The 72,089-nt window shown below is 41.1% G+C and overlaps 1 long non-coding RNA gene across 1 annotated transcript; it reads right to left on the reverse strand.

Moving 5' to 3' along the window:
• Positions 1 to 27,878: 27,878 nt before the first annotated feature.
• LOC132349400 (uncharacterized) lies at positions 27,879 to 47,011 on the reverse strand. The gene is made up of 2 exons (XR_009497664.1): positions 46,945 to 47,011; positions 27,879 to 28,865 (listed from the first exon to the last, which is right to left on the reverse strand). It is a non-coding gene; the product is annotated as an uncharacterized LOC132349400 (long non-coding RNA).
• Between the last annotated feature and the right edge of the window lie 25,078 nt (positions 47,012 to 72,089).

Consider the following 72,089-nt stretch of genomic DNA (forward strand, 5'->3'; position numbering starts at 1 on the left):
TTTTATTTTATTTGAGTTTTTAAAACTATTTTAAATTTATTTTTATTTATTATTTTATTTATTTTTACATGTATTTAATAATACATTTTGTTATATTTAACCTCATATGTAATGTTAAATTTTCTAGTAGCCAGATTAAAAAGGGTAAAAAAGAAACAAGTGAGATTAATTTTAATAATATATTTTATTTTTACTAAACTCAGTGTGTCCGAAACATGATCTTTTCAAAAATGTTTTGAAAAAAATAACAAATGAGATTTTTTAACTTTTTTTTTTTTCCCCCACAATAAGTCTTTGCAGTCTGGTACAGGTTTTTTACCGACAGCACATCTCAATTTGGACAGTAAATTTTCATGAGAAAGATTTGATCTGAATTTCAATTTCATCAAGTTTACAATTGAAAAGGTAGATTCACATACACAAATTGTACTGAAGATACTTAAAAGTGTTCTAATAATTAAATGAAGTATCAGTTTTGAAGTTTTAAATTAAAATGAAGTAAAGTTAGAAATCCGGTTCCTCAGACACAGCAGCCCCATTTCATGTGTGGCCCCGTGACACGTGGCGATCAGGTGGGCCAGCTCAGGTCTGGGGAGGAACATCAGAGCTTCAGAAGGGCAGCTCGGGGGAGGACCAGTTAGCGCAAGTTCTGGGGGCTGGAAAGGGCTTGCTGTCTTCCAGGAGCAGAGAGAGTGACCACGGTGGGGAGCAGAGGCAAGGATGGGCTCCAGCCAGATCCCGCTGGGTCTCACAGGCTATGCAGAATGCTTGGAGGTATCTTAAGTGTGACTTGTTAGTCCCCAAATCGAAGGCAGGGGCATAGAGGAGAGCTAAGTTTATTGTGATCCTTCGGAGAGTAAGGTATCAACTTCTGGGAACACTGCCTATGTCCACACCAGACAACCTAGGAACACACACCAACAAATGTCACAAGGTCGTAGGGAGGTTCACAGCACTGCTGGAAAAGCAAAATACTGCAAACAGCCTGAATATCCACCCATCTGAGAAAGGATAAATAGAACGTGATATGTTCCTGAGAGGAAATATGACCCTGCAGTTGAAAAGAATCATATGTATCAACATGATACGTCTCAAGAACAAGAAACTCTTTATATAAATTAACTTATAACATTTAAAGATACAGATATATAGATAGAGGTGTACATATAGAATATTAAAATTATTGTAACATAGGCTAGAAGGAAACATCAATATCATGATAGCAGTCACTTTGGGGGGAGGCCTTCAGAAAAGGTACAGTGGGCTTGACTTAATCAGTAATGTTTTATTTTTTATTTTAAAAATATCAGAGATTGCAACAGAATGATTCTATTTGCTGATTTGGGGGCAGTGGGAATATAAGTGTTTGTTCTACTATGCTCTGTACTTTTCAGTTGATTTGAATATTCTCCAAATTAAAAAAAAATCTATCAGAAGAGAAGAGAAAGGAAACCTTTGTCACCCTCAGTCCTCATTTGTTATCTGTCTCTGCATTTTCTGTAACCTTCCAGCGCTGACCATGGCTTAGAATTAGGCAGTACGGATCTATTACATACTGTGTTTACTTATAACCTTTTCTGGAAAAAAAAAAAAAGTTGCTGGCCTGGTTCTGCAATGTCTGAGGCTGACAGTCAAGAGGATTTTTAACTCTTTCTTCACTGGCATCAAGCCACCTATTTTTTTTTCTCTCCCTGTGGCTTCAGGATTTATTTATTTATTTATTTATTTACTTAATTTATTTATGGCTGTGTTGGGTCTTCGTTTCTGTGTGAGGGCTTTCTCCAGTTGCGGCAAGCGGGGGCCACTCTTCATCGCGGTGCGCGGGCCTCTCACTGTCGCGGCCTCTCTTGTTGCGGAGCACAAGCTCCAGACACGCAGGCTCAGTAGTTGTGGCTCACGGGCCCAGTCGCTCCGCGGCATGTGGGATCTTCCCGGACCAGGGCTCGAACCTGTGTCCCCTGCATTAGCAGGCGGATTCTCAACCACTGCGCCACCAGGGAAGCCCGGCTTCAGGATTTTGAGGCCTCACATGTCCCTGTACCTCTCATGGTTTGGAGCATTGAAGGCAAACGTGTTCCACATTAAGCAAAATAATAAGTAAGTGGAAATTCCAGAGTTGGCATCACCATTCTCCATTGCTGCAGAGAAGGTAAAGAAATTCCTCTTCTCTGATTTCTGAAGCTATAACTTCTGTTATGGACTCCATGTCTGTATCCTTCCCAAAGTTGCATGCTGAAACCCTAAGCCCCAGTATGATGGTATTTGGAGGTAGGGCCTTTGGGACATCATTAGGTCATGAGGGTGAAACACCCAGGACAGAATTAGTGCCCTAATAAGAGGAAACACTAGGGAGTTTGCTTCCTCTCTCTCTGCTCTCCACCATCTGCAAACCAGACACCAGATCTGGTGGCACCTTGATTTTGGACAGCCCAGCCTCCAGAATTGTGAGAAATCGATGTTTGTCACTTGTGCCACCCAGCCTGTGGTATCTTGTGACAACAGCTCGAGCTAAGAAAACTGCTGATACAGCCTTTCTATAAAGCTGTGTGGCCCTCAGCACTCAACTTCCCCGAGCCTTAGTTTCCTCATCTGTCTCGTGGGGATAATAATCATCGTTATCTCCCTCATAAAACTAATATGAGGTACAAATGCAATAATGTGTGTAAGGTCCTTGGCACAATTGGCGTTATATACATATATGTTAATTATTCCTGTATCTCTCTCTTTGTTGCTAACATTTATGTGACCGGATGACTCTATTGGATAGTGGCTAAGAGCACAGGTTTGTCAAATAGGCGTGTTGGAAACCTACTCACCCACTTGTAAGTGAACTTGGGTCACTTGGTAGCTGTAGGGTAGTTGAGAGAACTGAAGGAGATAATCCTTGTAAAGCCCCTCCCTGGCAGGGGCCCTGGCCCGAGGTTAGTGCTCCGGGAATGCAGGCTGCCAGTGGAGGCGCTGATATGCGGAAGGCCCTGGTTCCTATTCGTGCAGGACAGGAGCGGTGTTTGCAGCAGAGAAAGTACTAGCATTTCAGAGAGGCCCGCCTGCTCACGTGCAGCACACAAGCTGACTTAATCTTGCAAATTCATTCAACAATTTCTTACAGACAAATGTTATTCTGAGCTGCATCTCTATCAAACACCACACATCCTTTTAAAAAGCAGCCTTGTATATTTAAAAGAATGATTTGGCCTCCCGTTTGTCGCTTTCTTAAGTTGCTCTAGTTGTCATTGTTAACCCATCAGGCTTGCTTACCCAACCATGTTTATCAATGGCAAATGTTGAGGGCTTCATTGAGTTATGACTATAAACATAAGGGATACGAGAACAAGGTGAAAGGTGGCTTCTTTATAACAGCTGTAATTTATCCAAGATTTTGTCCTGGCCTTTGATTTGGGGGCTGAGGATCTAGTGTCCCCCTGATTGCATTAGGAGCAGCCTTAGGGGTCAGACGGAATTCCAAGGTCCTGGAATCAGTTAGAAGGCTGGAACATGCACATGCGTGAAGGCACAGGGAAGAGGCCTTTACAGCAATCATCCTCCAAGACCCAAACACCAGCTCTCTGCCCAGGCGACCTTGGGAGAGGACGGGCCAACTTCAGGGACATCCAACCTGCTCTCGTGCGCAGAAGGTCCCCTTAAATGCTTGGTTTAAGGCTCTGCTGTTGCCATCTTGAAATTCTTAATAAGGTTTTTTTTTGGTTTTGTTTTATTTATTTATTGGCTGCGTTGGGTCTTCGTTGCTGCTCGCGGGCTTTCTCTAGTTGCGGCGAGCGGGGGCTACTCTTCGTTGCGGTGCGCAGGCTTCTCATTGCGGTGGCTTCTCTTGTTGCGGAGCACGGGCTCTAGGTGCACGGGCTTCAGTAGTTGTGGCTCACGGGCTCTAGAGCACAGGCTCAGTAGTTGTGGTGCACAGGCTTAGTTGCTCCGCGGCATGTGGGATCTTCCCAGACCAGGGCTCGAACCCATGTCCCCTGCATTGGCAGGTGGATTCTTAACCACTGCACCACCAGGGAAGCCCTCTTAATAAGGTTTTAACAAGAGGTCCTGCACTTTCATTTTGCATTGGGTCCTGCCAGTTCTGTAGCTGGTCCTGGGAGAGGAAGCCAGGGCTCTGGCTCACCCCAGACACAATCAGGACAGTTATAATTGATGACAAGTATATTGTATACCCAGGGAATAATACTTATCACAAGTGACATGCATGAACCAAGGACTTGCACAAACTATCTCATTTCATCCTCCCATGGACCCATTTTAGAGACGGTAAAACTGAGGCATGAAGATAGTAATGATAATTTAGATTTATCAAGGACTTGCTATCAATATATACCAGTCATCTTGATAAGCACTTCATAAGCATAATCTCCTTTAATTTTGATAACAATCCTGTGAGGTGAGAGTCATTGGTTCAGCCACATCTTAATTATTCTTACAGATATAAACTATTAAGTAAGAAAAAAGATAGAATAATCCAAAGAAAGCAGAAGGAAGATGGTAATAAAGATAATTTTTGAAATAACAAAATAGAAAACAAAGATTTTGAGAGGAAAAAAACTAGCCAAGCCAAAAGCGGGTTCTTTGAAAAGACGAATAATCTAAGGAAAACATCTAACTAGACCGATTAAAGCAGTTAAAAAAAGAACGTGTAAATAAAAATATTAGGGATAGAAAGAGGGCTTAACTACAGATACAGAAGAGAATGAAAATTACAGTTGAATACTGTGAAAGATTTCATGCCAAAAAAAGATGAACTCTTGGCAAAATTAACTTCCTAGAGAAACATCACTTATCAAAACTGAACCAAGGGACTTCCTTGGTTCAGTACACATGCATATCATATGTATACATGCATATACACACGTGTACACACACATGTATGCACACACACCAGGCAAGAGCAGGTTTACAGGCTAGTTGTACCAAATATTCAAGAAACAGGAAAGTAGAGGCCGTTTGCTACTGCCTGATACTGATAGATAACATTTACTGTGTACCAAGCACTGTGCTAAAGACTTTAGATGTTTAATTTCATAAAAGGTGGGGACTAGTATCCTCATTTTACAGATGAGGAAACTGAGGCCCGGAGATTTTAAGGAATTTGCCCAGAGTCATGCAGATGGCAGGTGGTAGAGAGAGCTGGAATTGAATCAGTTCTTGTGTCAACTCTACAATGTAGCGATCATTGCCTCTACCTTCAACTCCCACCCAGAACTGGACAAGGGAAGCCATGTGGTCTGCGTCTAAGAGACAAAAGAGCAGGACCTTTGTGGGCTCAGGCTTGACTCAGTGTCTATTTCAGTCCCTAGGATATTCACCCAATTAGAGCACCTAATGGGGTTCCCTGCCCCCACCTACCTCACATTCCACTGTTTTCTTAAGCGGTTTTGTTTGATCATCCTCTTAAGAGATAGCAGCTTTGTCATAGCAGGGCATTGTCTTTTGGAATCTAATCACGCTTGGAGGTAGGACCTGATGAGTATCTCAGCCCCATGATTAAGAACAAGAAGACAGCTGCGGGCTTCCCTGGTGGCTCAGTGGTTAAGAATCCACCTGCCAATGCAGGGGACATGGGTTCAAGCCCTGGTCCAGGAAGATCCCACATGCCGCGGAGCAACTAAGCCCGTGTGCCACAACTACTGAGCCTGTGCTCTAGAGCCTGCGAGCCACAACTGCTGAGCCCACATGCCACAACTACTGAAGCCTGCACGCCTAGAGCCCGTGCTCCACAACAAGAGAAGCCACCGCAATGTGAAGCCCCCACTCACCACAACTAGAGAAAGCCCCGCGTGCAGCAACGGAGACCCAACGCAGCCAGAAACAAGAAATAAATAAAATAAAATAATAAAATAAATAAATTTTTTAAAAATAAAAATAAATAAATAAAACAAAGACTATAAAAACATCTTATGTTTGCAAATTTTACAGAAACATGTGACCATGTGAATAGATGCTAGGGCCCTTACTAGGGCCACTGAAGGAAACTTGAAACTTAGGTTTCACATGCCTAACACATCCATCTCAACTTCTCGTAAATCATGCTTTCTGGACTTCCCTGGTGGTCCACTGGTTAGGGCTCCGCGCTTCCACTGCAGGAGGCACGGGTTCAATCCCTTGTCAGGGAACTAAGGTCCTGAATGCCACGTGGCCAAAAAAAAAAAAAAAAAAAAAGTACATTCTAAATTAAGAGATCAGCACCTAAAACAATCACATATATATATATATATAGAGAGAGAGAGAGAGAGAGAGAGGGAGAGAGAGAGGGAGAGAGAGGGAGAGAGAGAGAGAGGGAGAGGGAGAGAGAGGGAGAGAGAGAGAGAGAGAGAGGGAGAGAGGGAGGGAGGGAGGGAGAGGGAGAGAGACTACTATATAAAAACCTCATGGTAACTGCAAAGAAACTGACACTGGTACGTGACTCTTAGCTGAACTCCAGACTTTTATTTGAACTTCATAAAAGGAGCATTTTAAAGGGGCTTTTCATAGCTAACATTTGTTGAACACTTACTATGTGCCAGGCATTGCACCAAATACTTTATGTCTTGTTTCATCCACGCAGCTCCCTGGTGGGGCAGCTGGTTTGATTAGCCCCATTTTACAGATGGGGACACTGAAGCCCAGAGACCGCAATGCTTATTAAGATGGAGTTTGAATCCAGGCAGCCCAACTCCAGAGCCCCCACTGCAGATCACTGCATTAAGGAGTTTCTTTTTTTTTTTCTTTTTTTCTTTGGTTGTGCAGCATGGCATGTGGGATCCTAGTTCCCTGCCCAGGGATCTAACCCGCGCCCCCTGCAGTGAAAGTGCAGAGTCTTAACCACTGGACCGCCAGGGAAGTCCCTTAAGGTGTTTCTTGTACCTTCTCCTGAGGAAAACATTCTCATTCTATCCCTTTCATCACCCAGAAAACTCAGCTCAAGACCAGAAACCCCATTCATTCATTCAGTACATATTTTGTTTCTTCCTCAACTTCCCCAACCCCTCCCCATCACCACTATCAATAATCCAGCCCCTTCAATGAACTCAGATAACTTGAAACACCAGCATCACCAACTCAGTGACCTCAGGGCCCAGGCACAGATCAGAAATGCGGACAGCAGGCCAGGTGGGAACTCCGGTGGCCCGGAAAGCCAGTCCATATCCAGGGGTGTGTCTGTGTGTATGTGTGTCTCTCGGCCCGTCTGTCTGTGTCTCTGTCTCACTCTTGCCAGTGCTCTCCATGCAGAAATGCAGGCCCCAAGTCACCAAATCTTTCCAATTTTCAAGTAAAGCCAGAAGCTCGAATTTTATATGAATTTTACCAACCTTTCAAACTCTTTGTAGGTCAGACAAAATCTATCCGTGAGTCGGAGGTGGCCTAGAGACCACCAGTTTACAATTCCCTCATCATTAGAATGGGAACAGGAAAAGTTACTATGAGAACCAAGTCAGTTAGTATTTATAAAGCAATTTAGAACCATACTGGACACAACATAGAAACTGTTTGCCTTGTTGTTGATGTTTAAATAATAATAATGAATGAATTAGCGGGAGAAACCTATTCAAGCAGAGTCATTGATTGCATCCCCCTCCCTCCGCAAACCCCTCCGTGTTGACTAACTGAATCTTTCAACTTTCGACTATTTTTAGTCCTGTTGACACAGCCTTGGTGCCTGCATTTGAGCTCAGTGGGGCCTCACCCCACAGCCATGTGGCTGGAGCCATCAAAGGCCTCCGTTCACATTAAAAGACGCAAAAAGGAAAAACTTTCCACCCCCAGCGATGGTCCTCAGCGTGTGCCGAGGCTCACAATATTCCAAAAAATGATGAGCTCTGCCAGAGAGAGTTTGCTCACTGATAATGCCACCTGAGGTGCCACATGATGCATATAAATATCTCCTTTTTCTCTTTTTTTTTTTTTTTTTTATTAATTTATTTATTTATGGCTGTGTTGGGTCTTCGTTTCTGTGCGAGGGCTTTCTCTAGTTGCGGCAAGCGGGGGCCACTCTTCATCGCGGTGCGCGGGCCTCTCACTGTCGCAGCCTCTCTTGTTGCGGAGCACAGGCTCCAGACGCGCAGGCTCAGCAATTGTGGCTCACGGGCCTAGTCGCTCCGCGGCATGTGGGATCTTCCCAGACCAGGGCTCGAACCCGTGTCCCCTGCATTGGCAGGCAGATTCTCAACCGCTGCGCCACCAGGGAAGCCCTCCTTTTTCTCTTATTACAGTCTTCCATCTAGAGATGTGAAGCCAGAGAGCTGATCTTATGTCAGGTCAGATGATCTGCCCTCCGTTTTCTATTTCTGACACGAGAAATCAAAAATAAAGTGCAGCTCAGGAAGGCCTGGAAGCCTCTATCTCTGACTGCTGAAAGATTGTCTCATTTTTAGTTCGCTGTAAAATGAGAGAAGTTATCCCCAGATGTTGTTATCAGTGGAGGACGAAGAGCCCCCTGCACTTCTCATTGATACGGTGCCTGGCATTGGAAAGTGAGGTGCAGATGTTTTGAAAACTCGCATGGGGCCGGGGGTGCCACTGGGGCAGAAATAAACCTGACACTGTCAAGGGAATCATGGCTCCGTTGTGCGCTAGGTCGCCCAATCTCCAAGCACAGGGGTGGCCTGGGGGGCTTCGTTCATTGTCTAAGAAACCCCCCAGTGCTGGGATTTAGGGAGCTTCTTGCTCAGGTCCTGGGGAACCATCACGTTGAAATGGAATCCAGTGTGATGGTCCTATGAGAGGAGAGAAATCAAGCAAATGGCCAAGGCCATCCCCCTTCTGCTTTGTGCCTTAGAACCATGTAATGTGACATTCCCAAGTTTGTGTTTTCTTTAAATTTCTGAAATTAGCCACACAAGTGGTTTAGTTGTTTCACTCACTTTCTTCGGAGCCCACTTATCTAATTCAATAAGATTTGGAATTTTTAAAATATACAAATAGCAATTGTACTACTTATTCAAACCAAACGTCCAAAGCATGCTGGGGTTTTTTTTCCCCCCTGAGCCACTTGTAGCCCTTTAGAAACATTTCCAACAGATTGTATGAGTGAGTGTGTGTGTGTGTGTGTGTGTAGTGTGGGCATGTGGGGTTTTTGTTAAAAAATTTTAAAGGCACAGAGGGTAAGTTAGCAATCTAAATTTAAATTAACTTCTTGAACTATGCATACGTCCAGGCCTTATTATTTAATTTTCTTTCTTTGTGTGTGTTTTCAACTAACTGATAAAAAAGATCAGTCACAGGCCTGTCAGTAGGATGGGGTAAGGTGGTACCTTAATATTTGTCATCTTTGCCTAACTTACCCTGAGAAAACAAACAGCAAAGAAAGCAGCTTTTCATGCGTTATCAGCCATCCCAAACATCTGGTTTCCCCCCCAAAATAAATCACTCCAAGTCAGTGAAGCCTTAGTGATGATTTCATATAATTCTCTCTAAATAACAACAAAAACACCCGTTAAGGAACCTAATAGATTAAACATGGCATATAATCAACTAAAGGTTTAATTTTTGTGTTATTTGCCATTCATCCTGCTTTTGGTTAAGAAAGCTTTTGTTTTACAAAAGAATTTAGCAAAGGATCTGTACTTAGTAGGCATTCAATGGTGTTATATTAATGAAAAGCATTCTTAAAACTTAAAAAAATTAACCGGCTTAAGATACATTGGAGACAATGTACCAAATAAAAGTTCAGCCTATTTGACTGATAAAAATAATCAGAAATTTTATTTATATAACTTGTGGGGTTTTTTTAACGGGGTAGTATAGTCTCATATTACAAGATTGAAAAGACACAACAGAGTCTACAGCAAAAAGTCCTCCCTCCCAATGAGCCAGTTTCCAGGTGAGCCCATATTATGCAGGGGGTTTTATCAAAGAGCAGACCATCCTATGTACAATACCATATTTAAATGCTCCCCGAAGGCTCTTATTCATGTAATTGAGGTTTTCCTCTTCTGGGTTTCTTCTAATATATGAGATGGTAATTTTAGCAGGACCTATTCAACCTAAAGTAGTATCCTTTGGCCAAGAGAAGCTGAAAGCTGAGTTCTGAATAAGGTAATAAATGCATTAACAAGCGCTTCTGCCCTCGCTCCAGAGTTTAGATTTGCGCGAAGTGCTCACACCCACTAGGATCTGCTGTGATGCTGTGTCTAGGCGTCCTGCGTGGGAGCCCTGCAGAAGGAGGTTTGCAGGAGAGAAAGCAAAGTGATTCTTTTCAAGACCCTGGGAGTCAAACAGCTCTTATGCCAAGTTCCTCACTCTCTGGGGTCTTCCACCAGATTCCACTACACAATAATGTGTTGTAGCATGATTTTGGTTCCTTGGATTATATGCTGCCCACGGCTTCCCAGAGGACTTAGAGTAAGTTCTGTAGGATATAGAGTGGCCGTGATCATGGGCTCTGCTCCCACCTCCCTCCTTGCTACCCATGAACACGCCAAGCAGGTTCCCACAGCAGGGGCTGTGTATGTGCTAATCCCCCCTCCCCGAATGCCCTTCCCCCACATTTGCATAATCTCATCATTCAGGTTTCGGCTCAGAAATCCCATCCTGGGAGAGCCCTCCAGGGCTACCATTGCTGAAGATCCTCCTTAGTCATCCACCCACTCCATCATTTTCTACCCAAGTACCAGTTATACTTCATCATAGACATTGCCGTTGGTACCATCCTGTCGTTTATTTCTTTTTTTTTTTTTCCATCTTTATTGGAGTATAATTGCTTTACAGTGTTCTGTCATTTATTTCTTGATTTATTTGTTCTCAGGTTTATGATCCACATTCCCCACCAGACTGTGAACTCTATGTGTGTCTGTCCCATTCACGGTAAAATCCCAGCAACTAACAACATAGAAGTTACTCAACAAATACTGTTGAGTGATTGAAACATATCGACCCTTTCTCTTTGTCAAACATACAAAAGTGATCTATACTTGATGGGTTGGAATAGCTTTATTTGGTTTTCTATTGTTGGGGGTGGAGAGAGAAAGCCTCCAATAATTATTATGCAATATTCCACATAAAATTGCATGGAGAAGTCACAAACTCCTAGATACCATTCTGGTCTGCCTCTTGTCACCTGTGTGAACTCAGGCATCCCCACAGAGCCTCAATTCTTCATCTGTAGAAAGCAGGGATCAGAACAAATTTACAGGATCGGAGGAAGAATTAAAGAGTAAAATTGAATTTTTTTTTTTAAAAAAGGCACCATTCTGATATTAGGCATTATGACCATGTGACATGTTTCTCTGAAGATGAAAAGGGGTCCCACTGTCTTTGTAGCACTGATCACTCGTTAAAAGGATTTGGTTTATTCATTTTTCTTATTAGTTAATCTATATTCGTAAGCTTCTACAAGGGGAGGGTTTTTGGTCTGTCCAGTTAGCTCAATGCTTAGATTACCATTTATTTAGTAGTTAGTTACCATTACTATTTCTGTAGTAGTAGTACCTTCCTGATAGGGTTGTTTTGAAAGGAAATGAAATAACACACATAAAGTGCTTTGAATGATGTTTGGCACATGGGAAGCGTTTAATAAATATTAGTGATAATTATTATACTATTATTTTGTGAACTCAGATTTTTGATGCTTTGACTTAAATTAGGAGGGAATTAAAAGTACCCGTGTTTGTCTTTTAAGTCCCTGATCCTGTTTAAATGGCAGGGATAGATGGCATCAGGAGTTTAAGAAGTAGCAACTGTTGCTTAAAACCATCTCGGGACTTCCCTGGTGGTCCAGTGGTTAGGACTCCACGCTCTCACTGCCGAGGGCCCGGGTTGGTTGGGGAACTAAGATCCCACAAGCCGCACGGCACGGCCAAAAAACAAAACAAAACAAAACACCAAAAAATCATCAGAATCTCTATATAGTCAGAAAAAAGAAATAGCTTAGGGAAACTTCAGAGAATGTACCAGACAGAAGTCATATGTTAAATGAGACACTTTACTTTCCACTAGGAAAATCATAACATATTGGTTGAGAACTATCTTATTCCAGTACCATCTTCTCTTCATTATGTTTAAGAAATAGGAGGGGGAATAGCAGGAAAATAATGCAAAATGTCATTAATGAGAGAAGGGAGAAGTAAGAGGTGAATGGGGATCTCTGCTTTAGGAAAATTCATTTTCATCCAACTTTGATAGGTACTTTTAGAAATATAAGATTTGAGGTTGGAGATGAGAATTATCATTTTCAACATTGTCCTATAACATGTTGCTATTCAGTGTCATTTTGGGATTGTGTCTAGCAAAGGAAAAAGAAGTGATTCTCTACCGAGAAGATTTGTGCAGTTGCCTAGATTCTATATAATAAGCATCCATAAATCAGTATATTAATACTTTGTGGTAGTAGCTCCTAGAAATGCATTACCACCATCTCCATCAGGCAACAACAATTATTAAGCACCCATGTGCTGACTCCAGGAAAGATCTAAAAATTAAGTCTAGGACAAATATGTGGATGTCCATGCATAGAAATAAAGCCCTGTGATCACATGTAACAAACTGACAGCAACAGCCACCTTCTATGGAGATGGGGACTAGATTTAGGAACAGTAGTCAAGAACTTTTAGCTTTATCTCTGAAATATGAATGTTCTTCAGTATGAATTGGATTCATGCATTGCTTGTGTAATTAAAATTTGACTTTTTAAATGGTAAGACAATCATGCTAGAAGTATAAAAATTAATAAAAGCAGTAGTAAAAAAAAAAATAAAGCAGTAGTAGCCACTAAAAGAAAAAAAAATGCAACCAAGCACATTGGTTTAATATTAACATTACTACACTTATGTTTATTGTACAACAACATATGTAACTTGCGTGTCTTTCCTTCAATGAATAGTTATGATATTTTAGAAATGAAATTTGAACATATAATATTTAACGCTGACATACATTTGAAACCCTACTCATGCATCCCTCCTCCTGAACCACCCTGAACCCCACCCACAAAAAAAAAAAAAAGAAAGTTCCTAGTTTTGATGAGACCAACGGGCATCTTTGCAGTCAAAATGAACAGGCAAAGCTGTTTAGCCTCTTGTAACTGCTACTGAATCCCTGACTCACGGCACTCCCAGTTTGTCCCTTGATTCCCCTGAAAAACGTCTTATCAGATCAACAATGATTTCTGTCAAAAAAAAAAAAGAAAAAGAAAAATCCCCCGTCTCCCCTCCACATGAGGGGTGTCAGTCCCTGGGCGTAGATTCTAAAGCTCCGGGGCCGTGACGGGCCGAGGAGTCATGGTGCGTCTGAAAGGATAAGGGAAGATAAAGTGTATCAAAGGAGCCTTGACACATGGGATGCTACGCAGGCCTGTCTCCCCGAGAGCATCTCTGGCGTGACTGACAGGGGATTAACCCACGGGAGGGCGGTAAACAATAGCGGAAGTGGGTTTGAGGCCCAGCACCTGGATGTGAGGTCGGATGCGGCGCGGGAGGCTTCGAGGGAGCGTAGCCCTCTCCACACCCTGCCTGACCGCCCTTCCGCGTCTCCGGGCTCTGGCTTGGCACCCTTTCTCTTGGATAAACGTGTTTGAAAAATAGGTCGGGATTTTTTTTGTTTTGGTTCTGTGCTTGGGGACCAGGGAAGCAGAAGATGTCAGAGATTCAACAGTCTCCTGCCGGGAGTTCTTAACAGAAAGGGTTTCCTATGACAGCCACATGCAGGGGATTGGTTTGGATCCAGACTCCGACAAATCAAGAGTAAAGTAGACATTTTTGAGATGATGCGGGCCACTGGAAGATGGGCTGGGTGACAGCAAGGAATCGTCCCTTTTGTTAGAAGTGATAATAGCATCGTGTGGTTTTTTTTCCCCTGAATAAACTGGGGTTTTATATCTGAATACTCACATGTGTAGGGTGAAATGACATGAATTCTATGACATGCTTTAAGATACTAAGGGTGGGGAGGGAGGAAGGAAAGGAGCCTAGCTGAAGCAAGTGCAGCAAAATCTTAATAATTATTAAATCTGGGTCATTACCTAGAGCCTAGAGCATTCACTGTACTGGTCATTCTATTATTGGATAGAGTTTGAACATTTTTACCCAAATAATAATGATGATAATGATAATAATAATCTTTTGAAAGTGTTCTGAAGAATGGTAGTGGTGGTGTGAAAATTTACCAAGCCCTGCATCAGTTGGGTTTGTTAAACCCTCTGAATCATGGACACATTCTTATTGATGAAGTCAAGAAAACCTTCTGAAAGTGATGACCATTATTGTTGGTGACAAGCAAAACTGGAGTAAACTGAGATTGTTTTATTTCTTGAGTTGCACTGCCTCATTAGGAATACCTGCTCCCTCTTGCTGAGAGCCTGCTCTACGTGCATGATCTCATTTCATCCTCACATGGCTCAGAGAGGTTAAGTAATTTTCCCAAGGTCACCCAGCTAATAAGTGGTAGGTCCAGAGGTCAAACTCAAGGCAATCAAGTTTTAGATTCTGTGCCCTGCCAGGTACCTACTTTCTGACTAGAGAGAGGAGAAAGGAAAGAGGAAATTCACAAGCTTTGCTGCCCTGTCCTTCTTTGTCATCATAATTATTATTAAAAAGTAGTTATTTAGCTTCAAATGACATTTGGATTTTTTCAAAACTTAGTGCAATCTTCTTATGGTTTCAGTCTTTATCCATAATTTTGAAATTTTGTTCATCGTGGATTTTTTTAAGGCACTGAGCTTCATATGTGTTATCTCATTTAATCCTCCACAACCCTGCGAGGTAAATATTACTCCCATTTCACAAATGAAGAAACAGAGACACAAAAGATGAGTATCTGCCCAAAGCCTCATAGCTAGAAAGGGGCAGATCAAAACACTGCATTTTTAAACAATCATTGCATTAAAATATCATTTATCTTGATGACTGAGTTTGTTTTTTGTTTTTTGTTTTTTAATTTATTTATTTTTGGCTGCGTTGGGTCTTCGTTGCTGCACGCGGGCTTTCTCTAGTTACGGCGAGCGGGGGCTACTCTTTGTTGCGGTGTGCTGGCTTCTCATTGCGGTGGCTTCTCTTGTTGCGGAGCACGGGCTCTAGGCGCACGGGCTTCAGTAGTTGTGGCACGTGGGCTCAGTAGTTGTGGCTCGTGGGCTCCAGAGCGCAGGCTCGGTAGATGCGGCGCACGGGCTTAGTTGCTCCGTGGCATGTGGGATCTTCCTGGCCTAGGGCTCGAACCCGTGTCCCCTGCATTGGCAGGTGGGTTCTTAACCACTGCACCACCAGGGAAGTCCCGACGACTGAGTTTTTTGGTGTCCCCATAAATTTTCTGCCTCACCTTCGTCCCAGGCCTGCTTGCTTGGTAGCTAATGACATATTTTAAAGGTCTTTATAAGTAAAGAAATTAAATAGCTGGGTTGGGGCTTTGGCCCTCACTACTGTGCATTTCTCCCAAGCAGAGACCATATCTCATTCATTTCATGCCCCTAGCTGTTAGCACATGGAAAGGTCTAATGTAAGTGTCCAGTTAAAGCAAAATCTCTGATTACCACGATGTTTCCTCCTATTCAGAAATTCTGGCAAATAATAATAGTCTAAAGATGACAACGATGGATGAAAACAAAAATCAAAGAAACCACAGTCATTGATTATGTCGCTGTGTCAACTCATTAGGAAAGAAAAACTAGCATTTAAGCACTCAGAGCTCTAGAAAATAATATTCCTAATCAAGTCTTAGAAGTAGGAGAGGAAGCCCATGTAGACATTTTGCCTAGGAATTGTCAGTTATTGTAGCTGAATGTAGGAAAATGCTGGCTGAAACTTTTGAAGGAAGAACCAGCAGAAACCATGAAAGAAAAGTCCATCATTAATAATAATTTTTACAATAGTGATAGTTTGTCCTTTTAGAAATCAGAAATTCCAGGCTAAAGCAAGAGAACACTACATCTTTTGGGGAACTGGCATGAAATTTTTTTCGACTTTGGGTCAAAAGGCCTGTAGCAACAAGAAGCATAATCATGATCATAATTTATTGTACAATTAATAATATGTACAAGACACTTAGCTAAACACTTTATATGCATTAACTCATTTAATCCTGTGATGAGTATTACTCCCATTTCATAAATGCAAACATTTGCCTAAAAGACTCCTAGTTAGAATCAGGCAGAGCAGAGATTTGAACCAAAACACCATAGTGCCCTGCCCAACCATTTAAACCAGGAAAAGAAAAATCAGTTATTTAATTTTTTTAGAGGTGTCCCAAATTCCTTTAAATTGTTTGATTGGAGCTCATGCCCTTCTGTTGGCTTCTTCTGAGCCTTAAACTATTAGCAGTAGAATCTTCCAGCCTGATCCAAAACTTAAGATAACTTTCAGTATTCAAAAGGACCTAAACTTTTCTCAGCTCATTGTGGGCTCATTCTTCCCAGAAGATAATTAAACATTATCCTACTGACCCTAAACCAAACTGTCAAGTAAAATAATAAAAAGGAATCGGTTGCCCGGAAAGGTGGTTCTGATTTGTGGCCCACGGAACCCATCCCAGCAAGTGGCACTAGGGAACATTTGCGGGGGATAGTTTCAGAGAAGACCTTCCTTAGATCAGGATCAAAACTGTAGAGTAACGGACACACATTGGACATTCCTTAACAGAACACAGTCACCAAGGGAGAAAAAAACAGCTGAAAAGGATGATTCATTTCCCAGTAAATTGCAGGAACAAATTCCATAATCTCTCCCAATGCTACCAAATTTCATCATTCCCAGATGCACATTTTTACACATTTTTACATCTCTGATGTTAGGCCTGCCTCTTAGAATGGAAGGCATGCCATAAGTTAATTAGCCTCAGTTTTTCTTTCCTAGCGGTACGTAAAATAATTACGCGGTCTACAGTCTATGGTGTCTTGGATTCGATGAAATCATGTGTTAGAGAATCAGTCTTCTATGTGGTTCTCCCTAAAAATCCCAGTTTATATCCTCAGAATCCAAAACTTTAGTACAGACGTTGGCTCATAATCGTGAAAAACAGAGGCTATGGAGGCAAAATATATTTAAACTAGTGGAAGTAAAAACAGATTTGTGGATTGCAGCCTGAAATTGCTTATTAAAGAAGTCAAGCTGAATCGTTTCGTTAATTCACTGCCCCCTGCTCCAGCCATCCGTAATTTTAAATCTGTTGAATGTGATTCGGTTAGAATATGGGGGTGGCTCAATTTTTCATATTGGCTTACAGAAGTTTTGTCTCCACTCAGCACCAGGAGTTGCGGACACAATGGCATGCATGAATCTTGTGTATCAGTAAAGAGAGCCCCTTGAACTCCGCCTGAGGGGAACAAAGGGTTTCCAAGATGCATCCGAGTAGCAGATGTTGAGTTATCTGAAGGGTCAGAATGCCAATTAGATATTGAACATGGCAGGAGGAGGGTGGAGTTTCCAAAACAAATGAAAGATGAATAGGAGCCGTCCAGAGTTAAGGCTCAGGTCCTGCTGTTCTTTTGTACCATGATTTGTGGCAAATTTGTTTTGTCACTGAGGCATAGTTCCCCCGGGTCTTAAAGTGATTTTGTAATCACCAAAAGAATTTTTTTTCCTTTAAATGTCCTTTTCCTAATCAGAACTGGATATCAATTTATTACCTTAAAAAATACATTTGAACAGCTGCATATTATCGACGTGGGAGATGTACAAAAAAGAGTGATCCTATATGGAAAAGTAGAAGGCAGACGTGGTCAGGAGGGAGGAAATAATTCAATTTAAAAAATTCTTGGAAAGAAATCAGGAAATTTTTTTTTTTACTCTTTTCTAAAGATTAAAAACTTAGCATTTGGTCCAGCAATTTGCAGATTTTACTGATTTTCTGTTTTATAGGATAAGGATATCATTTTAAATCTAAGATGCCTGCAAATGAGAGAAATGTGGGAAACCTAAGACACAAAATGCTTCCATAGTTAATTATGTATTTATATTGGTGTTACCATCATAAATCATTCTTAGAGAAACAAAACCAAGTAGCAGGAGAACAACAATGGCGTTCTGTTTAAATAATTTCATTTGGTTCCTGAAATACTTCTGGCTATTTTTTTCCTTGAAACCACCCACATTTAGTAAAATTATATCGCTGAGCAGACCCTACCCTGCTCTCTCTCTCTCTCCTGACTTCTGGCGAGTACTAGACCGTGGAATACCAAAGGCAAACCAGCAAAAAAGGAAATTGGGATTGCATTGATTTAAATCAGCCAGGGCTGTGACCAAATTATTTGGTTCTCTCTTGACCTTTGGAGGTCAGATTTGACTATTTATGCTATCTGCTAATGCTTTACTATTTTTCATTGCTTTGCCTGTTAACAATTCTGACCTACAGCCTTTCCAGCCTGCGGGGTCGTTATATTAAACAATCACTAATTACTTCTTGAAACATATGCTCCCGTTTTAAAATGTCATTGAAATAAAAGCCCAGCCAGAAGCCCTATGTTCATTTCATGAACGAAAACAAAATGTAAGCATTTGAATACTTCTGAGAAGTCAAACATTGCCAAATTTGAGGAATAAGGGGAAAATAACCTACCTTACTCTCATTATTAACTTGGAAATTGTTTAAAGATTACTCCTTAGAATGAGTATCAAAAGCAGCAGGTATTCTCCTTCAATCACATTGTCAAATATGCTATTTTAACATTCCTGCAAAGAATATGATTTTATACTTGCTAAAGATCTTAAATGCAAAAAAATATTACGTAACTTTTTCCTCTCTTCCTTCATCTACTGTACAAATGTGGATATTAATTATGTGCCAGACACCATGTTAGGTCTTGGGATATATGAGTGAGAAAAATAGCCAGAATTCTCTGAAAATTGGCGTTTTTGTTGTCTTCCTTGAAAATGTTTCATTCATTAGAGAACAAATAAAAGACAAACAGGTGTTCATATTTCCAACGTTTACCATGGAGAGAGGTGAATATGAACTTATGGGTCAGGGAACATGGTTTACTTTCCAAAATTTCTCTCAGATTGTATTTGAGACATAAAAAAAGTTTTTACTGTCCACAAAATAAAAGATAAGTAATTTATTCTAAATCAAAATAGCCAGAGACAAAGAGCACATTAAAGTAATTCAACTAAAATCATCATCATCATTATGCAGTTAACCCATAAAGTTAAAATTCCACGCAGGAATTTCAAGGGATCTGGTGGAAGTGTTCGTGTGTATCCATCCATGTGCACTTGCCTTTAGAGCTCAGAGATGTGTCACATGTCAAGGTCATCTACCAAAATCTCTCCTCTTGATGACACTGCTCCAGGAAAACTAATGAAATATGACAGGAAAGGGGTACCCCATCGAATTCCTGATTTCCTGCACTTTACATTCTTACACATAAACCTCTAATTCATTTCAGAACACAAAGGTCACCACAAAAAAAATCTGAGGCTAAATATACCCTTTTGTCCAGCAGAAGGGTAACAGAGATCTTTTTTTTTTCTTTTTACCAAAATGTAACCATAGCCAGGTGTTTCCCATGTCTGACAACCCACATCAGGAGAGTGTTTACAGACCAAAAAATTAAATAAAAAAAAAAATAGCATTAAACAGTCTTTTAAAAACTTATTTGGAATAATGTTAGATTTACAGGAAAGTTACAAAATTGATACAAGGAGTGCCTGTCACCCCACTTCCCCTATTAGTAACATCTAATGTACCCACATACATTTGTCACAACGGAGAAATTGGGCTTCCCTGGTGGCGCAGCGGTTGAGAATCTGCCTGCCAATGCAGGGGACACGGGTTCGAGCCCTGGTCTGGGAAGATCCCACATGCCGCGGAGCAACTGGGCCCGTGAGCCACAACTACTGAGCCTGCGCGTCTGGAGCCTGTGCTCCGCAACAAGAGAGTCCACGACAGTGAGAGGCCCGCGCACCGCGATGAAGAATGGCCCCCGCTTGCCGCAACTAGAGAAAGCCCTCGCAAAGAAACGAAGACCCAACACAGCCAAAAATAAACAAACAAACAAACAAATAAATAAACAAATAAATAAAATTTTTAAAAAATTGAGAAATTAACAATACTATTAACTAGACACACTGTGTGGATTTCACCAGTCTTCCCACTGATCCTTGTGCACGATCCAGTCCAAAGGCCACGTTGCATTTAGGTATTTATCAACTTGTAAATTCAAATATTCTTATGGTTCACCTCTCAAAAATAATTGATTTGGAAATTAGTTAATTTTAAGAGGCATTTTAGGAGTAAAAAGAGTCTGGATTTGTTTTAATCAGTCAGATCAAACAAAAGAACTCACGTTTTACAGACATTTATGTGTTTTCTCAATTGAGAAATTCTCTTACCCAAGTAATAAAACATATTGTTGTCAAATTTTAAAAACAGAAGAAAAAGAGATACCTTTAAAGGTTAAAACCACAAGGTACCATTTCTCACCCATCACATTTGCAACAATTAAAAAGATTAACAATACTTTTGGTCAAGTTTTTTAGCTTCTCTACACCTCTGTTTCCCTCTCTGTAAAATGGGGGTAGTCATTGTTCTTACCCCATGGAGAAGCAGGATAGCAGAGTGGTGAAGAGTGTGGACCCCGGAATTGCGCTTTCTGGCTCAATCTGGGCTGTCCCACTTTTTGGCTGTCTGATACTGGAGAAATTACTGGACTTAACGTCTGGTGCCTCAGTTTCTCATCTGTAAAGTGATAATAACGATAGTATCTACCCCGGAGAGTTGTTACAGGGTCGAAATGAGATGATATTTGTAAAACACTTAAAACTGGGTCTAGCATATAAATCCTATAGAAATACTTAGTATTTTGGGGGGGATTTTTCTAAGGATTAACTCAGTTAACACATGTAAAAGCCTTAGAACATAGTGTCAAATTAATGTGAGTTCTAATTATCCAGTGTTGATGAAGAGGGCATTCTGCCTTTGAAGTTCAAATTTATAGCAACTCTGATCAAAAGTTTACATCTGATCCACAATTCCACTTATGGGAATCTAGCCTGCAGAAATACCTATACAAGTGCACACAGATGTTTATATGTATAAGATGCTCATTACAGCATGATTCATAAAAGCACCCCACCTACCCCCCCTGCAAAAAAATGAAAATATGGAGACAACTTAAGTTTCCATCACCTTGGGAATAGTGAAATGCCCTATTCTGCAACTATGGAAGAGAATGAGATGCAGCTTTATTTGCATGTATGAACTTTGAAGGATAAACATGATAAATTCATTGTTTTTCATCTATTTATCCATTTATTGATTATAGTAAATATTTACTGAGTGCCTGTTGTGTGCCAGGTTCTGTTCTGGGTGCTGGGACACAGTTTTATAAAAGACACACAATTTCTGCCACCATGGAGCCAATATTCTAGGGAGGGCACAACCAGTGAACAAGTTAACAAGTAAGTATCCAGCCAGATGTCAGAGATGAGAGCTAAAGAAAATGAAGTCAAGGAGGTGAGGAATGGAGGTGGAGGAGGGGACTAGCTTCCATAGGGAAGTCAAGGAACGCCATCCTAAGATGTGCTCAGATCTTAGTACAAGAGGGATGCAGGCCAACAGATACCTACCTGGAGGATGAACGTTTGAGCAAAGGAGAATAGCAGATGCAAAGGCTTATGGTTTGGAGTTCTGAGTGAAAGACAGGTGGGAAAAGATAGGCATAGATATATGCATATGCATGGCTTCTATTTTTGACCAGGGGGGAAAAAAGAGATAAATAGATGAGGAGATAGACTAACAAATGTCCGTAAGTAGAAAAAGATAAGAATACGCCAAACTGTTAATAACGTTTACCCCACGGCATGGCAGAAATTCTTTCATTTATAAACTTTTCCTTTATAAACGTCTTTTCCTTTACAAACATCTATCTTGTTTCTGTTTTTCCAATGAGCATGTATTATTTATAATGTAGAAGACACACAAAATAAATTTCAAGAGTTCTAGAAGAATGATGGTCTTATCTTTTCTTGAAAGAGTCTAGAATAGGGTTTCTTAGCCACACTATTGACATTTGGGGATGAGTAACTCAGGGTGGGGACCTGCCCGGTGCATTGTAGGAGGTTAACAGCATCCTTGGCTTCTACCTTCTAGAATCCTGTAGCACTCCCCAAGTTGTGACAACTGAAAATACCTGCAAACATTGCCAGATGTCCTCTGGGGGTGACGATACCCACACACCCACCACCACCTTGGAGACCTACTGGTCTGGGGTAACGCTGGGTTCTGGAGGCAGCCTGCCGAGGTTCCAGTCCCAGCTCTGTGGCTTGCAAGCTGCAGAACGTGTTATGTCGCCCCTCTGTGCCTCAGTGTCCTCATCTGTAACATGGGTATAATCGTGTTGTCTTCCTAGGTTTTCTATATGGATGAAAGGAGCCAGTTCATGTAATGTGCTTAAAACAGGACGTGACACACGAAAACACGGGGTAAATGTTATCACTGATGTCCTTTGGTGTCCCCCTACCGTCTGAGACTCCTTCAACAAGATAGACCAAAGCCTTCTTCACGTTCGCCCTCAGTCTCCCTGCCAAGCAGCCGAGCAGCCGTTTTCAGCCTGAGCCAGGCTCTGTCCCTGTGATAGAAAACTCAGACAAGGAACAAGGGCAGGAAAAGAGTGGCTCAAACTCATTGTTCAGTTTTGGGGAGACATCCTTGTTAAAAGCTTCCTGCATCTTTTGTTTTAAAGGGGAAAGTGAGATTTATTTTAACTGAAAGTGGATTGTGTAACTGCAAGTGTAGTTTTCTTGCCCTAAGTGTTTCCAAACCTGTCTGCGTATGTCTTTACCAAGAGGTCATTGACCAAGAAATCATGTTGGCCACCCTTCCCCTTCCCCCCACCCCTGTTGGGCACGCACGCGCGCACACGCACACACACACACACACACACACACACATACACATAAGATAGCTAATTTTCCCCAAAGCAAACTGCATTCCTCTATGAGGCCGACTCATCCCCTACCCCCATCTGGTCCACATTTCGCTTTGGTGGAAATTAGAAACCATACCACTTTGGCTCAAATTTTGGACTGCCCTTTGTTTCCTCAGATTTTTCTTTTCTGTATCTGTGTTTTTTTGTTTGTTTTTTAACTTTGAACTGTCCTCATCAATGCTTTCCTTAATTAAAAGTAAATGTATATTTTTTTACATAAGTTTATATATATTTTAGATTTCACTTGTATTTATATATTATTATATATATTATATATAGATATATATATATAGATATATATATAGATATATATATATATAGATATTATATATCTATACTTATATATGTATGTTATTTATAAACAGGTTTATTTATATTTAATACTATTTTATGTTAATAATATGTTATTAAATAAGTTAATATTATATATTACATATTCTATATTACATATATTACATATTCTATGTTATATAGGTGTGTGGATTTTTTTTTTTTCACACACACACACTGTATTTTATTTTTACAAGAGATAAATAGACTGACACCAAGCATTGTACATGGATGACCACAACAAAAGCAACAATGATTGCAATTACCAAACATGAAACACACTCATACTGTGTCATAATATTGACATTCAGTCCAGTAATCCTCCACTGTAACAGCTCCTTTACTTTGCAGTGAAAATTGATTTGTATATTCTTTGCCTCTGAGTCCTTGTGGGATTTTTTTTTTTTAATTCAAACAGAAAGTCACAAAAATTATACTCATCCTCATCAGTTCACTCAGTCCCATGTAATTAATTTTTTTTTTCATCTTGATCTTTTGTTAGCACTTTTAATTAAGTGTATATTTAAAGCAGTGGTTCTCAACCAGGGGCAATTTTTGTCCCCTCCATCCCCAGGGACATTTGTCAACATCTGGGGACATTTCTGATTGTCATGACTAGGGTCCTGCCACTGGCATCTAGTGGGAAGAGACCAGGGATGCTGCTACACATCCTACAGTGCTCAAAACAGCCGCCACCACAAAGAATTATCTGACCCAAAATGTTAATCCTCCCGAGACTGAGAAATCCTGATTTAAACAAATGAATACCATGCAGCCATCAAACTGATACCTAACATTTGCTGAGTGCTGAGAGTTTTACATACATCATCTCTTTTTATAATCCTTTTTTTAATCCTTCTATCATTGCCATTTTGCAGATGGAGAAACCAAGGCAGACAGAGTTATGGATCTTGCCCAAGTGCACACAGTGAAAGGCAGAGCCAGGATTTGAATCCAGAAGCCAGGGTCTTACCTACTGTGTTATGTGACCTGGAAAATCTGCCTTGGGTATACTGTTAGGCAAAAAGAGGCAAATTAATAAGCATGGTTCCATTTCTAGAAAAGAAAAAAATCACTGTGCTCATTGTGGAAAAATCAAACAGGAAGAGCATCCACCATGCTTTAGCTGGTGGTCCTTCTGGTCAGTACTGGCTTTAGGGAGGCACACTGACACACACACACACACACACACACACACACACCCCCTTGGTCTCCTGTGGTAGCCTCTAGTTACAAATTGCACGTTTCCTACATAGCACTCACTGCGTCCTAGAATTTTATATTGCCTTGTGAGGTCATTTGATCGTTATCTTTGTCCCCCACTACAGCGTTGCCTTCTTGGAAGCATCTTCAGTGCCTGGTTTTCCCCTCTGTTAAATCCTCAGCTCAACTCAGAGCTCAGCACGTATTTGCCAGATGAATGGTTGGGGTGGGATTATGGGAAACTGTTCCTTCGTACGTGATAGAACCCTGTAATGTTTGAAGTTATTTACTTCAAATGTGTTCTTTTTGAGATCAGAAAAAAACAATATCGTTTATGTTTTTAAACACAAATGTGGTCTATCCATACAATGGAATATGGCACAGCCTATAAAAGTAAAGTTGTAGGTAAAGATTTAATGCATGGAATGCATATTGTTGCATTTGAAGAGGGAGAGAACTAGAAAAGTGATGTGTGTATGGTTGTGTGTGTGTATTGATGCAGCGAAAACAAGTTAGGGAACGTGATTTCTTTTGGTGGGGAGGAAATGTGGGCGATTTTTGCTCTCCTTTCTCTTTTTTTCTTATTAAACTTTTTCCAGATTTTCTACAATGAGCATGCAGTTCATTTTGTAATACAGTCGGTCCTGTGACACTCATGTTCCTAAAAGTCACCGTGCTATGCAGAATTGCACAATAAAAACCATAGGGCTGATGGAAAAACAAGAGTGGGTACAGTGTTGAAAAACCTCATTGGTGACACCTTTTTTAAAAAGACAGGAACCTAATAAAAACGGTATCACCATTTTACATATATTAAATTGTTAAAAAGTATATAAATACTTTAATAAGTAACACTTTACCTTGAAAAAGACCTCAACTTTGCTTATAGAAGTGGACGTTGGAAGGTTGCACCTGTGAGGTATTGTGACGGGGAGGGAGAAGGGTTATCTGATTTTGAACAGAAAGTTTCACACCAGGTATGGAAGGGTCCGGCTCGTAACACACAGGGAACTGAGGCAGCTGGTAGGCACTTAGATGTGTGTGCGTGCCCTTTGCATTGTCCCTGTCTCTGATCACCTGGGTGCAGTTTCCCACATCCATCTTGTGTTTCTTGCAAACGAAATTGCACGTAAGCAAATGCAAAATTCATGCTCCAGTCGCCTCCTAATATATGAATCACGATAGAACAGATTCGTGTTTTCAAAACAAGTGTTAGAAGAGAACTGACTGTATGAGGAAGGAAAACATTTCAAGTCACTGAAGTACTAATATTTATGGATTATAACTTAACTTTTGTACTTTTCCACCGGTTGTTACTCAGGCTTTACAGGAAAATAGTAGATGGGCTATGAAACTTTAAAAGTGGTAATAACAAATGTCTCTGCGGCACCTACTACTCACTTTTTTTTTTTTTTAATTTATTTTTGGCTGTTTGGGTCTTTGTTGCTGCGCGCGGGCTTTCTCTAGTTGCGGCGAGCGGGGGCTACTCTTTGTTGTGGTGCGCGGGCTTCTCATTGCGGTGGCTTCCCTTGTTGCGGAGCACGGGCTCTAGGCACGCGGGCTTCAGTAATTGTAGCGTGTGGGCTCACTAGTTGTGGCTCACGGGCTCTAGAGCACAGGCTCAGTAGTTGTGGCACACGGGCTTAGTTGCTGTGGGGCATGTGGGATCTTCCCGGACCAGGGCTCGAAACCGTGTCCCCTGCATTGGCAGGCGGATTCTTAACCATCGCGCCACCAGGGAAGCCCTACTACTCACTGTTTATGTGCATGATCTTATTTAATCCTCCCCCAAACCCTTGAGGTGGGGACCACATGGAGGAACCTGAAGCACAGAGAGGTGAAGCAGTTTGCCCGAAGTCACACAGCTGTGACGTGCCAGAGCTGAAATTCAGACCCAGGTCTTCCCTGACCCAAGATCATGCCCTCACTCATTATTCTATATTAATCTGAGTTGGACATGATACTAGTAGTGATGTTTACATGTCAAGCTATAGGAGGCACATCGTAAAGGATAAAGGATGATGTAGCTTCTGGAGGCTTGGCTTAAATGTGATGGACAGTGTGCCAGGGCATGTGCCAGCAGTCCTGCCAGGAATACCAGCTGATATGAGAGCATCATCATGACCCTCCAGGACATGTCCAGCCCTGCACACAAACTCTCAGATGTTAAATCAGCAAATCATATTAACATCGAGATTTACAGAACTGAAAAGGCAGGTGGTACCCCACTCTGCTGTTCAGAGCAGTATTTTACCCTACAGGACATAGCAAGTATCTGAATCATCTCAGAGGCAGTTTGATGTAGTGTTAAGAGTGTGGGCTCGGGAATTCCCTGGCGGTCCAATGGTTAGGACTCTGAGCTCTCGCTGCTGAGGACCCGAGTTTGATCCCTGTTTGGGAAACTAAAATCCCACAAGCGGTGGGGTGGGGTGCGGCCAAAAAAATATATAAAAAAGTGGAGAAAAGTTTAAATACATTTAAAAAACGGAGCGTGGGCTACGCACATGCCTGGGGTCCAATCCCAGCTTCACTACTTGCTAGCTGTGTGACCTTGGGCAAGTCACTTTACCTCTCTGTTTCCTCACCTATAAAAGAGGGGATAATAATAGAGTGGTTGTAGAACCTGTGCCATCGACATCAGGCATGAGTGAAATTGCAGCTTGCCCTCCATCTCCTATTGCTGACAATCCTTCAGTTCTACCATCTCCCACCTCCTTTCCCTCCTCCAGTCAGTAACTCTTCTTGCCTGTTCACTTGATGCCAGCCCCTGTATGCCAGCTGTTGTACTGTACTACTGTACTTTTCAAGGTACTGTACTGTAAGATTAAAAATGTTTTCTTTATTTTTTGTGTTTATTTTTTATGTATTATTTGTGTGAAAAGTATTATAAACCTAATATAGTACAGTACTATATAGCTGATTGTGTTAGTTGGGTACCTCGGCTAATTTTGTTGGACTTATGTACAAATTGGACTTATGAAAGCACTCTCAGAACGGAACTCATTCGTATGTAGGGGACTTACTGTATTGTAAATGGGATTGCTTTCTTAAATTCTTTTTTGGATTGTTCATTGCTAGTGTATAGAAATACAACTGCTTTATGTGTGTTGATCTTGTACTCTGTGAATTTTTAGCTTAAGTAGCTTTCTTGGAGATTCTCCAAGATTTTCAGTATTGTGTCATCTGCCAATAAATATAGTTTTACCTCTTCCTTTCCAAAAAAAAAAATAATAATAATAGAGTGGTTGTGAGGTTGCAACAGGATAACCTGGATAAAGGACTTAGATCAGTGCCAGCCATAGTGAGTTCCTAATAACCGTTAGTGGATAAAGTGATTACTGCCACCCATGATGGCCCAATATTGCTCATAAATAAAATTTTCTGATCAGAAATTTAATCTGGTAGAATACCATTATGTCTCAGTTTTTCCTACATAGATGCAGAAAATAGGTCCAGCCAGTGATCTCCAAAGTTTAAATCATGCACCCCAGTAGTTATAACATTTTTAGTCCACTCCCCGTATATGGGTGTGTTTATTTATTTATAAACTCTATGTATTTAGAACTCTACCACTTCAAACACTGTAATAGCTCTCATTTCACTCAGAGGAAAAGCCAGAGTACTTATAACAGCTGCAAAAGCCCACCCCAAATGAATTAGCCTCCTATTATTTCTCTGATTTCATCTCAATATTCATTCTGCTCCAGCCAACTCTGGTCTCCTGCTTCTTTGCAAACATCACTCAATCATGCATGCTCCCACCTTTGGACATTTGCATTGGTTGTTCCCTCTGCCTGGGAGCCTCTTTCCGCTGATTTCTGCAAGACTCACTCCCTCACCTCTAAGTCTGCACAAATGTCCTCTTCTCAATGAGACCCACCCATCTACCTACATAAAATTGCAACCACCCTTGCTGACTTCCACGCCCCCGTCCTGTTATTCTTTTCTGCTATAATAATCTGTACCTTCTACTATAGTATGTAATTTAATTACTTATATTTATTATTTGATATCTTTCCCTCCCTGCTAGGGCATAAGCTCCCTGAGGCCAGGGAATTGTGTTTTATTCACCAATGTAGCTCAGCCCATAAAACACTGCCTGGCACGTAGTATGTGCTCAATAAATATTTGTTGAGTTAAACCATTGGATGAATGAATGAATGTTTTTCTTCATGCATATGAGTCTAAATCCAGCAAGATAATTTTGTTTTGGTAGAAACTTTTAAGTTGTCCCTCAAGATCCCAACTCTCTTTCTTCCACATAATAGAATTTTCAGCTGGGCTGAAAATTTTCACCAAGAAAAAAAGGCTACATTTCCAAGCCTCCTATCTAGTTTAGCTGAGGTCATGTGACTACATTCTGGCTAATAGGATGTATAAAGAAGTGGCAGGTGGCAGATGAGTAGCTTTGCTGTCTTCTCTGCCCCTTCCTCCGTCTTGCTGCCTGGAACTTGGCTGCTGACATCTGGGGCCCTGAGGTCAGTCGAATCTGCAAAGCAGAGAAGAGAGAGAAGCAGCTTGGGTCCAAGGAGTTCATAGCAGCCCTAGACCACCTACCTAGCTTTCAATGGAAAGAAAATAAACTTCTATCTTGTTAAAGACACTATTTTTTTAAGGGCTTTCAGTATCCCTCTCTGCTGCAAATACATAATCCACTACTTTTAACATGGAATAAAAATTAAGTTAGGCTTCTGTTTAACTTCAACGTGCAATTGGCAAGCTTTTCCCAAACACCCAGCCAGCAGAGCAGCCCCCACTAGTTGATTTCTGTTGCTGAGCCTCCAATGTCTAACATTTCTGGAATCTGAGTCATGTATACTCCCTTGTGTTATTACACATAATATATTGTTATGACTTTAATCAAGGAAACATTTTTTCACTTGACTTATTAGTCGTGTTGCTTCTGGATGGTCAGAAACAGCCAAGAGTGCTAGCTAGGATTGCATCATTTTTGTCTGTTCCTTCCTCTGCAGACTGGTTTAAAATCAGATCAGCTAGATCCAGGCAGATACTGGGTCTTGCTTTCATTAGTTTCTGCATTTCATTTTTCAAAAGGAATCAGTTTCCAAGGCAGAGGAAGGAAATAAATACTGTTTGCTGGGTTTTGCTACTGAAGTGATGTAATTTACAAAACAGCAAAATTACAACCTAGAATCCTAAATAGCAATTATAATCTTAAAGAACAAGACAAAATTTTACTCTTAAGCCAACAGCAAAAATAAAGAGTGGGAAACATTGGTAAACTTCACACAAAATTTGACTACTAATTTAATCTCATTTGCCTAGAAGGGGAAAAAAACAAAAACAAAAACAGGCATTCTTTGACACTAAAATTGAAATAGAGAGAACTCTCACAGACAATAAATCCAATTCTAAAGGCCCCAAAGTGGGACAGTAGACATGGAAGGACCCAAAAACTCATAGGAATGAGGTTGCGGATTAACTTTCTAAGCCTAATGATAGATATGATCCTCCGCTAAACAAACAAACAAAAAAGCTAAGTAGGAATTCTCATTTCGTCCTTAAGACAATCCTAGATTTATTGTCTTGGACACACTCGGAGTGGTTTTATAACCCTCCCATTTGTTCTAATGCTCACAAACCATGGTTTAATTTTAGGTAAGTTATTAGTAAGCAAATTTTGGTCCTAAAAAAGGTGAACTTGCTCTTCGTTCAGGATATAGTAATTGAAGGAAGTCTTGGATCGGGGGACCAGTTAAATGCCCATCACCGTGGAATATGCTTTGGGAAACTTTGGCAAGGTCAGTTTTCCCAGAGTGAGGAATGGGCTCAAGGGGGTGGTCTGGAGATGAGTTTAGCTCCTGTGCTGGACAGTTTAGGTGGGGCATGGACAGGGCATTCAACAATGCTAAGAGGGTTTACCGTCAATCTGCCTGATTACATTAAGGAGAAAGCCTCTGTTTGGTGCTAATAGATCCTTAATGCCCTTCCACACTCACTAATTTCCCATTTAACAAAGCGATAGCAGCCCTGAGGTTTTGAGGCTTTAGTAGATGAGCATGCCTAACTAGGGTTTAATTTTTTTTAATTCATTTGCACCGTTACCTTCTATTTATGATAACTGATACTGAGTTCTTCATCATGACAGTGATAGACAAAATTTCCTTTTAAAATAAATACGTGTAAGTAAAAGAACATGAGTTAAACTGCTTTATGTGTATTAAGTAAACTATTGTATACTCAGATGTGGCAAGAATTTGATGGCGCTGCAAGAATGATGAATGCTGGGAAACGCTGGACTGGAGATCCTTTCTCTCCCTTTGTCTTCTGCCATCCTTTTCATATCCTTTAGGAGAGAACTCTGCATTGTGGTCTACACATGACGTCCTGCCATCTATCTTGAATGACAAACCAGTGAAGAGTGGTTTCTCCATTTTTAAATGGTTGAAAAAAAGAAGAAGAAGAATACTTTGTGACCCCTGAAAATCATATGAAATGTGATTTTCAGGATCCACAAATAAACTTTTATGGGCACACAGCCACACCCGTTGTTTATGCGTTACAGTCGCTTCCTCAACATAAAGGCAGAGTCGAGACCCAGACAGTGAAAATAAGATATCCAACTATTGGCAAAGCTGGGGTTTGCACACCTGTTGGGATTCACCCAAGGAGCATCTTATCTTTTTAAGGTTTTGTACTTTGCAGAATGCTTTTCCCATTTATGAGCTCATTTATCCATTGTTCCCTAAAATGCTCCGGGTGAACCACATTGGTTTTGCTACCTGGCTTTCAGCCCTTTTCTTCCAAAGAGAGGAACGAGGTGAGGGAGTGCCCAGCGTGAGTCTTACTGAGCTGCTGAATGAATTAAATGATACGTTAATTATTTTATTTTTGTGTTGTTTATTTCACTCATTATAAATATAGTCCATGTTCATAGAAGAGAAGGAGAAAAATATAGAAAAGTAAAATGGAAAAATCACCTGAAATTCTACCACTCAGCAATAGCAACTAATATCCTAATACACATACACATAAGTGTTTTTTTAAGCTGTAATCTGTGATGATACGGAACAGTCATCAGAAAATCAGAGTCCTCTGTGAACACTAATGAACATAAATCTTTTTACCTTGAGCTTCTAGAGTGTGTAAGCTCAACTCAAGACACCTGTTGAGAAATACAAAAGGACAAATTCTTCTATGGTTTAGTTCAGCTGGATGTTAAGGTCTTTAATCATGTTGTCTGATAAACCTACCTGGTTTTAACTTTAATATCACCTGGTTGGTGAAATACATGCTCACATGGAAAGATAACATTATGTTCACCGGGATTAATTAGTCAGAGTTTCCTCTCCTGACCTATTTCTTTAGGCTGTACTTTTATTTGCATAATTAAAAGGTTACTTATAAGCTGGAAAAACAGGTTTGATTTAGTTCAGATGTGTGACAACTGGTCACTTAGAAAGCATTCCTCTTGCTTCCAATATGGGGTAATACTTGTCAAACTAGTAACACGAGTTAGATTTTTTTTTTTAAATACACAGTCAGTAAGTTTAAGTTGATTGTAATTGTGTAAGGAAAAAAAAATTATCCTTAAAATAAGGTGGAGGTGGTGGAGTGCGAGTAGAATTTTAAATTTCTGTTTAAAGCTGTAGTGTCTTCAACACGCTTTCTATGAGTAAAATATGTAGAATGGTAATTTTAAAATAATAAAAGACATGGGACCAATAATGATAACGTTTTCTATTTGTTTTTACTTAGAAAACAGACAACATGGCCTACTGAATTTCACTGTCTATGAAACAGTTCTGGGTTTTTTATATTTAATTATAGTCTTTTTTCTTAAGTGTACGTTTTTCTCAATTAGAATCACAGAATCCTGCAATTATGCTTCTGACCTTTTCTTTTTCTTTTTTTTTTTTAAGAAAGCAGTTAGCTAACTTTTTTTTTTTAAGGGAATAGTTTTTATCTATTTATGTATTTATTTATTTATGGCTGTGTTGGGTCTTCGTTTCTGTGCGAGGGCTTTCTCCAGTTGCGGCAAGTGGGGGCCACTCTTCATCGCGGTGCGTGGGCCTCTCACTGTTGCGGCCTCTCTTGTTGCGGAGCACAGGCTCCAGACGCGCAGGCTCAGTAGTTGTGGCTCACGGGCCCAGTTGCTCCGCGGCATGTGGGATCTTCCCAGACCAGGGCTCAAACCCGTGTCCCCTGCATTGGCAGGCAGATTCTCAACGACTGCGCCACCAGGGAAGCCCCTGACTTTTTCTTTTAATGTTTTTCCCTGATGTAAAAACATCTTATACTCATTATAGAAAAACTGAAAAATACAGAAACATGTAAACTTATAATGAAGAAAATTAAAATTACCCCATAACTCAGAGATGATTTCTATTAATATTTTGGGGGTATTTCTTTCTAATGTTATATATATGTAAATGTTTTATATATGTGTGTGTGTGTGTTTTGTATACACACACACCGACAATTATCTTTTTCCATGTTACTACGAAATGTAGATCATATTGTATCAGTTATCATTATAATCACTTTACCATGTTGCTGCAAATTCTTCTTAATTCTCATTTGTAGAAGCTGGGTATGACTTTACTGAATATTAAATGTACCCAAGCTCATTTCATTATTGTTCCATTGTTGGACATTGAGATCTCCTTTAATTGGGGGGTAAAAAAATACAGCCTTTAAAAAATGTAAAGTCTGTAGAAATGCTTATGACAAGAGGAAAAATGTACATATTTGCAGGTGATAAGAGCTGACAACTGGGAGAAAACAAAGATAATAGACTTTGGGGATATAAGCTATTTGTTCCTGTTAGATTTCTATTTAATAAACAAGTGTTAATTCCCTATATCTTCGGACTTTTGAGTCACTCAGTGGGTAAAAGGTTTTTCTTTTCACTTCAAATAATGATAAAATTCCATACAATTTTAAACACTGACTTCAGATGGACATTTCAAATGATACATCATTCTTTTCGTTGTTATTTATAATAATAGTTATTGAGTACCTGGCATGGATTTTCTATTTGTCGTCTAATCCAGAGGTCAGTCAACTTTGTCTATAAAAGAACAAAGAGTAAATATTTTCGGTTTTGCAAGCCATACAGTCTCTGTGGCAACTACTCAACCTGCCTTTGAATGGAAAGTAGCCAAAGGCAGTGTGTAAAGGGGTGGGCGTGGCTATGTCCCAGTAAGACTTTGTGGACACTGAAATTTGAATTTCATGTAATTTTCATGTGTTACAAAATATTATTCTTCTTTTGATTTTTTTTTTCCCAGCCATTTAAAAATGTAAAAATCATTCTTAGTTCACACCTGTGCCAAACAGTTGGTGGAACGTATCGGGCCCATGGGCCAGTTTGTGCAGTCCTGTTCTAACCTAATCTTCTCAACAAACCTATGAACAGAAATTACTTTGCATCATTTTGTGAATGAGGAAACTGAGGCTCAGAAAGTTTAAATAACTTGCCCAAGGTCACACAGCCAGAAAGTGACAGGGCCAGGATTTAAACCCAGCTCGCTGATGGCAAAGCTCTCATGCCTTTTCGGAGCTGGGTGGTTAGAAGCAATCATGTGACCTCTTCAAACCTCAGTCTTCCCATCGGTAAACTGGGAATCATGAAAAAGTAGCTTTCCATCAAACAGCGGTGAGAATTTGTCATAACAAAGCTTGTTCTTGGCAGTACTAACAGGTGAAAAAAATGCAACCAAGTATTATCTTGTGTTATAATTACTTCTATACAGAGAGGTAGTGACTGAAAGGGTAGAGTTTGGAATAGAACTGTTCGGGTTCAGATCCTGCCTCTACCAGGACCTCAAGCAATGTAAGGTCTTGTACCTTAGTTTCTTATCTATAAAATGGATGATAACCATAGGTCATTAAGGGATTAAATGAGTAAATACAGGTAAAGTAGGTAGATCTGGACTAAGTAGACCTGGCACAGTCAATCAGTTTGAGCCAGTATCATTCTATCTTCTCTTCCTGCACTTCCTGAATAATTCATAACCACAGCATCTGACTTTGCAGCCCTCACACAATGTCAGGCACATCAACATGAGCTCCAAAAATGGTGCTACAGAATGAATGAATGAATAAATGAACAAACAGAATGAATAGATGAACAAACAGACAAATGAATGAAAAAAATAGTGAAAAAATTAAAGTCAAAATTTCAGTGGTGGTTAATTTTTGGAATCTGGTACCATGAGAGCCAGCTTTATTTCTTCTTTCTAATATATTCACTGCATCCTCAATGTAGTCGATGGTCAACATAGACCTTGTCTTGTCTGGGTCATTAATCCATGTCCAGTGCATGCTTAGAGGTAGAGTTCTTAGCGTCTTAGAGGATCTTGTGGAGGCCCAACTGGGGCAGAAACATGTTTTCAGCGTTAGAACTAGAAGAAACTCAACAAATGACCTTTTCCTGTGGTTCCCCCAGAGTTAAATGTCTCTGATCAAAATGTGTGGCAAGATATAGGATTCCCAACTTTTTATTATACAAACCAAAAGGACCTTAAATTAAAAGAGTAGCAGCTACCAACACCATCATTTCACTTTAGGATGGGTATTGTAATACCAAAGTTAGGAAAAAAAGGACAATTTCTGAATAAAGGGTATTCTTTTCATTGAATAAATCTAGCTCTATTTTTAAAAACAAAAGCAAAAATTCAAATCCCAGCTCTACCACTTCCTAGCTCTGTGGCCTTGAAGAAATCACTTCTCTTAGCCTCAGTGTACTCATCTATAAAATGGGAAAAATACTACTAATAATACCTGCCCTAGGATGTGGCTGTGAACATTCAATAACGTGTTGCTTATAAACAGCACCTTAGCGTGGTATACATCAGGGTTTCTCAGCCTCAGCACCACTGACGCTTTGGGCCACGTCATTCTCCAGGGTGGGGTCTGTCCTGTGCATTGAAGCATGTTTAGCAGCATCCCTGGTCTCCGCTCACTAGATGCCAGTAATAATCTCACCCTCCCTTCTCACCCAGTTGTGAAAACCATAAGTGTCTTTGGACATTCCCAAATGTTCCCTGAGGGGTAAAACTGCCCCTGACCTAGAACCACTGGCTTACATATCCCCCCCTCCATGACTGGTCCAGTTTCCTGATCTGTATTTAGAACCACTGGTATATTCCAAACCTCGCCTGTTACAGATGAGGAAACCAAAGCCCAGAGTGATCTTCCTGTAGTTATTGCATTAGTTTCCTAGAGTTGCCATAACAAAGTACCGCAAACTGAATGGTTTAACACAACAGAAGTTTATTTTCTCAGAGTTGTGGAGGACACAAGTCCTAAATCAAAGTGTCAGCAGGGCCATTCTCCCTCCAGAGGTTCTAGGGAAGAATCCTTCCTTGCCTCCTCCAGTTCCTGGTGGCTCCTTGCGTTCCTTGGCTTGTGGCCACATCACTCCAATCTCTGCCTGTGTCTTCACATGGACTTCCTTTCTATATCTCTATCTTCTCCTTTTTTTTATAAGGACCTTTGTCATTGGATTTAGGGCCCACCCCGATAATCCAGAATTATCTCATCTTGAGATCCTTAACTTTATTATTTGCAAAGACCCTTTGTCCAAATAAGGTTGTATTCAAGGTACCAAGGATTAGGACTTGGACCTGTATTTTGGGGGAAGCACAGTTCAACCCTCTGCAGTTATAAAGCTTGTTGGTGATAGGGCTAGAACCAAGGCTGAAGTATTCTCTCAGGATGATTACTTATTCTCTCTAAATTTCAATTTCCTTATTTGTAAAATTGGCCTAAGTAAGGGATCCACCTCATTGGGTAGTTGGGTTCATAGCAACCCAGTTTGTGATCCTAGTTTTACACATGAAAGTACAATGTCTGGTTTATAGCAAGTGCTCTGGAAAGGTTAGCTATTGGCTGTCATAGTCATTATCATCCGTTTTATTATGATTTGCTCTTCCCTTCAATTAAGTCAACAGAATATCGGTAGGGAAAGATGGCCTCAAGCTACAAACTAGATGTAACATCAACAATTCAATTCTCTGTCTTATAGTATTATTTCCCCCCATGGAAGTTGGTGCAGGATGTGGAACCAGGGGTTCACCTTGGAGAGAAAAGTAATAAGTAATGTCAGGAAAGCACACTGTGTACTTTTCTCTTCGTTGCCTGTAAACCGTCAAGAAAGATGACATTTCTTTTTTTCACGATTAGACTTGAAACTCCTGACATCAGTGTTCAGTTACTTTTAAACAGACAGACGGTCTCAGGAAGGATTTTAACCCAGAAGAACGTGTGTTCTGTGCAACTCTCTTCTTCTGGCAAGTTCTGACTGGGAGAAATTTACATACAAATTGATTTCATGCCCTTTTCTTTGTCAAGCTTAGGCTGTTTAAATTTATCTCTTTCCATCTTTAGTAACCCCAATTGAGTTACTAGTTAAAATATACCCTGCTAGTCTCACTAATCTGACTACCTGTAATTGGAGGATTTAATTACCAGCAGTACTTTTGTAATGGAACGATCCTGCCTTGCAGTTTAGCGTCTCAGTTTATCTCCTTGGCAGCAGCAAGGTTATTTGAAAGCCTGAAATATGAAGACACAGGGCAATGCAGTAGAGAGTCTAGGGATTTCTGGAGTGAACTGCACTTAGCCAGCTTCACAGGTGAACTTTGCCTGAAACAAGACTACAAGCAAAGATCTTGATCACATACACAACTGCTACCTTCCCTTTCTTCCTTGAAATAAGACCTCCAATTTTATTCAGGTATCTGGAGGTGGGTGCTCAAGGAAAGTGAGCTCCCACCACCTTTCCACCCATCCATTGAGCCCTTTTGCCAGAGAATGTTCTAGAAGTGGGCATGTAACCCAGTTCTGGCCACAGACAAAGGGGAAAACCTGCTGGAGGACTTTGCAAGAAAGTTTTCTTCCTCTATAAAGAGGGATGCTCAAGGATAGATCCCCTTTTCCTTCCTTTAACATTGCTGTAGGAGGGAGTGCTGAGGCTACAGCACTTCCTGTGACTATGAGGACACTCGCTCAGGGCAAAGCGAAAGTGACAAGGATGATGGGATGGAAAGATGGAGAGGGCTGGTTTCTTGATGGTGTTGGTGATCTCCTGAACCAGTCTTGGAACAACCAGCCTCTGGGTTTTGTTAAGTGAAGGAAAAGATGACCTTATTGTTTGAGCCAAATTTCGTGCAGCTATTGGGACTTGTGGCTGAAAACATCCTGATAAAGGGAATAGTCACAATATTTCCCTCTCCTGGCTCCCTTGACAGAGTGAGAAATGGAACTGCCTCAAACTTTAAATAAGGCATATTGTAGAGCAGTCCTAAAACTTATGTGATTCACCTCCACCCTGGTGGCTAAGGACGCAGGCTTTGGAAGTCACCTGTGCTGGGTTCAAAATCCCGCTCAGCTACATACCTGTGACTTTACCTGTAAAATGGAAATAACACCCAGAGAGAGGGCCATTCACATGCTTTCTGTATGGAGGGTGGTCTCCTCCCTCATGTAGTGCTTTTTTTGTTTTGTTTTTTTAAATTGTATTAGTCAGCTTAGGCTTCCATCATAGAAAATCACAGACTGGGGTTTTTTTTTCTTTTTTTAATTTTTATTTATTTATTTTTGGCTGTGTTGGGTCTTCGTTTCTGTGCTAGGGCTTTCTCTAGTTGCGACAGGCGGGGGCCACTCTTCATCGCGGTGCGCGGGCCTCTCATTATCACGGCCTCTCTTGTTGCGGAGCACAGGCTCCAGACGCGCAGGCTCAGTAATTGTGGCTCACGGGCCCAGTTGCTCCGCGGCACGTGGGATCTTCCCAGACCAGGGCTCGAACCCCTGTCCCCTGCATTGGCAGGCAGATTCTCAACCACTGCGCCACCAGGGAAGCCCCAGACTGGGTGTTTTAACCACAAAAATTTATCCTGTCATACTTCTGGAGGCTGGAAGTCCAAGATCAAGGTTGGTTTCTGGTGAGGGCTGTCTCCTCGACTTGCAGGTGGTGCCTTCTTGCCATGTCCTCACGTGGCCTTTTCTCTGTGCATGGATGGGGAGAGAGAGATCTCTGGTGTCTCCTCCTCTTCTTAGAAAGATACCAATCTTATCTGATTAGGGCCCCACCCTTATGACTTCAAGACCTTAAAGGCCCCGTCTCCAAAGAGTCATGTTAAGTGTGAGAGCTTCAACACAAATTTTGTTTATTTTTAAAAATATTTATTTATTTATTTGGTTGCACTGGGTCTTAGTTATGGCAGGTGGGCTCCTTAGTTGCAGCATGCGACCTCTCAGTTGCAGCATCCATGTGAGATCTAGTTCCCTGACCAGGGATCGAGCCTGGGCCCCCTGCGTTGGGAGCATGGGTTCTAAACCACTGTACCACCAGGGAAGTCCCCTCAGCATGAATTTTAGAGGGACACAAGTTAGTCCTCAATAGTTATCAATTTCCTAATTTTCAAATTTTTCGCAATTGTTTTCTTTAGGCATATATTGAAAAGACTGTTTTTCAAAGCAAATTGAGAGATTGGACTTGAAGGTTTGTGTAACATTCTAGGCAAACTGTAGGAAAACTCATTTTTTGAAAAAATGGATTTTTAAAAAAAAAATACAGATTTTGGTTCAAATTCCAGCTTTACCATTTATTTAGCTCTGTGACCTTGGGAAAGTTGCTTAGCTTCTCTGAGTCTAAGTTTTCATATCCATGAAATAAAGATAATACTGTACCCATCCTCCCCACCTCTACTGGGTTATTGGGAGGAATCAGGGAGCTAACATGTGTAAAGAACTTAGCACCATGGCTGGCAAACAATAGGCTCTCAAGAGACATGATTCTTTTTTTTTTTTTTAAGAAATTTATTTTATTTTATTTTATTTTATTTTTGGCTGCATTGGGTCTTCGTTGCTGCACGCGGGCTTTTCTCTGGTTGCGGCAAGCAGGGACTACTCTTTGCTGCGGTGCGCGGGCTTCTCATTGCCCTGGCTTCTCTTGTTGGGAGCACGGGCTCTAGGTGCGTGGGCTTCAGTAGTTGTGGCACACGGGGCTCAGTAGTTGTGGCTCGCGGGCTCTAGAGCACAGGCTCAGTAGTTGTGGTGCATGGGCTTAGTTGCTCCGCGGCATGTAGGATCTTCCCAAATCAGGGCTCGAACCTGTGTCTCCTGCATTGGCAGGCTGATTCTTAACCACTGCGCCACCAGGGAAGCCCGAGACATGATTCTTTAGGTTTTAAACACGAGTGCACTCAATTAGGTGAAAAGGAGTTCAAGTTGCATTCTAGAAAAAAATTACCATTTCTCAAGGGAAAAAAAAGAGCTGTGTAAGTAATTGTTGGCTATTTTTATGATTCTTTTTGGGAATGCAAAGGGAAGATTGCTTTTATCATTCTTTTTACTGTGACTGTAGGTTTAAACAGGGCTCAGAATTCCCAAAAATGCATATTCTTAAAATGACCCCCAATTTGTTTCCACTGAGCCTGCAAACATAGATATCTCGCTAAGGACCCAGCTATAAATTCTTTCCTGGAAAACTTGTATATAATTTGTACTTTAGCCTTGGGGCTAATATCACAGAATCTCAATGTGTTTATTTGAAAATCATCTTTGGGACTTCCCTGGAGGTCCAATGGTTAAGACTCTGCACTTCCACTGCAGGGGGCACGGATTCGATCCCTGGTGGGAGAACTAAGATCCCGCATGCTGTGCAGTGAGGCCAAAAAAAAAAAAAAATCATCTTCTCTGCATCCTCTCTCTTATAACTATTAAGTAGATTGTTGAGAAAGTAATAACCTTCCAAAACTCAATCGAGGAATCATTGTGTAAGTAAAGAAAAATATAATGTTTTCTCTAGGCTGTTTTCTCTAGTAGCCACTCAGATTTGGTTAGCTTAAAACATTTTAAATATCATCACCCCATTTCTAAACTTTGCCAAAATTCTTCAGCTCTTTGTGAAGGACTGTAGACAGAGGATATTTTTTCTAATTATTTGCCTTTTGGACTTTGATTACCTGGCACTGAAACTAGATACAGTCTTTCTGAAATGGAGCCTCAAGCTATAGGCCTGTTCTCCTATTTTCAAATCCTCTGCTGTGTAACTTTTGGTTTGTTGCTTAACCTCTCTTTGCCTCAGCCTCCTCATCTGTAAACTGAGGATTATGGCGGCCACCACCATATAGGAGTATGGTGAATATTAAATGATTTAATCCATGTAAAAATATTTAACATAGTTCCTGGCACAGAGTAAATATTTGCATCACATGAACACTTAACTTATGGGAAAAGTCAACCACAGGAGCTGGGGAAATTAATGAGAGAGAATAATGTGTACAGCATAAGTGATTCCACAGGCCGATATGCTCAAGGGGGCCCCGACATGAGCTGGGGTGGGGAGGAGCCTCTGACTATGCCATCCCTTCCCGCAGCCTCGGTCCCAGGTGCAGGCATCTCACCTCCAGGGGTCAGGTGTTTAAAGATGCGTTTATCGTGGAGCTGTGGTCCCCACATGGGTAGCCAGCCACGTCAGTGGACACTCAACCAAAGGGACAACCGTGCATCCCATAGCTGTCCTCAACCTGAAGGCCCTTCCTAAGGGGACTTCAGAGGTAATTCTGACCCTATATTTCACTAGTTACAATTCAAACATTTTCCCCACATTTTAACATCTCTGAAATCAGGATACATCTATAATCATTGGTGTGTCATAGTTTAATTGAAGGCATTTTCTCTTCTCTAGTGATGTATAAAATAACGACGTGAAATAAATAAATAAACAAATAAATAAATAAAATAACGACATGATATATGCACACGTCACCCTGAATGCCGACTCTGATCACTGGCACAGGAGCTAACTCCACTGTATGCATCAGCCACTATTACCCTTACAGTGTCTGTCTTTCCCTACCTCATCCACTCCCTAAATATTCTGCTTTTGGGAATGTATTCCTAACTCAATTTCACGAGTCACATAGTTGTAGCCAGAACAGTCAACCTCTCAGTGGCTGAATTCTTCCGTATTAGACATTCTTCCTTCTTGCTCCCTCACCAAGCCATCCTGCAGAAAGGCAGGATGCTAAGGAAGACGCACGCTTCTTGCAGAAAACCCACATTCATTCAAAGGCAAAGCAGAACAAAAGAACACCGGTAAGCTACCCCAGCCACGGCCACTTTGTAGGAAACCATGAAAATCAAGCCGGAGCAAGCTTGTGAACAAAAGGTGAGGACCGTGAGCTTAGCTAGGTGGTCTGAAAATGTAAACAAACAAATGAGTAAATTTCCACAGAATGTCTTTTGTAAAACACCGTTCCCAACGTCACTACCCAGCCCTGAAAAGACAATCTGTTCAGAGCAACTGGGACTTTTGAGATGGAGCCTTTTACTGGAATGTTAGAAAGAGAAAAGGGCCTTGATAGGAAAAATGAGATTGCCACATGATAGGTAATTTATTACTCATCATTTATATCATGAGTCACAGCTAACCAGAGTTATCTTATCAATACAGCGCTTGCAAAGAAACTATATGGAATAAGTCCCCGCGCATTTAATTCTGCAACCCTCTCCTTCCTTCCTACACAATCAGGGTTCTGGGATAAAAATATAAATTGAAAGAAAATATAATGGACTCTGAAGGAGCATTTTGCTTCCTCCTCTGTAACTGGGGAACCGTAATAATAATTCCTGTTTCACTGGAGCTTTGAGAGGATTCAAAGAAAGATACTCTTTGAGAATTCCTTTTTAAGTGTAAATCACTGCTTCATTTGTGTTATCAATAGGCCTTAAGAGAGGTTCAGACCTGTGCTGCCCAGTAGAAATATAGTGTGAGCCACATATGTAATTTTAAACTTTCTAGTAGCTTTCTTTCAAAAAAAGTTAAAAGGTAAAATTAATTTTAATAATATATAACCAAATATAGCAAAATATTGTTTTAACACATCATCTATACAAAAAATTATTAATTCAATATTTTACTTTTTTTCATACTAAGTCTTTGAAATCAGGGGTGTATTGTAAACTTAGGGTACATCTCAACCCAGACCAGCCACATCTCAAGTGCCCAGGAGCCACAGGTCCCAGGGGTGCCAGAATGGACAGCAGGCATCAAGAGAGAGCTTGTAAGAATGATCTCCAGCTCCTTCCCCTTCTATTCAAAGAAACTTTTTAATTAAAGTTGTAAAGTTGTTGAATAGGTATTGAATATACATGATACAAGTTCAGCAGGTATGAAATTCTATACAGCGTAAAGTAAATCTCACTCCCTCCTTTGTCTTCCAGAAAATGAGTTTCTGTCCCCAGAGGCAGCCTCAGTTAATAGATTCTCAGAGTCTCCTGCCTCCTTCTAGAAATATTCTAAACAAATAAAAGCATATATTTATGTACATATCCATACACACGTGTCTACATAGTTACCTAAATATATACATATACATATTTTTTTTTACTCTCTTTTCTACACAAATGTGAGCATTCTATACGCACCTTCCAGACCTTGAGTTCTTTCACTTAACACTAACCTTGCTACTTACTAGTTGTGTAACACTGGGCGAGTTATTAAATTTCTCTGTGCCTCCATTTCCTCCTCTGTGAAGTGGAGGGGACGATACCTAAATACTCCAGAGGGTTACTGAGAGGATTAAGCAAGTGAAGAAGCACCTACAACTTAGAATAACACCCGGCACATTCAATAAATATTAGACTTTCTTTTTAGTAGCCACAGTAGTCCATTGCATGGCTCTACTCTAAGCGATGGAAACAGCCCCCTTTCATGGGCACTTAGTTTGCTTTTCCCCCCAGTCTCTTGCTCTTACAAAGAACATCTCAGTGACTAGTCTTGTACATATGTCATCTTGTCCATGTGCAAATACACTAGAGGATCAATCCCAGAATTAGAATTTCTCGGTCTGAAGGTATGTGTGTGTTTAAGTTGGGTTTCACGGCCATATTATCTTCACGGGAGATCCCACCAGTTTACAGTCCCACCGGTGGCGTGGGAGGGGTGCCTGTTTCTCACAGCCTCACTCTCACGGGACACGTCCACTTTGTTTTTCTTCTGCCAGTGTGATAGGTGGGAGACACTACATCATCGAGGTTTTCATTTGTCTTTCCCTTATGGTGAGGCTGGGCGTCTTTTCATACGTCTAGGGGTTACTTAAATTTCCTTTTTTGGGAACCTTTGCACATTTTTCTACTGGATTATTGCACTAAACCTTTTTTGACCCTGTCTACCCCACAAACCTTTAGGCCCTCTCTCTGCAGATCACCTGGATGCCTTTTCCCCCGCACCCTTCCCTGGCAGTAATCTAGACTGCCTTTCTGGTGTTATCTTGAGCTATAATTTCAATCTCATATTGTTCAGTTTTCACACAAAATAGCATATGTCCTTGCTCAAATCGTAAGTATCTCCAGGGCAGGAGTGGACTTCATGTTCTGAGAATGCCCGGCTCTCAGCCATGAATAAGGCAGGCATCTGATGAATACTTTTCAAATTTAATTTTGTAATTGAAAATCAGTGGCAGATAGTTATAGAAAAAAGAACATCACTCTTCCAACATTTTCTTTTTCAAATTATTCAAATTATTTAATTTATTCCATGATTAAAATTACAAAATGTTTAGCTCTTATTATTTTAAAATTATTAAAACTATTGGGGTTTTATTAAATTACTAAAATTTCAGCACCTCAGGAGCAAAGACAGTTTCTCTCTCCCCAAAGAGAACTAAACAGTTTGTTAAACACCTTTAAAGAGTTTACCTATGATGATACAAACTTATATAACAAGTATAGGGTGTGTGTGTGTGTGTGTGTGTGTGTAAACAGAAACACATATGGTTTGGGAAAGGTTGTTAGCAAAAATCAGATCCTACATTTTGTTTTTCAATTTGTGATTCTTTTACTTCAAGCATTTATTCAACAAATATTTATTGAGCACTTACTATGTGCCAGGAGTCATGTTTTGTTTTGTTTTGTTTGCTTGGATGTGCATTTCTTTTTTGTTTTTGGTTTTTAAAAAGTGATTTCTGTGATCAAGGAAGTTTGGGAAACAACGAGATGGTCACAGAATCCTGGGTTTAGAATAACCTTCCAGATTTCTTTTCCCCTGTCTCCAGAGCATCTGACAAATCCACGTCAGTCTAGAATCTATCGTAGTTTAAAAGGCCTCCAGTGAAAGCGACTTCACTGCAATCTTTAGCACCTCTTCTAGAGTTTGCTCAGTTCCGTGTTCTTTGAAGGAAATGATCTCTGTAACAGATAATAAATGATGCACTAAAGTGCATCATCAGGTCCATAGCATGGACCTGTGTCAAAGGAATAAAACATGGTGACATATTAGATTTAGGAGATGTGTTAGGATCAAAGAATCTAGTCCCAATAGTTGTTGAATCTGCTTGTGCAGACATGTAACTTTGCTGTAGAAGACATTCAGCTCCCGTGAGCCTTCATTTTCAAAGCCAGTACTAAAAGCTAATGTGTAGAGGGAAAAAAATCAAGTATGATCAAAAATTACCCTTGACCATCCTTTCTGTTATCATAGTAGAGCAGGCAGGGACCAGACAAATCTTAGGACCAGGAAATGCCCACTTCATCTCTTCCTTGAAATAGTGCACACGATTGCCTGGGTAATTTAAATCATTCTTTTTTCTCTCTCCCTCTTTTCTCTCCACACACATATAGTAGAATTCAGGGAGGTGAAATGGACCTAGAGGTGGCTGTACTTTAATAATAACTACCCTGTATGCTTCTTCTGAGGATTAAAAATATAATTCGTGTAAAGCAGCTAGTTCAGGGCTTGGCACATGGTAAACATCCAACAAATTTTAGCTCTCATCACTATTCCTACTATTACTTCTCTACTGAAAAAATGTTCCTTCTTTTGAGAAATTCTTGAAGCCAGATTTCACATTTCATTCTGTCTTAGTCACCCAAGCCCACTTCCAGCAACAATGCAGACATATAATTTTGTCTTCATCCCATGAGTAGTTTCATGGCACAGTCACTGGCAAATAAGTGATCGATAAACACTTGTTAGATGAATTACAAAATCTGTGGTTCAGAAGTGATAAGGGCAAAATAAAGGAGGAAGATCATCTGATAATAGCACTTGCCTAATACCATCAAGATTTTTAAAAAATAAGTCTGATGTTTAATAAATGTCTAAATTGGCTTTAGCTTTTAAAAAGGCCATATACTCTTACATTTTTTCTGTATTTCTTACACTCCTACCCTGTGCCAGGCTCTGAGCTAGGCCCAGAGATCTGGTAATGACAGATAAGAGCCCTTGGAGACCCGTAGGGGAGAAAGCAATAAAGTGACTGAAGAGGAAACCAACCTCTACAGGGATTCGGGAAGGGCCTCCCAGGGGGAGTATATTTGAGCTGAGATCTGCAGTGATAACTTAGTGTCAAAATGTAGTACCAGTGTAAAAAATAAAAATGTTTAAACGTGTGATAGAGTCTGAAGATAACAGCTTCATTTGCATTCTCCCCTTTAAAGAAAAATCATGGCAAAGCATTTAAAAGTCTGATTTAGAAAGAATGCAGACAAAGGGGACCCCCTTTGAACTGCTATTTGGGAGTAGAAATTGATACAACACTTTGGAAAACAATTGATGACATCTAGTTAAAGCTGAGGGTGTGGGGCTTCCCTGGTGGTGCAGTGGTTAAGAATCTGCCTGCCAATGCAGGGGACATGGGTTCGATCCCTGGTCCGGGAAGATCCCACATGCCATGGAGCAGCTAAGCCCGTGCGCCACAACTACTGAGCCTGCGCTCTGGAGCCAGCGTACCACAACTACTGAGCCCACGAGCCACAACTACTGAGCCCACGTACCACAACTACTGAAGCCTGCACACCTAGAGCCCATGCTCCACAACAAGAGAAGCCATCACAATGAGAAGCCCGCTCACCGCAATGAAGAGTAGCCCCCACTCGCCACAAGTAAAAGAAAGCCCGTGCACAGCAATGAGGACCCAACGCAGCCAAAAATAAAATTAATTAATTAATTAATTAAAATATATATATATCACCTCTTAGGGAAGTAAGGAAGTAATTGTAAAGTCAAACTATAAGACAAAAGGAATTAACTCCACAAATATTTACAGAAGACTTAAAATGTGCCAGGTACTAGTCAAGGCTCTAAGAAAGCCATGGTGAATGAAACCATCAAAGACTGTGGCCTCATGGACATAATGGAGGAAGACACAGCAGAAACAAATAAAAAGCCCCAGCACTTGCTGCATACTTAATGTATATACCCAGTTTGTGATGCTGGTTTTACGTAAGAGGAAACTGAGCCTCAGAGAAATTGTCATTTGTCAGCTAGTAAGATGCAGGACATACTAGCCCAATGCCTTAGTCCCTGGACTCCACTTGAGTCCATGCCTACCCTCCCCACTGGACCCCATGGGAAGACAGATACGAGTTTTCATTTAGCACGCTGCCCACTGCCTGGCTGAGAAGGAGTTGCATAGTTTTGGGGTGAGAGTAGGGAGATTGGAGAGCCATCCAGAACTAAAATCTGCAGAGAAGACTGGGAGAAGAAACAGATTTCAGAATTAGCTACTCAGATATGGGAAGAGAGCCCATGGAAATAGGAAGAAAGAAGGCCCCTTTCTCCATGCTAAGCACTGCCTTGAGCACCTTACCTGCCTTCTCTCCTTTCATCCTTGAAGAAAATCCCACAGCTAGTCCTTGGCAGCTCTAGAGTTTGAACCTGGCTGTCTCCAGAACTGAAATAACACTCAACCACTGAAATAACAAAATCAGACAAAATTCTGACATGCCTTCCATAAGGGGGCAGTAGGAAGAAAAGTGAAGGTGGGCAGAGGAAAATCAAAATCAGGTGTCCCCTGTTAATTTTTATCCTCCACTGATGAGGAAGTCCTGGTCTGGGAAGCAGCAGCCCACAGGCTGGAAAAAGGAATACTGACATCATTGTGCCCAGGGGTCATGCCTCCTGCTTCCGGAAGAGAATGACCCTCATGGGGACACTGTGCTGAATTTGTCTTTTGCTACATTTTTTTCTAACGGAAAGTGTAAACATACAGAAACGTAGAAAAAAAATAATATAATGAGTATCCCTGTACCCTTCACCCACAATAAATGACTGTTAACATTCCATATTAGCTTTAAGACATTTCTATTTTTTTAATTTTCAGATAGGTGATTTCCTTTTATTTCCATCTTTCTTTACATTTACCTTGTTTCTCTTTCTGCTAAATTCCTAAGTTAAATGTTAACTTATTTATCCTCCATCTTTCTTTCCTAAAAATACATTCAAAGCTCTATATTTTCCTTCTATCACTGCAGGTGCATCTCACATTTTTTTAAAAAAGGCAATTCTGTTTATGTACATGCATGCATAATTATATAATTTTCATAAATACATAATTTTAAATATCACAATCACCTAATTTTCTTCCTTTTTTTCCCTTGATTTCTGCCACCTTCTCCCCTCTTCTCCATAACACTCTTGCTTCCGAACACCCAGCCCCATACACAACCAGTCTTCACACTGAATTTCCTATCATTTCATATTTTTATCCAGGTTCAAGTAATCCTGGGCAAGGATAGTTTATCATCGTTTGTTTTACCAAAATGGGGTAGTATTTTACACGTTAGTGCATTATACTCTTGTCACTCAATGATACTTAATGGAAATTCGTTTGACACAATTCTTACAGATTTATTCATTTTTGCTTATTGTCTGTACAGTCGTCCCTTGGTAACCTTGGGTGAATTGGTTCCAGGACTACCACCCACCATACCAAAATCCACGGATGCTCAAGTGCCTTATATTAAATAGTGTAGTACGGTCGGCTCTCCGTATCTGTGGGTTCCACATCTGCGGATTCAAAGGGCCTACTGTATAATATTCCACAGTGTGAATGTGCCAGTATTTATTCCTTTTGTTTCCAGTTTTTTGCTACCATTAACAATGCTGCAATACACATCTTTCAGTATTAAAAAAAAAATATCCCAGGTGTCCTAGGAGTAGGAGGTTGCTACAGTGCCCCTGTGGCAGGTGAGCTGAGAGGCTTACTAGCGAGGGCTCTTCTCTGACCTGCCTTCCAGCATCTGCACAATAAGGAGATCAGATTAGAAAAGGACCAGGGTCCCTCCCTGCTGATGGAATTTTTTACAGTCAAATCATTCATTCACTCATGCAGTCACCTCGCACAAACTAATTGAGTCCCTGGGATGTTCAGACACCGACCTAGGCCCTGTGACTTGACCACGAAGAGGGCAGAGCTGCTGTGCTGCTGGGGAGAAGCAGATGATAAACACACAAGTAAATGATATCAACTCCGCATGTTGAGAAGTGCTGGGAGTTGCAGGATGATGGAGATGGTCTCTCTGCACAGGTGGCATTTACAGAGATGTGACTCGGTCAGTAATCAAAATGAGTCTCGTGATATTAAATGAGTGTATATTTTGATGCATCCGTAGTTCTTTCCGATCGCTGAGTCTCCAGTGAGGGCACTCTTGGAATCAGTCTAGTTTCTAGACCTTCAGAGTCTGGTCCTGTAAATCAGAAGCGAAGCCTGAGAAATCCCCATTTTTGGAAAACTCAGCAGGTGATTCAATGCACAGTCAGGTTTGGGAATGACTTCATGATTGTCAGGAAGCAGAAAAGACTAGGGAGGAAGGAAAGTGGGGATTTGAATTGAAAAGGCTGGCTCAGAGAACTTTCTCTCTCCCCCAACCCCATCCAGAAAGTTATGCCTTTCAAAATCTTAAACTGCAAAGAGAGAAATCCCACAGGGACCCCCACCCCCTTCCCCAGGAAACACCCTAGGACTATTTCTAGGGCTTGATTCATTTGATGTGCAGTTAGAGAAGTGAAAAACAGCGGTGGGGCTGCCGGAAACCCAGCAGAAAGAAAAATCTCGAATTGCAAATGTAAAACTCCCACCCTCTGACAAAGATTATGCTGATGGCACTGAAAGCCAAAAACAGAGGCAGAAATGACCTGATACTGGAATATCCAAGAAGTGAAACGCCAGGGGGCAAGTCAGGATACCATCCCCCTACCCCATTATTATTCTGGAAATAATAATACCTACCTCAAAGAGTTGTCATGAGGATTAAAAATAAGACCGTTGTCATATCCAGCGTTGAGCGGCCCTGGGTGCTTCATTGGGGCTGGTTCCTGGCAGCTCCCTTCCCCCAAGCAAATTCTTCCTCCGTTGATCCTAATGCATCCAAGAAATCCCTGTGGTTACTGTGGACATGATCTGGGGACTTAGCTAGTGGGCTTACCCAGGTGGCACATTGTAACTTTACTCCCACAATTTGGAAAAAACGAACAGAGCCGTTCTGACCCTTTTCATTTCTTTTGCTTCTGCATCCCTACCTCAAGCCTGCACGCTGGTCATGATCTACGATCTTTATTAAAACCCGTGAGGATGCTCCAAACCGCACACGCTCGAAGAGGCCAGGGCTTCCTTCAACAGGTTCTTTTTGTTTTACCGCCTTCATTTCCCAACTTCGCTGATAATTGATGTGAATGATATAAAGGAGCTTTCTTTTGTTAGTATGTCGCTGATTTTCTCCTATCAGTGGGCTTTCAATCTCACTCTTTCCGAAAATTTCACTTTAGTCCATTTTAGGATAGTCCCAAGGGAACCCTTAACAGCTGTTTTCAAGGCAGTGTTGTGAAAACAACCCAAAATGGTCCCTGGTTTGCTCTGTTTACACAACTGTGAGGGGATGGGGAGCAAAATGTTTGAAAGTCATTTCATTTAAATTTTCTCTTTAAAAAATGTATTAAAATATGAGTTATTTTAATACATAGATGCGTGTTGTTAAATATGTATTTTATTTATAAATACATATGCATTTAAAAAAATTTTTTTGGTTGTGCTGGGTCTTCGTTGCCGCACACGGGCTCCTCAGTTGCGGCATGTGAACTATTAGTTGCAGCATGCGAACTATTAGTTGCGGCATGCATGTGGGATCTAGTTCTCCGACCAGGGATCGAACACCAGCCCCCTGCATTGGGAGCACGGAGTCTTAACCCTGCGTCACCAGGGAAGTCCCTAAATATGTATTTTAAATATGTATTTATGTAATATGCAAATGTCACATATTACAAATATGTAAATATGTACATAACACGTATGTATTAAATGGTACTATGCATTAAAGTATGTATATTATTATGTATTAAAATGCATATGTAAATATGTATTTAAATACATAAAATATGTATACATACTTATATATGAACCAAGCACTTGCTTCAAGTGGTACCTTTGGATAGGGAATTTTTGTATGAGTGTCAGCACCGACATTCTTCCAGAGATCGATTTCTGTAGCCCCATCTGAAACACTTATTGGATATTTTTGCTGGTTATTGATTTAAAAAATTTAGAAAAGGGCAGTGAGAGGAGATTACCACCTCTCGTCCAACCACTCCCAAATCAGGGCTCTAGCACTGAGCTACCTTCTAGCCCTTTCCCCTCCTCACCCCCCACCCCCCCGCAGTAACCATTTTAAACCTTTAGACCAGCACCTCTGTTTACTGTTCCTCCTTGTATCCTATCTACCCATGGTCACAAGCTCTGCCCAAATTGCTATCTTAGAAAACTCAAAAATATTTTTGAGGGAAGGGACGTGGGGGGTGGAGAGAGGAATGGGTAACAATTCAGAAAAGCAGATACAAAGTTAAGAAACTTTTGCTGTATAATCCGTCATCTGCGCCCCACCCCCATAAGACCCTTCCCCCTACACTGCACCTTCCCGAGGCACTTCACACTTTGTACCTGGGGTGAAAAGGGAGGGAATTTACAGCCCTCAGTGAAAATGTTCAGAGTCAAATTATATACTCTTATGGTGAAGAGAGGGGAGTGGGCAGTGGCGGGAGCACGGCTTTAACAAATCCTAGGCAGGCTTTCGTCCTGGCCGACTAGCTCGCGTCATGATAATACAATTTTGTATGTTAAACAACAGATGTCAAACAGAAGAAAGAGACGGGGTCTTTGCTTTTCTTCTCCTGTGGACCTTGCTCCCCCAAAGCAGCCATTTTTTCAGTTGCCATGACAGTGGTAATAGGAGTTTATCATTTTCCCATGCCTGCTGCATGCTAATGCCGAATCAATTCACGAATGTTTTCTGGTTAAGGGAAGAAAGGGTCCAAACCACAATCTGCCATTGTGCTGCAGAGGGAGACATGACCAGTGCCTTTTCGCTCTCCCCACAATCCTCAGCTCCCGCTTTATGGGGCAATTTCTGTAAAGCAGTTTTGATTTGCCTGTCTATTAAGATACATAGTCACAATCAGCCATAGAACTCCTGATGCTGTATGTGCGAATTGACAAAGCAGGTTAACCATTGCTTTTTTTTCGAAAAGAAGTTGTAAAGGACAAAGATCATCTAGATAGTAACCATAAGTAATATCTATAAATCAAATATGTATATTAGATATATAACAATTCTACTCTTTCTTCCTGAATACTAATCCCACTTTCAAAGCATCAGACCCATTTACACACTGAATAGGAGATGAAAGCTCTTTTGAGACTTATCAAAAATGAGAAAATCATAATATTTTTATTAAGAAGAGCACCTTCCTTCAATAAACAAAGATGATGTAGAAATTAAGAAATACCACACTTGGAAGGACTTCTTAGAATGAAGGAAATTTATTCTGAAAAATGGACATAAAGGAAAAATGAAAAAGTAGTTAAACCCAGATGATGGGTACCCAGATGTTTCTTATATTATTCTTGGTACTTCTCTGTGTGTTTGAAATATTTTATAATTCCTAAAAACTTTATGAATCAAAGTCTTTCTTTTTGGCTTTTAATTAACAGTGTTTAAGTCATAGCCAAATGAGGAAAAAGGGGGAGAAAAGGAAGAATAAACAATGTAGCAGGGCAGAAGCAAAACTAAAGCCCAAAGTGATTTACAGCATACTTACGTTTATTTCCCTCTTAATTTCTAACAGAAAGTGGTGGTGGTTGTCTGCTGATGTTTGCTTATTTTTTTCTTCCTAATCCCTTAAAAAAAAATTCTTGCATCAGTTGACCGCTAAAATGATTACTTCAATTGTTGATAGAGTTTATTCTCCGGAATTGAAAAACCAGTTGCTTTTATATGCATTGTCTGCCTTATTTTTTAGGCATCTGGCACATTTTATTCCTTTTTTGTTATTTTGAGTTGTTCTTTTATCATTATCTGCAGGAAGCAGCATTAGCATGCCCAAGATAAGACGAGGGATCCAGATGTGCATATCAAAGGATGAACAGCTACTTATTAAGAAAAACTTTTCTTTTTAAGCCCAGCTTCTGTTCAAAGGCATAATAAAGCCTATGGCGTTAGTGACAAACTGGTAATTCAATGCCTTGTCACTGCCATGCATTGGAATGGGGGAAAAAAGGCAGGTCAAAGAAATTGGTAAGGTCCACACTTTAGAATTCTGAAAAGACAGAACTAGTAAAAGTTCATCTTCTCCAGCCGTATGCATTTATATCCTGCTGTGTTTATTCACTGTTTTCTGGGGGAAATGAATGAGCCACAAATGGGCTGGCTGGCTGTTATGATTAAGGATGAATTTTAAATCACCAGGTTATTTTTTTAGAAGAGTGAAATATGTTTACATTGAAAGCATCTGATTCCAGTGTCATCGACCGGCATGTGCTTTCTCTGCAATCAAAACACGCTTAGTAACACACGAGGCGTGCATTTAGGTGAAAGAACCCAGCGCTGTAATAGTTCATAAAGTAAATCTGAAAATCCCTTCCACTGTTCCTCTGCTTCTCATGTTAGATCACTCCCTCCCCACTCCGTGTGCATCTCTCTGTGTCCCTTGTGGGAATTTACATTCCTAGACGCACATAGCTACACACATAGATTCATAAAGGCACAAATCTACACACTGTATTTAGTGGTGGTGTTTTTTTTTAATTAGTGCTGCCAAACCATACGTGTGCTTCCTTGATCTCGGCAGTTTGATTTGCCAATCATTCCAACTTGGCACACATAAGTCGACCTCATTCTTTTTCATTTATACATTAGTGGTCCGTAACCACTGTACCGTGGTTATGTACCGTGATGTCCATAGCCACTTCCCTTTTGGTGGCCATTTCAGTTTCTTCCAGTGTTTCCCAATTGCAAAAAAAGGATGCAAAAAATATCTTCACACATATATTTTTGTGTGCTCATCCCCTGTTCTTTTTGCACATTACTTTTCTCTGTTGTCCAAAAAATATTTCTTTTAGTCGCTGGGGAAAGTTATGCATCTATAAACTTAAGTCTAAAGCAAATTAGAAATAAGCTTGTCTCTTACTTTCTCTTAAGATTAAGAGAAACTGTAGATTTCAGAGAACTGTAATATTTACATCAATTTTGAGGGCATGTAATATCACTTTTGTTCTTGTGTTCTTAAGCCGATTTCTATAGTTGACTCAAAATTGACCTTGACTAAAGTCATTTTTGTACATGGATCTTTTTTAAAGTTAGCTGAGTCTTAAATTTGTCAGTGAGGCTATCGCTAGAGTTTTTAAAATATATAACTAGCCCTCTTGTTTGGTAAATAAAGAATGAGATAAAGAAAATTTTCCCCAGGGCATAGATCTGCTAAATTAATTTTATCACAAAAATGGTAAGATAGTGGTCTAAATCCTATCAACATATACATAGGGATCTACATTGTGGCAGTATTTGTAATAGTAGAAAGAAGAGAAATACCTCAATATCCACTGGCGGTTTCTTTAAAAAATTATCATACATGCAAAGAATAAAATAATACTAAAATGAATGAGAAGCCATCCCAACAGGAAAAGCATCTGCTGTACTGCTAATTGAAAGGTGAATTGTGAAGCTGCATGTGCTATGTGATCTACTTGTGGATGGGATGGTTGGAGTGGTGGACAGACAGATGGATGGACTCATTAATAAGAGTTATCTCCAAGGTATGGAAGGGGTGAGGAAAAGGAAGAGAGAGGTTAGGTGTTTACATTTTTTCATATTAAATTATTTACAGTGGGCATGTAAAGGTTTTCTCATTTAAAAAAAAATCACTATTTCACTATTGCCAATTGTCCCAAAGACTGGAGGACAGGCTGATTCTAACATTTCACTGGTTGATTTTTTTTTAAAGAATATTCATTAAAAAGTATTAAATTATTTTATATCCTTGTCATTTAACTTTTCATGGGTATATGTCCACATAGTTCAAAAGTCCAAAACTAGAAAATGGTTAAAAAAATGGTTCCCTCCCAGAACTAAGTTTCCCTCCCCAGGAGTAATCACTGGTACCATTTTTATTTGCATCTTCCTAGGTATATTTTAAGCATATTCAAGGAAATGCATATGTGTGTATATACACATATATAATAAGTTTATGTAAGTATAAGAAGAAGTATAAAAATATTCTTTTGTGGGAATTCCCTGGTAGTCCAGCAGTTAGGACTCCACACTTTCACTGCCATGGTCCTGGGTTCAATACCTGGTCAGGGAACTAAGATCCCATAAGCTGCGCAGCACAGCCAAAAAAAAAAAAATTATTTTCTTTTCCCACAAATGGTGCCCTGCTATTCAAACTGGTCTGTATTTTGTTTTTTGTTTTTTCACTTAACTATATATAAAGAGAATTATTTTTTAACAGCTAAATGAATGACTAACCACAGAGCCAAAAGCATCCTTGGGTTTTATGCAACTGTTTCTAAGTCAAGAATTACTCGGCCAATGGTTGGCACACTGACGTATATGAACATTCAGAGTACTCTTGGACTGCAGATGGCCGTGGTCAGAGAACTAACAGGGGACTAATGGCAGTGGTTGGGAGACTTCTCGGGAGAAAAGACATCGAGATGCAATGTCAAGATCCCAGACTTTTCAACCAGTCAGTCCTGGGTTCACATCTAAGCCCTCCCACCTACTTACCAGTTATATATATGACTTCACGCATGTTCACGTCGCTAAGCCTCAGTATCCCTGTCTGTAAAATGGGGATAATGACAGTCACAACCTCCCAGGCTTGTAAATGAGAAAATGTAAAATGTCTGCCTCCCCCGTTACAGACCCACTACGTAACTCTTCCCTAACTGCAATCACTACCATTAAACAGAGGGAGATTGAAAGAAGGCAGTTTGCTTTTTCCCAGGAAAGTAGTCCTGGACCAACATATTTTGAAAGTAGCCCCATTTTTCCTAGAGAGAGAGGGTTATATGGAGGGAGGGGCAATTCGTACTGTCCAAAAGTTCCCCCACTTGCTTTTCGTACCGACCCCTCACACCACACATGAATACCCTGCTGGAGAGCTGGTTTAGGGCCCTGCATGAACTGTGTTCAGCCTGGTTAATTTCTGAGCAGGTGTAGGTAGCTTTTAAGCTGTAAGACGTTTTACATTTGGAAATCAATGTCCTTTAGGAAGGACTATAGCGGCGATTCTCAAACATGAGCATCCATGCAGAGGGCCTTTTCAACCCCAGATTGCTGGAACCCACCTCCAGAGTTTCTGATTTCGTAGATCTGGGATGAGACCTGAGAAATCGCATTTCTAACAGGTTCCGAGGTGGTGCTGACCCTGCTTATCTGGGGACCCACTTCGAGAGCCTTGGAGTGTGTGCTCCAAAGGTAGGGTGGCTGGCTTCTCATTCTGGCCTTGCCACCCACTGGTTACGTGATCTTTGGACAGATTGTTTAACCTCTCCCCAACCTCAGTTTCCCCATCTATACAATGGAAACATACAGAGGGCTGCTGTAAGGGTTTGGTGGGTTCATACACACTTAAGCATCCCGCCAAAGTAATTGGAACCTCTTATTCATACCTGGTAGTGCCTCTGACACCAAGTCAACTGTTTAATCAAATACCTTTCTTTACTCTTCTTTTAGGAATAATAATAGCCATCATTTTCTTGAACACTTACTTGCTGGTCAAAATATGCTTCCTCTCAGAATAGGCAAATTAGATTCCTGTCTTATACTGCAGAGCAGTTTGCTTTGAAAGGGCACTAAAACTCTCCTGGAGGGCTTCCCTGGTGGCGCAGGTGTTAAGAATCCACCTGCCAATGCAGGGACACGGGTTTGAGCCCTGGTCCGGGAAGATCCCACATGCCAGGGAGCAACTAAGCCCATGCGCCACAACTACTGAACCTGTGCTGTAGAGCCTGCAAGCCACAACTACTGAGCCCACATGACACACTACTGAAGCCCGAGCGCCTAGAGCCCATGCTCCGCAACGAGAAGCCACTGCAATGAGAAGCCCGCGCACCACAAAGAAGAGTAACCCCCGCTCGCCGCAACTAGAGAAAGCCTGCGCGCAGCAACGAAGACCCAACACAGCCAAAAATAAATTAATTAATTTAAAAAAAAACAAAACTCTCCTGGAGAAGAGAAATATATTCAATATGTGTTACATGCATTATACACATATAATGTATTACATTTGTTACATTATATGTATATATATGTATGTGTGTGTATATATACATATCTATAATGTAATACCTCTATACACACACACACACATATTCTATTACTGATCTGACACAGCCTAACATTGTCTCAATGGGTAAAGGCACATCTTATCTTTGAGGGGTAACATATTAAAGCCTTCTAAATTTTACTTCTAATGATTCCACTCTAATTAATTAGCTTTATTCTCAGAGGACAGAGCTGTGAGGGAAAGGTAGATTCTAGTTGGAGGGAGGTGAGGGAAGGAATGTGAAAGTCAGGTAGAAATGGGGAAACAAAAATTGGGAGGGCCCTTCTTTCCTTTCTGATCTCAACTTGAAGTTGAGATGGTCAAGAGCAGGGCAGCTGGATTTGGACTACTTGTGTTTCAATCCACTTTGACCTATCTGATCTTGAGCAAAGTGTGCCCTGGTGTCCTCATCTGTAAACTGGGGTAAAGATGGAAGTACTTAATTACAAGGGTTTTTTCAAAATCACATTCATATATCCATTCAGTCACTGCCTATTTCTCATCTACTCTTTGTCCTGCATGCTGGGGCTAAAGGGTTCACCAAGACCAACAAGGTCCCTGCCCCATGGACTTGCAGGCTGTTGTCCAGTTGGAGGAGGGGACATGTAGGAACAGTCAGTAAATCCATAAGCAAATAGTAAAGGAGACGATGTTGGCCAGCAATAGTGCACTGAAGAAACTGTGATGGTGACTCAGGACAAGGGGACCACTTTCACTGAGGTGGTCAGGGAAGGCTTCCTGGAGGAGGTGGCTTTTGGCTGAGACTGGATGATGCAGAAGCGACCATGTGAACATCTTGGGAAAGACAAGCAGCGAGAACAGCCAATGCAGATGCCCTGAGGAGGGAATAAGCCAGGGTTGGAATTACACAAAGAAGCCCAGGGCGGTCAGAACCAGATTGGAGGAGACCTCACTGGTGCAAAGAGAAAGTGAGGGAAGGCACTGAAGGATTTTTGTTGTTGTTCAGATGTGGTTTTGTTGGGTCTTTTTTTTTTTTTTTTCTTTTTTTTTTAAATTTATTTATTTATGGCTGTGTTGGGTCTTCGTTTCTGTGCAAGGGCTTTCTCTAGTTGCGGCGAGCGGGGGCCACTCTTCATCGCGGTGTGCGGGCCTCTCACTATCGCGGCCTCTCTTGTTGCGGAGCACAGGCTCCAGACGCGCAGGCTCAGTAATTGTGGCTCACGGGCCCAGTTGCTCCGTGGCATGTGGGGTCTTCCCAGACCAGGGCTCGAACCTGTGTCCGCTGCATTGGCAGGCAGATTCTCAACCACTGCGCCACCAGGGAAGCCCCTTTTTTGCATTTCTTAATAAGACAATTTAAATGTATGAGGTTAAATGTTAAGTTACTTTCACAAATTTCTAACAACTTAGAACAAATATAAGTAATCTTTATTGTTTTAAAGTCTCTATCCATGTCAAACTTTAATGATGGTTTAAGTAAACGTGGACCTTCTGTTGAAATCAAAATACAGTACTGGGACTTCCCTAGTGGCGCAGTGGTTAAGAATCCGCCTGCCAATGCAGGGGACACGGGTTCAGTCCCTGGTCCGGGAAGATCCCACATGCCGCGGAGCAACAAGCCCATGCACCACAACTACTGAGCCTGTGCTCTAGAGCCTGCGAGCCACAACTACTGAGCGTGAGTGCCACAACTACTGAAGCCCGTGTGCCTAGAGCCCGTGCTCTGCAACAAGAGAAGCCACCGATCACTGCAACTAGAGGAAGCCCACATGCAGCAATGAAGACCCAATGCAGCCAAAAAAATAAACATAATTAAAACAAAAAATATAGTACTTAACACTATTTCATTTTGGAGGGTCCAGTGACATGAAAAGAATGTATTCCTAAGAATTATATTAAATGAATCCATATTTGAAAAAATACTACCTAGGCCGTAAAACTTGAATATGAGCAGTTATAGCATCAACTAAAGATAGCAGTTAGACCAGAAGGAGATAAATCAAAATTATTTTTATAGACAGAAGACATGGGCATATGTCTTGTTGTGGCTGTGGATGAGGTTTCACAGCCCAGCTGCTATGAAAGCGGAATCAAACCTGCACGTGACCCCCAAACCCTGAGCCCTCCCAGCATGACCTTCCAGCTTCCCGGGGAACCTGGTGACCCAGGGGATCCCCTGATACTTCTGGGCATCCGCGGGCTGCGTGTGGAACAGGAAGAGCAAACGCTCCACTTGGGAAAGGTTGGAACTTGAACTGCAGGTTGGCCAGTATTCACCTGATGTGATCGTTTTCCTTTCTCAGCTCATTGCGCTTCCTCTTGGTGGACAGAGCTGCCACCCACCTTTCTTGGGCTCTTTTCTCATAGAAGAGGATCTCGCTTTGCTAGGAGAACGTGGTTCTCTCCAATTCTTAGTCCGTGTCTTCCTCCATCTTCTCGTAGAGGCTGCACTTCTGACATATATAGTCCAGTCTTCCACGCACTTTGGGACATTTCTTCTCCATCTCCAGGCCATGTGTTTCCTCCTCAATTGATTTTCTCAGGAGCTGCTTTACGTGCTCTTGATGTAATTCAGGCAGCATTCCAAGTTTCAGCAGAAGCGTCTGAATCTCACCTTCCAGCTGTGCGTTTTCAGACTGCAAGGATGCTTGCTCCGATTGGAGACTTTTTAGTTGTCACGTTAGCTCTTCATTGATTTGATTTGATGCACACAGTTTTCTGGATATTTCTTTTTTTTCCTCTTCGTGCCTTTTAAAGGCCACTTTTAAGTTTAACAGCCTAAATGAGACTCTTCAGATCAGCTTCCGACAAGTCCATTAGATGATGGTCATTTTCTGCTTCTCTTTTTTCCTCTACTTCCAAGTTGCCCGTCTCTACGTGACCCTCTTTCAAGAGATCAGGCAAATGTATGGTCTTCAGCGTGGTTTTGATGAGTGAATTCAGTTGGCTTATTTTATCATCCAGCATCCACTGTATTTGTGCATTTGAGCATTCCAGCAAATCTTTTCATTCCTTCAGGTCCTGCATTCTCTGCTTCCATCCCTCCGTTTCTTGGGAGAGCAGTTCTAGACTTTGCTGAAGATGAGTATTTTCATTCAAACCATCCATTAATTTCTCCTGGAGGTGTCGTACTTTGTCCTGAGATGTTTTCAAGATGTTTTTTGCCTCGGCCACCTGGGATTGGTGGGATTCTGATGTGTCTCCAAGTGACCGTATCTGTCCTTGGCGGTGAGCCATCATCAGCCCGTGAAATGAAAGTTGAGGGGCCTCACTTTTCTGTCCTTTTTCAAGGAAATCTTTCATGTCCTCAAGAGATGACCCATTCGGATTTCTATTAAGTGCCTCCAAGCAAAGGATTTGTAACGTGGGCGTGCTGGCCTCCACCATGGGTGTCTTGAGGGCTTCATAGGCTTGAGCCATTAGTCCAGTCTTCTCCCTGACTTTTCCGTAGACTTCAGCCCGGACAGAACACCTCTCGGCCAGCTCTGCTCGTCTTCTTAAAGTACTTCGGCTCTTTACTGTGAAAACCACCATAGCAGCACACAGCAGGATCTCCCAGGGAAACCCCAAGGGACCTGGAACTCCTCTCAAGGTCACAGACATCACCAGGAGAGCATCCCACAGCGGTTCGAGGACCAGCAGGGAAGACATTTTGGCGGCAGGCAGCAGGCCCTCCCTGGTCCCATGGGCATCACAGCTCTGCCTGTGATCACCAGTGTCCCATGGACCACAACTGACCACACGGAACCCTGCGGGGTGCTCCGTCTCTACGACAAACTGGTGCCTGGCAAACAGGGCAAACCACCTTTAGGGTTAGGGGAAGGGAGGCCCACTATGTTCTAGAAAAACATACTCTCTGACTGCTCAGCTCACTACACAGATAGTGATACCACCTGTACAGGACATTCTGGGAATGGAAAGGGCTGATGCAGCCTGGAGCTGGAAGTGGCCGTAGAGCAAAGCTAGAAGGTCAAGCAGTGCCACGTCCTACACCCTTCTCTTCAGAGTGGTGAGCCCAGGCCCCTGGGTGAGATCTCATGATCCCAAGTTTCCCTCTGCCTCAGGGAAGCCTGGTCCTGACTACAAAGGTCCAAGGGATCTCCCTCCTCTAAGACTTTCTCTCTTGTGTTTGGTCAATGTTTGGGCAAGGACAGAGGACAGAAGGGTGTCCCCAGATGGACTAACAGATGGGATTTCAATCATCAGAATTCAGGAGAAATGAATCACAACTGGCTGGGTATTACAGGTTCGTGGATTTTCTGAGGAGCCTGTTTGCCTCCATTAAATCCAAGTGTTACATCCGGGATCGACTCAGGGACCCAGGCTCCTTCGCAACGTGGCTCTGCCGTCTTCAGCCCACGGCCCCCAGGGTTCCCTGGGGACAGTCTCCAGTCCGCCGAGGCATCTGCAGCCTGTGCCTCTGCAGAGGGAGCGGGTCCTTTTTGGTTAGTTTACCAACCTTTTCCGTCGTCAAGCCCCATCTCCCTCCGCTAGTGTCTCTCTGCGGTCAGGCTCAGAGCCTCGTGGTCCATCACCCAGGACTCTGCCATGAGCAGCCAGGGGAGGGTTTAAGCAGGAGAGTGACATGATGTTTGACAAAGAGTAGGGGGAGGGGTTGGAGGAGGACGTGTCAAGAATGGAAGGGGTTTGAGCACCACTTGAGTTAGTAGTCTAGGTCTGAGTCAGTGGTGCCAAGCCTAAGGAGATGGCCATGGTGTTTGATTCTAGGGGCTGAACTCGGGATTACGGGAGGTACGTGTGGCACAGATAGCACTCAACAGAAGTGTCATGGCCGTTCAGTTCTGGTTCCCGTTTCCCGACCACGTGATAACTAATAGGGTCTGAACTGTCCCTGCCTCTGTAGCCAGCTCTCCAGAAAGCATGCCCACAGCCTTGGGGATGCGTTTCTTCCCCATATTCACTCCCACACTGTCTGCCCCCGAGTCTGTGGGGCGGTGTGGGGCAGCTCAGAGAAGAGGGGCTGGGAGTGAGGATGCCTGCCAGGGCACTGTGCCAGCTCTGTGTCAACTGCCAGCTCCACTGGGTCTCAGTTTTCCCATCTGTAAAGTCATCAGGCTGGCGTCAAGTTCTTATACTTCGTAAACCTGTAGGGTGAATTTTTTACTTGAATAGGTTATACATTGATATACTACAAATTCAAAAAGTACAAAAGGGTAGGCAATAAAAGAATAAATTTTTCTTTCTCCATTCCCCACCCACCCACTTCCCTTCCCTGAAGCTAGTTGGTTTGTCATTTTCCTGTGTATCCTTCCAGAGCAATCCTTGCATACATAAGAAAATAAACATATATCACACCTTAAAAATGATGAATACATGACACCAGTTTGCATGTTACTTTTTTACTCACCTGCACATGACAGAGGGTATCCATGTCAGTGTATTAAATGCTTCCCCTTTCCTTTTGATGAAGGTACCATAATTTCCTTGACCATTCTCCTATTGATAGACAAGCAATTTGGCAATGTTTGCGAAAATTAATCATGTACCTTTGTTTTGGGGGGGGTTTAAAAAAATATTTATTTATTTAATTGGCTGCACCAGGTCTTAGTTGCGGCACACAGGATCTTCTTTGCAGCATGCGGGATCTTTTAGTTGTGGCATGCAGGATCAAGTTCCCTGACCAAGGATCGAACCCAGCCCCCCTGCACTGGGAGCGTGGAGCCTTAACCGCTGGACCACCAGGGAAGTCCCTAATCATGTATCTTTGACTTTGATCTAGCTATTCCATTTCTAGCAATTAAGCTGCAGATAGTCTCACTGTTGTGAAAAATTCAGTATGTACCAGTTTATAATCTGCAGTAATATTTATTATGTAATTAAAAACATGGTAAAATTTTTTTAACATTTCTAATGAAAAGAATCTATGAAAGATGAGAAGCCAAAGAGTGTTCTGTTTAAGAAAAAAGCTTCTGGGACTTCCCTGGTGGTCCAGTGGGTAAGACTCCGCGCTCCCAATGCAGGGGGGCCGGGTTCCATCCCTGGTCGGTGAACTAGATCCCACATGCATCCTGCAACTAAGCGTCCACATACCGCAACTAAGAAGTCCGCATGCCACAACTAAAAGATCCCACATGCTGCAACAAAGACCCGGCACAGCCAAAATAAATAAATAAATAAAAATATTTTTTAAAAGAAAAAAGTTTCCAAAATAATCCAGATTTGAAAAACAGCTTTAATACTTCGTGGAGAAGCTACTTTCCCTCTCTGAGCCTCAGTTTGTTTATCTATAGAATGGGCGTAATAGTCATGCCCACCTTACAGGGTCATAGTGGGGGCATTCAGTAATTGGTAGCTGCCATGATGCTCACTGTTGTGATGATGATCATTATTATTACTTACTTTAATCTTTGTTTTGGGTAAAGTATATCTGGTGGGTTCTCTGGTATGGCACAGAGTCAGAAGCCTGAAATGAGGAAACCACTATTCCACAACTTCCTTGGACATCAGAAATCCTCACCTTTTCCTCTGGAAATATGAGTATGGATGACATGTCACATAGTAACAGGCTCCTGGTTTATAAGCTGCAACATCTACCTCCCTGTTTCCTAAGCAGTCCAGTGACCTCCAGATTTCATTTAAGTTTTCTATTATTTTCCTCTGAAAGGGACAATGGAGCTCTTGTTTGAACAGCTTTGGTGAGCCCAGAGGAAAAATTGGTCATTATGGGGAGCACAAAAGATTTGCTTTCCATACATTAGTTTGTCAATTGCTTTCTTAATGCAAAGTTGGGTAGGGGAGTATAGACAGTGAGGGTGAAAAAAAGATTATTTTGAGTCCACAGCTGGATGTCAATATTTGACAGGGATAAATGGGATTTAATATCACGTCTTTGCAAAGATAAAGTCTGTGCAAGTAAGAAATCCTTAGTTGCCCATTCTCCCTTTGCACCGGCTTTTAACCATCACTGTGTTGTGTTTGGTTATGTTTATTAGGTCACGGGAAGGCAGAATTGAGAGACAGTACCGAGGAATTGGCTTTGTTGAGATGTCGGCTATTACTTTTGTCCCTTCAAAATAAAACATACACTATGAAATGAAAACCCTTGTGAGTTAAATCTGGAAAGTGCAGTAAGAAGCCGCACAACTGTAAATGGGGCATTCTCTAATGGGCTCAGGCACACAGTTTTTGGCTTTGTCAACTTTTATATCAAAAAGAATAAGGCATCAAAAGTTGTGGTTTTATTCTTAGATTTTATATTTCTATTGAAAATAAAACAAAACGGGGGGGAAAAAAGCTGCCAGATCGATGCCTTGACTCTCTTCTGGAGAATAATTGTTCAAATGAATCCACTTTGAATGGTGACTAACATTCTATAATAATATAAGGGGGAAAATGATTGGTGCTTTTTCTTAAAAATTAATATTAACGCTATAAAAATAAGCTGATTTTATGTTACTTTTAACCAAATGCAGGTTGTAATGACAGCTCTGCATTAATTCTGAGGATGTCCTTAAGAATGAATAAAGTGTTTGTTCTTTTGTTTTGGGAGTTGGTTGACATTCCTGACAAAATTGTAGGTTAGTGTATGGTAGGACATTCTTTTTACATTCAACTTAGTGCTGGATAATAAAAGTCAGTCCGTTTTGGAAAAAAAAAAAATTATTCACAGGCTTAATTAGTTTTCCCAAAGGACTCTTGTGATCTTTTCATGTTGAAACTGTTCTCTTGCTACTGTCCTCAAGGTATGCCTCCTACAAGGGGAATGACTGAGTTCCCAAGAAGCTGGACCGAGAACGATTTTCTGTTTATTGACTTCAGCTTTCCTTTGATTCTCTCTATAAAATCAGAGTTCTGTTTTCTTAAAGAAAATAAGACGGTTTTCAATGATAGATTTCAATGAAATCTTTGAGAAATCCTGGGCTTTGAGGTCACACGTACCCAGGTTAGACCCCCACTGCCACGAGCTGTATGATGTTGGCCATGCCCTGCAACCTATCTGAGCCCCAGTTCTTCATCCATTCAAGAGAGATAATGATCAGAGGGCCGGTAGCCACTCCTGACCTTTACGTGGAAGGGGCTCAGGGCTGCAGTCTTGCTGCGGAGAGGATAAGTGGGTATTAGTGAATTTGTTTTGAAACTGTGTTTCCATAATAAACTCTCTATACTTAATTGTATTTGGAGTGGCTTGTGGGAAAGGCCAGTTGAAACGGGGGAGCATGTGGTGAAGTCCCTCTAAGCCGCCCTTGATGCCGCTACTGACGTGGTGACAATTAGATGACCTGTACAAACCACCTGGCACATGACGATAACCAGTAGCCATCATTATTGATTACAATTTGATGGTACATTACATATTACTGTATATACAAATTAAGAATACCAAGTACAAATTTGTGTCGGGCTGTGTATAGATTGTTTTGAATAGATTAAAAATTCACATGTTGCCAAATCAAGAGGTACCCAAGAAACAGAAGGGAATGGATTCTCCCTCCCGACAGGTACCCACAGAAGCGCCAATTCTCCCAATCTCTTGTTTGTGTTTCCAGAGATAGTTGATGCATATATGATCTGATAGGTGTATGCATTTTTTCTCCTCTTTAATATACAAATAGTAGCATATACTACAATTTCTGTACATATAAACAATAGACCTTGAAGCTCATTTCTTATCAGCATATAGTCTCTTCATTCTTGTACAAATGACCGTAATTTGTTTAGCCATCTCCTATTGAGGGATATTTGCATTGTTTCCAATCTTGTGCTATTACAGATAATGCTACATTGACGAACACTTTTCATGTAAGGGATTAGGTATTTGCATATATGTAAGTATGTCTGTAGAGTTACTGGTTCAAAGGGCAAAAGAGTTTGTAAATTTGATTAATAGATATGAGAATGGCTGTTTCACCATATTCTTGCCCAGATAGTGCGTTATAAAACTTTCTGATCATTTGTCATCTGATGATCTCAGTATAGTTTATTTTGCATGCCTTTTTTTTTTTTTTTTTGGCCGTGCAGCACGTCTTGCAGGATCTTAGTTCCCTGACCAGGGATTGAATCCAGGGCCCCAGCAGTGGAAGTGCTGAGTCCTAACCACTGGACTCCCTAACCAACAGGGAATTCCCCGCATCCCTCTTATTATAAGAAAGATTGACCACTTCTCTTATGTCTAAAAGCCATTGAGATTTTCTTTTCTGTGGACAATTATCTATATATCCTTTGTCAATTTTTCTGTTGAACTCTTGACTTTTTTCTGATTGATTTATAGGGACTCTTTGTATTTTAGGGAAATTAGTACTTTGTTTTATGAGTTGCAGTTTCTTTCCCCCAGTTTCTTGCCTTTTGACTTTGCTAATGGTAGTTTTTGCTAAGCAAATATTTTTGGTTAGGAGTTTCTGAATAATGTGTCTTAGTAAAAAAGACCTCCTCACTCCAAGATTATGTTAAAATTCCCTGATAAGTTTATTCTAGTGCTTTTATGATTTTGTTTTTATATATTTAGATTTCTGATTCATTTTGAATTTATCCTTGGGTATGAGCCAAAGTACAGTTCCAACTTCACATTTTTTTCTAGATAGCCACCGTTTATTCTGCAATTCATCTTTCCCCCTACCGATTTGAAAGGCAGTCTTTATCAAATACTAAATTCCCACATGTTCTCGGACTTATTATACAGGATTTTTGAGATTATCTTATAAAGTAATATGGCCAAGCAGGAGCATATGTATGTGTGTACTTTAACTCATTAACTTAAAATTGCAAAGGGAAACAGTGACTACTTGCCAAATCAGAATACATCAGAATCGAAAGGCTTTTAGGGAATTCCCCGGCAATCCAGTGTTTAGAGATCAGTTCTTTCACTGCTGGGCTGGGTTCGATCCCTGGTTGGGGAGCTAAGATCCCACAAGCCACCTGGCATGGCCAAAAAAAAAAAAAAAGTGTTTTATATCCATTTTAGATGCGCGCACGTGTGTGTGTGTGTGTGTGTGCGCACGTGTGTGTGTGCGCACACACAGCGTTTCTGTGGCTGTGAGCTCACTATGGTGGTCTCATTTGTCTCACCAAGTCATTAGTTTAGGAATAGGTACGTGACACCACTTTGACCAAAAAGATGACGGAAATCTGCTGAGAGGGCTTCACCCTTGAATAGGGATGAAAGGTAGGGACTTTTTTTTTTTTGCCCCTGGTTATCACTGTCTCCCTGTGACTTCTAGAACTCTGCAGACATCCTGGGGCCATGAAGGAAGGCAGCCCAAGAAAATAAGCCAAGGATGGGAGCATGGAAAGAAGAAGAAGAAAGAAAAAAACCTGACTCCCAAATTAACTAACTAAATCACCACCACTAGAGACATCCTAATACCAAACTCCTTGATAGATGGTTAGTCAATGACGTTATTGTCCAAGCCCTGCTGAGTTGGGTTTTCCGTTATTTGCAGCTAAAACTGACCTAACATTCCAGCTTCCCCATGATACTGAAAAATCTAGAACTTTCTCTTCCCCTCTTTTGAGCTGAACTGACCCTACCCTCTCTGTGAAGTCACTGAGTGTGGAACAGGGTGAGAAGGGAACTGTATTAAACTCAACAGTTCCAATAAAATTATAAAAACGCAGGGTACCTTTGGTATTCTTCAACCCAAATGTGTGTCAGCATCATGTGGCTTCTCAGAGAAAAAGCTATTTCTTTCCTTATAACAAACAATACTTCCCTGCTCCTAGTATATAATTTTATTATTTTTTTTCTCATTGCTTTAAAGATGATTTATTTAGAAATTGGCTAGAAATCACTCCAAGTGTCTTGAAGCTATTTTGCAGACATAGGGAGTTACTCTAAAGAGTATTGAAAGTTAAAGCAAAAAGGATTCTTTGAGATTCTCTAGAGCAGTAGTTTCAACCTTGCTGTACATGGAAATCAATTGGCGAATTTTTTAAAGAATACTAATGGCTGGGTCCTACCCCCAGAGATTCTGATTTTATTGTTCCAGGATGTTACCTAAGCACCAGGATTTTTTTTTAAGCCTCTCAAGTGTTTATCACTTTATTTTAATTTCATAATATTTTTCCTCAAACTTTTATTTTAAAAAAATTTTTTTAATTGCATGAATAGTAAAATGAGCTGTGTATCTTCTCCTAGATTGACTCATGGTTGACATTTGGCCATACTTGCTCTGAATAATTCACTTTTCAGATTCATTATAGTAAGTTTTATCCATTTTAATACATTTATAACAATAAAAATGAATCACCGAAAATAAATTAAAACTCTTGCCTTACGGTCTTTTCTCCTCCCGAAAACATTTATTTTTTACAAATAATACATTGGCATCTTTCAAAATTTTTAAAGTATAAGAAGATGTACAGTGAAAGGCCTTCTTGCTTTTCTGTTCCCCTCCCTGGAAGAAACCAGCCTTCTCATCTCTTGTATGTCATTCTGGAGATATTTTATGCTCTCTTATTTTCACTTTGGAGCGAAATTTGTCCAGATCTCCTGTATTTTTCTAACACAAGATTACCTATTATCATTGTTATCGTCCAGAAGTACCTATTTCTTTAAAAAAAAAAAAAATTTTTTTTTAATGGAAGAATTCCTTGCTGGTGGTTAAAAATTAATCAACTGCAGAAGGCCTAATGAAAGGCCATACCGCCCCACCCTGCCCCCAGTCCCATTCCTCAGAGGAAACCACTTTTAACTCTTTCTAGTTGGAGTTTTTCTAATTCTTATTCCAAATTCCAAATATTAGATTTACACCACTGGTTGTGGAGTATCACCTGGAGAATTTCATCTCTTGACTTCCTGCAGAGAAGATTAAACCTTCTCTCCCTAAAGTCATTACCTACTCTTTCTCCCTTCCCCCTGTATAGATAAAGGTATATCAGGGTTTTTTTGTTTGTTCCTAAAGTAACCTTTTTGAAAGACAGATGCAAGATAACTATTTTCTGGCCGTTTAGGAGCCGAGGATGATTAGTATGTTAGTAGCCCTCTTTCAAATGTTTCTAATATTCCAGAATGCTTTGAAAATGTTCTTCTTATGCTTAAAAAATTTGGATAAATATATTGTTTGTTTGAGCTATAGTGATAACAAGCCAAATCTTAGCATATTCTTTATTTCTCTAGGACTTGAGAGATGACCCTCTTGGATTATCATTGAGTGTGGATTTATACTGTGGACTTCTGTGTTCTTGTAAATAGGTAGCCCTACAGATCAAAGTCTTAAGAGTTGTTATTATAGTCTTAAACACTATCTTTATTTATTCATTCAACAAATACCAGGAAGAGCCAGGAGCTCTTGATGCCAGGATAAGGAAGACTCAGCTGTTTAATGAGTACAGGGTTTTATTTTGGAGTAATGAAAATGTCCCGGAACTAGAGAGAGGTGGGTTGCACAACATTGTGAATGCGCTAAATACCTCTGGGGTGTTCACTTTAAAATGGTTAATTTTATGTTATGTACATTTCTCCTCAATTTAAAAAAATGGGGGGAGGGACAGTCCCATGGTAAGATAGGTTGGAAAAACATCCTATTCTGTAGCCCTTTTAGACCTGTACATTGTGTCTGTCATATCAAAGTATCTGAGAAATCCTGCAGCAAAGTTCCCCAACTTCCTCTAACCCAGGTTTGGAAGATAAGCTCATCCTAGAACTTCTTTCAATACCTTTTAACATTCTTTGGAAACCACTTTTAAGGAAATTTGTTTATTGACCTGGAAAGACGTTCATGATGATTTAGTACATGAAGCAGTCACAAAATGGTTTGTGCCGTATGACCACTTTTTGGTGAACATATGTAAGTATATTTAGGCATAGAAAATACACGGACATCATTTATACCAACAGAAGTTATCTGTTTTATATTCTCACAAGTAAATTTCTTTTTCTTCTTTTTGTTTATCTGTATTTTAAAATGTGTCTACAAGAGTATGTATTTTTTAAGTAAAGTTCTTTTTTTTTTTTAAAGAAAAGAACTCTCCTTTTATCATTTACTTTTGCCCTCTCCTACCTGCAAAAATTCCTGATTTTCGCCCTTGCATCCTTACAGACTTTATAAATTGGACTCTGCATCCATTAACATGGCAGAGAGGGTGAAATTTCGCAATGTGAACACAGCTTCAGACTCTGGTCCTTTAGAGAAGCATGGATCTGCCTGTGCCATAGTTTTCCATTCTGTGAAGTGGATTCATCTCTTGGGTTGTTGTAGCTAGCAATTAATTAATGATTGCATAATCCAAATAAAACCAAGGGCTCCATTCAGCCCAGTCAATGCACAAAGGCACATTTAAAGAAGCATAATAAGGCAACAAAAATTAACTTACAAAGAATTCTTTTTTTTTTTCTATCTAAAAACAATTAAAAAGGGATCCATTTAAAGCCAGTAGCACTCATATTCCCTGTATTAGTTTCCTACTGTTGGCTATAACAAATTATCACAAACTTAGTGGGTTGGAACAACAGAAGTCTATTCTCTTATGGTTCTAGAGACCAGAAGTCCAAAATTAGTCTCACTGGACTGTCAAAATGTAGCAGGGCTGGTTCTGTAATGGAAAGTGGGGTCCGGCTGCTCGCCTCTCTAAAGCCAATAAAGTGGCAAGGTTGGTGGAAAGTTTGCTTTATTTTGGATGTTAGCAACCGGGGGTGGGGGTGGGGCGGTGGGAGGGAGGACAGATGCCTGTCCAAAGGCTGACTCACACACACACACACACACACACACACACACACACACACACACACACAATCAGGGGGCGAGAGCTTTTATAGATGGAGGGAGGGGACTCCATGCAGAAACAGCACAGTCAGCTCTGACCGTCATCTTGAAATTGGTCATCAGTGGTCTGACCAGCGTCATCTTGATTGTTTTAGGTACAGTTAATCTTCAGTTCCATGGTTGGTTTGTTCCCATTTCTTTGAGGCCAGTTCTCAGAACTGTGGCAGCTGATGTCATGGCTACAGTCTGGTCATCGTGTAGGTAACTTCTTCCACCTGGCAGGGGGTTTCAGTATCTATAAGACAGCTCACGGGATATGGCTCAGAATATTATCTCTAGCCCTTGAGAAGGAACTAAAGGTCCTTGACTCTGCTTAATGACTCAACTATTATTATTGAGTCTTGTTGGACTGCTTTTCTTTGCTTCTGCATTTTCTTACTTCTCTGATTAAACTTATTCTTTGGCTAAAGTTTTTCCACAGACGAAAGACAGCCAGAGGACACTGGGGGGTAAGGACCGTAGGGTCCTGCTACGTTTCAGTTCCTTCTAGAGGTTCTAGTAGAAAAGTTTTCCTTTGCCTCATCTAGTTTCTGAGGCGCCTGCATCCCTTGGCTCCTGGAACCTTCCTCTCATCACCCAACCTCTTGCGTCTGTTGTTACATCTCTCACCTCCTCCTTTGACTCGCTGCCTCCCTCTTCTAAGGACCCTTGTGATTGTAATCAGTCCACCTGGATAATCCAGGATCATCTTTGATTTTCTAAAGATTCTTAATTTAAGCATCTCTGCAAAGTCCCTTTTGCCATGTATGGTAATATGCCCACAGGTCTCAGGGATTAAGATGTGGACGTCTTTGGGGGGTGGTATTATTCAGCCTACCACGGGCCCTATCATTTCTTTGGAGCCTTCGGCTCTACCACAGCCTGTAAACATCTTCCCCACATGCTGCTCTTCTTTCTTCCCAGACGATCCACTGAGACTTCTGCCCTCGTCCACCTGTCTTTTCTGGAGCTCTGTTTCCAGCAGAGGACCTGGCAGATTCAGGCCCGTCCTTCCACCCTGATCCTCCCTTACCACAGTGCACACAGCCCACTGCGGGGTATGGTTGTCTTCTTGATCCAGCAGCTTTTCTTACAGAAAATTCTGATTACAATAGTAATTCAGTTGTCTGGTGCTAAGTCATTCATTACGTTCTCCATCTGTGATCCTGAGCCCTTTATTATGTATTGGTTATATTACTGATTAAGAATCCAAACGCAAGGCTTCCCTGGTGGCGCAGTGGTTGAGAATCCGCCTGCCAATGCAGGGGACATGGGTTCGATCCCTGGTCCCGGAAGATCCCATATGCCATGGAGCAACTAAGCCTGTGTGCCACAACTACTGAGCCTGTGCTCTAGAGCCAGCGAGCCACAACTACTGAAGCCCACGCGCCTAGATCCCGCGCTCTGCAACAAGAGAAGCCACCGCAATGAGAAGCCTGTGCACCGCAACAAAGACCCATCGCAGCCAAAAATAAATAAATTTATTTAAAAAAAAAGAATCCAAACGCAGAAGTACACTGATTATTTATTAGTCATTGTGATGCTGCTGATGTCCTAAGTTTCCATCCTGTGGTAGTATAAATAGTGGTTGAGTGCACCGAAGCTACACTCTCTGCGTTCAAATTCCACCTCCCCCACTTCCCAGCTGTGTGAGCTCCGTTATCCTCTCAATGCCTCAGTTTCCTCACCTGCTAAAAGA

This window comes from Balaenoptera ricei, chromosome 15 (genome assembly GCF_028023285.1).
Source record: "Balaenoptera ricei isolate mBalRic1 chromosome 15, mBalRic1.hap2, whole genome shotgun sequence".
NCBI classification, from domain to species: domain Eukaryota; kingdom Metazoa; phylum Chordata; class Mammalia; order Artiodactyla; family Balaenopteridae; genus Balaenoptera; species Balaenoptera ricei.